Source organism: Saccopteryx leptura, chromosome 13 (genome assembly GCF_036850995.1).
Source record: "Saccopteryx leptura isolate mSacLep1 chromosome 13, mSacLep1_pri_phased_curated, whole genome shotgun sequence".
NCBI lineage: Eukaryota > Metazoa > Chordata > Mammalia > Chiroptera > Emballonuridae > Saccopteryx > Saccopteryx leptura.
This window is the reverse complement of record NC_089515.1, coordinates 50,532,604-50,604,692: the sequence shown is the minus strand read 5'-3', so window position 1 is coordinate 50,604,692 and position 72,089 is coordinate 50,532,604. Positions and strand designations below refer to the sequence as shown.

The 72,089-nt window shown below is 43.7% G+C and overlaps 1 long non-coding RNA gene across 1 annotated transcript; it reads left to right on the top strand.

Moving 5' to 3' along the window:
* The first annotated feature begins 37,257 nt into the window (after window positions 1–37,257).
* On the top strand, window positions 37,258–50,459 carry LOC136384473 (uncharacterized). The gene is made up of 3 exons (XR_010747608.1): window positions 37,258–37,409; window positions 48,613–48,776; window positions 50,134–50,459. It is a non-coding gene; the product is annotated as an uncharacterized lncRNA (long non-coding RNA).
* The last annotated feature ends 21,630 nt before the right edge of the window (window positions 50,460–72,089 follow it).

The window sequence follows — 72,089 nt, the reverse complement described above, 5'->3', positions numbered from 1 at the left end:
CTGATCTCAACATTGATGTGATTATTCTAATCTCAGGGTGAAGGATGGACCAAAGGCATCCCCCTCTGGCCTCAGAGTAACCGAAGAATGCGACATCAGTCTTTTTCTTTTAGGCAAACAACTTAAACTGATGTCCCCATTATTTTTCTGTGTTAAAAATCTAAAACTTACTGCTGCCTTTTCCTGGAAATCCCACAGAGGTAAAACCAATCTTTGCTAAAGTTGAGTTTACAATTTAAAAAGATAATGAAGGCCCTGGCCGGTTTGCTCAGTGGTAGAGCGTCGGCCTGGCATGCAGGAGTCCCAGGTTCAATTCCTGGCCAGGGCACACAGAAGAAGCACCCATCTGCTTCTCCACTCCTCCCCCTCTCCTTCCTCTCTGTCTCTCTCTTCTCCTCCTGCAGCTGAGGCTCCATTGGAACAAAGTTGGCCCGGGCGCTGAGGATGGCTCTATGGCCTCTGCCTCAGGCGCTAGAATGGCTCTGATTGTGGCAGAGCGACGCCCCAGATGGGCAGAGCATCGCCCCCTGGTGGGCGTGCCGGGTAGATCCCTGTCGGGCGCATGCAGGAGTCTGTCTGACTGCCTCCCCGTTTCCAACTTCAGAAAAAGAAAAAAAAAAAAAGATAATGAAAATAAATAAGTAAATAACTAAATTTTAATAAAAATTACCAAAGTCAAGAGTCAGAAAACATAGCAAACAAGTTATAAACTCCAAGAAGTATAAAGGTTTAGCACATAAATGAAGACTAAAACAACCACCCCCCAAAAAGCTATGCCAATAGACAAAATGTGAAAAAGCAGAAAATGGAATTATAGTCTGTTTTTTTCTATTTTTTTTACTTTTTTAAATTTAATTAATTGTGTTTACATAGATTCTAGGGTTGCCTCAAATGCATCGCCACTGCCCCTCATTCCCCTCAACATCTCCCTTGCCCCCCTCCCTACAGCGCCCTCCCCCCTTCCCTTCAGGTGCATCCCAACCTGTCATCCCCTTTCCCTCTGTCCTCTTTTCCTCTGGTCCCTTTGATCCCTCCTCTGTCTCAAGTTCGTTCCTCAGTTCTCATTGTTCCTTGGGTTCCTCAAATGAGTGAGGTCATATGATATTTTTCTTTCTCTGCCTGGCTTATTTCACTCAACATAATAGTTTCCAGGTCCATCCATGTTATTGCAAAAGGTAATATTTCCTTTTTCATGGCCCCATAGTATTCCATAGTATATATGTACCACTGCTTTTTAATCCACTCGTCCACTGACAGACAACTTGGGCTGTTTCCAGCTCTTCGCTATTGTGAACAATGCTGCCATAAACATGGAGGGGGCATTTCTTTTTTTTAGTCGGTGATATGGTGTTCTTGGGATATATTCCTAAAAGTGGGATGGCTGGGTCAAAAGGAAGATCCATTTTTAATTTTTTGAGGAATCTCCATACTGTTTTCCACAATGGCTGCACCAGACTGCATTCCCACCAGCAGTGCAGAAGGGTTCCCTTTTCTCCACATCCTCGCCAGCACTTATTCTGTGTCATTTTGTTAATGAGCACCATTCTGACTGGTGTGAGGTGATATCTCATTGTGGTTTTAATTTGCATTTCTCTAATGATTAGTGATGTTGAACATTTTTTCATCTGTCTATTGGCTACCTGTATGTCCTCTGTGGAGAAGTGTCTATTCACTTCCTTTGCCCATTTTTTTTATTGGATTGTCTACCTGGTGTTGAGTTTTACAAGTTCTTTATAAATTTTGGTTATTAACCCCTTAAAAGATGTATTGGAAAATATGTTCTCCCATTGTGTAGTTTGCCCTATTATTCTGTTCTTATTGTCTTTAGCTGTGCAAAAGCTTTTTAGTTTGATATAATCCCATTTGTTTAAACTGTTTTTTATTTCAATTGCCCGTGGAGATAAATCAGCAAATATATTGCTGCAAGAGATGTCGGAGAGCTTACTGCCTATGTTTTCTTCTAAGATGCTTATGGTTTTACGGCTTACATTTAAGTCTTTTATCCATTTTGAGTTTATTTTTATAAATGGTGTAAGTTGGTGGTCTAGTTTCATTTTTTTGCAGGTAGCTGTCCAATTTTCCCAACACCATTTGTTAGAGACTGTCTTTACTGTATTGTATGCTCTTACCTCCTTTGTCAAATATCAGTTGTCCATAAAGGTGTGGGTTTATTTCTGGGTTCTCTGTTCTGTTCCATTGATCTGTATGCCTGTTCTTATGCCAGTACCAGGCTGTTTTGAGTACAATGGCCTTGTAGTATAACTTGATATCAGGAAGTGTGATACCTCCCACTTTATTCTTCTTCAAGATTGCTGAGGCTATTCATGTTCTTTTTTGGTTCCATATAAATTTTTGGAATATGTGTTCTATATCTTTGAAGTATGTCATTGGTATTTTAATTGGTATTGCATTGAATTTATAGATTGCTTTGGGTAATATAGACATTTTAATGATGTTTATTCTTCCTAACCATGAACAAGGTATATACTTCCACTTGTTTGTATCTTCCCTGATTTCTTTTATCAATGTTTTTATAATTTTCTGAGTACAAGTATTTAACTTCCTTGGTTAAATTTACTCCTAGGTACTTTATTATTTTTTTTTGTTGCAATAGTGAAAGGGATTGTTACCTTAGTTTCTCTTTCTGACAATTCAGTGTTGGTGTATAAAAATGCCTCTGATTTCTGTGTATTAATTTTATACCGTGCTACTCTGCTGATTTCATTTATCAGGTCGAGTAGTTTTTTGACTGAGACTTTAGGGTTTTCTATATACAATATCATATCATCTGCAAATAATGATAGTTTTACTTCTTCTTGTCCAATTTGGATGCCTTTCATTTCTTTTTCTTGTCTGATTGCTCTGGCTAGGACTTCCAGTACTATGTTGAATAAGAGTGGTGAAAGGGGGCACCCCTGCCTTGTTCTTGATCTTAAGGGGATTGCTTTTAATTTTTTGCCCATTGATTATGATGTTGGCAGTGGATTTGTAATAGATGGCCTTTATCATGTTGAGGTATGTTCCCTGTACTCCCACTTTGCTGAGAGTTTTGATCATAAATGGGTGCTGCATTTTATCAAATGCTTTTTCTGCATCTATTGAAATTATCATGTGGTTTTTCTCCTTCCTTTTGTTTATGTGATGAATCACTGATTAATTTACAAATATTGTACCATCCTTGCCTCCCCAGAGTGAATCCCACTTGATCATGATATATGATTTTTTTTCATGTATTGCTGGATCTGGTTTGCTAATATTTTGTTGAGGATTTTAGCATCTAAATTCACCAGGGATATTGGCCTATAATTTTCTTTCTTTGTGTTGTCTTTGCCTGGTTTTGGATCAGAATTATGCTCGCCTCATAAAAGAAGCTTAGAAGTCTTCCCTTCTCTTGAATTTTTTGAAATAGCTTGAGAAGGATAGAAGTTAGTTCTTCTTTGAATATTTGTTAGAATTCCCCTGTGAAGCCATCCAACCCAGAGCATTTGTTTGTTGATAGTTTTTTGATAACTGTTTCAATCTCATTTGTTGTAATCAGTCTGTTTAGGTTTTCTAATTCTTCCAGATTGATTTTTGAAAGATTATATGTTTCAAGGAATTTGTCCATTTCACCTAGGTTGTCTAATTTTTTGGCATACAGTTCTTCATAGTCTTTTCTTATAATATTTTGTATTTCTGTTGTATTGGTTGTTATTTCATCACTCTCATTTCTAATTTTATTTATTTGAGTCCTCTCTCTTTTTTTCTTGGTGAGTCTGGTTAAAGGTTCATTGATCTTGTTTACCCTTTCAAAGAACCTGCTCCTGGTTTCATTGATCCTCTGTATTGTTTTTTTTTTTTTCAATGACTTTTTTAAAAATTAATTTATTTATTCATTTTGCAGAGGAGAGGGAGAGACAGAGAGAGAGAGAGATAGAGGAGAGACAGAGAGAGAGAAGGGGGGGGAGTTGGAAGCATCAACTCCCATATGTGCCTTGACCAGGCAAGCCCAGGGTTTCGAACCGGCGACCTCAGCATTTCCAGGTCGATGCTTTATCCACTGCGCCACCACAGGTCAGGCTGTATTGTTTCTTTAGCCTCTATGTCATTTATTTCTGCTCTGATCTTTATTATTTCCTTCCTTTTACTACCTTTGGGCTTTACTTGCTGTTCTTTTTCTAGTTGTTTTAGATGCAAGGTTAAGTTATTGATTTGAGCTTTTTCTAGTTTCTTAAAGTATGCCTGTAGTTCTGTGAACTTCCCTATCAGTATTGCTTTTGCTGTGTCTCATAAATTTTTGAGTTGTTGTATGCTCATTATCATTTGTTTCTAGGAATATTTTTATTTCTTCTTTGATCTCATTGTTAATCTATGTGTTATTTAATAAAATGCTATTTAGTTTCCATGTGTTTGAGAATTTTTCAGTTTTTCTGTTGTGGTTGATTTCTTGTTTCATGCCATTGTGATCAGAGAAAGTGCTTGACATGATTTCAATCTTCTTAAATTTGTTGAGACCGCTTTTGTGCCCTATCATGTGGTCTATCCTAGAGAAGGTACCATGAGCATTTGTTAACAATGTATATTCTGCTGCTTTAGGGTGAAAGGTTCTGAAGATATCTATTAAATCAAGTTGATCTAGTGTGTCCTTTATGTGTGCTGTTTCTTTGTTAATTTTCTTTCTTGAGGATCTATCTAATGATGTTAGTGGGGTATTGAAATCCCCTACTACTATAGTATTGCTGTTGATCTCACCCTTTATATCCATCAAAGTCTGCTTTTTAAAAAAAATTTTTTAAAAGTCTGCTTTATGTATTTAGGTGCTCCTATATTAGGTGCATAAATATTTATAATGGTTATACCTTCCTGTTGGGTTGCTCCCTTTATTATTATGTAGTGACCTTCTTTATCTCTTACTATAGACTTTGTTTTAAAGTCCATTTTGTCTGATATAAGTATTGCTACCCCAGTTTTTTTTATTTCCATTTGCATGAAATATTTTTTTCTATTAATTTACCTTCAGTCTATGTGTATCTTTTGTTTTGAGGTGTGTCTCTTGTAGACAGCATATGTATGGGTCCTGTTTTTTTTATCCACGCAGCTACCCTATGTCTTTTGATTGGATCATTTAATCCATTTACATTTAAGGTTATTATTGATATATAGTTGTTTATTGCCATTTTATTCTTTAAAACTGTATTCCTCTTTTTCTATATTCTTTTCCCCCTTTGATCTGTTTACAGCAGGCCCCTTAGCATTTCGTGCAGCATTGGTTTGGTTGTAATGAATTCCTTGAGTTGTTTGTTTTTTTGTCTGAAAAGCTTTTTATTTCTCCTTTAATTTTAAACAATTGCCTTGCTGAATTAAGAAGTCTTGGTTGTAGGCTCTTGTTCTGCATTACTTTGAATATTTCTTGCCATTACCTTCTGGCCTCAAGTGTTTCTGTTGAGAAATCAGATGTCATCCTTAAGGGGGCTCCTTTGTAGCTGATAGCCTTCTTTTCTCTAGCAGCTTTTAATATTTTCTCTTTATTGCTTAGCTTTGGTATTTTAATTATGATGTGTCTTGGTGTAGATTTCTTTGGGTTTCTTTTTAGTAGAGTTCTCTGTGCTTCTTGAACTTGTGTGGCTTTTTCCTGCATCAATTTAGGGAAGTTTTCAGCTATGATTTTACTGAATAAGGTCTCTATCCTTTGTTCTTTCTCTTTTTCTTCAGGAACCCTTATGATGTGGATGTTGTTTCTCTTTAGGTTGTCACAGAGCTCTCTTAGACTTTCCTCTGATTTTTCAGCCTCTTTTTGCTGCTCTGCTTCTATGTTTTCATTTATCTTGTCTTCTAAATCACTGATTCAATCCTCTGCTTCATCTAGCCTTTTATTAATTGCTTCTAGTGTAGTCTTCATTTCTGATATTGTATTTGTCATTTCTGACTGGTTCTCCTTTATTATTTAATGTCCTTTTTGATGCTTATACTCTCTTTATTTATGTGTTCATTGTGTCCATCCACTGTTGTTCTAAGATTTTTCAGCATTCTAATAATCCTTATTTTAAACTGTGCATCTGGTAGTTTGGTTATTTCCATATCACTCAGTTCATTTTCTGGAGGTTTCTCTTGTTGATTCATTTGGATTGCACTTCTCTGTCTTCCCATTATGTCTGTGTGTTTGGGTATGTTGTTTGTAGAGCTGGTTGAGTCTAGGGTTAGTGTTGTCTGCCTCCAGTTTTCAGTTGTGTTATTTCTTGGTCTTCTTGGGTTGGCATCAGCTGTTGCTTGTAATCCACTGTTGGATTTGGCTTTTCTAGTAGAGCTGCTTTGAAGTCTTATAATTATAGAGTTTTGAAAATAAAAAAAATTAAAAGGTGTTAATACAGTTAAATAGCACGTTAGACATAGGTAAAGGTATACTAGTGACTTTTTTGGGAAACAGTTCTTGAGAACTCAGCATAATAATAAAGAGATAGTGATTACAAAGATGAGGTCATGGAGAACAGAATGGGGGAACCTAAAAAATGGGTAAAAGATCCTTTGAAAAGGTAAATGCTTTGGTATTTTACAAAGGACTTGCTTCTCAGATATAAGAGGCATGCAAGTGAAAAATAAGAAATTAGAAAGTGTGTCTCACTGGACATGGAAAACTTCAGGGCACTAAGAAAAGGAAAATCTTAAGGCAGTCATTGAGAATGATTAGATTACCTACAAATGTAAGCCTACTCATTAAGTCAACCCCAAACTTTTCAAGAAAAGTAATGAATGACATAGACAATGAAATGTCAACATCAAGGTATGAGTAAAAAATAATGAAGTGAATCTAAAATTATGTTTCTAATTAAATTATCATTCCAGGATGAGGGCATAATGAAGTCATTCTTTTTAAAATCTAAGGGAGTTTTCCACTTATAAAAGCTTTCTGAAAGAAGAAAATGCAAAAAAATGTAGTAATTATGACTAATATGGGGAGGATAGAGAAACATTCTGGAGTTATACATGGATGTTGATAATATGTAAAAGGAATAATCATACTGTAAATCTCATTTCTCATTTTAATGTGTCATATTTAAACAAACCTACGTATTCTTAATCTTTCTATTTGCACAATTCAAAATAGCTATAGAACCTATATCTCTCATGGTAATTGCAGTTGGAAAGTAGAAAAGAATAAAAATGTCTAAAATACATGGTATTTAGCCCTGTCAGTTAATTCAGTTGGTGATAGCATTATCCTGGTATGCCAAGCTTTCAGGTTCGACCCCTGGTCAGGGCACATATGAGAATCAACCAATGAATGCATGAATAAGTGGAACAACAAATTGATTTTCTCTCTCTTTCTCTCAAATCAAGAAAAAAAAAAAGACATGTTATTTATAATATTTATGTGGAGGGATGGGCAAACATTTAAAGAAACCCCTAAAACATTATTTTTATCATCCTTAGTATATCATCTAGTAATCACCTTTCTAACTTACTCATGTTATATTTTCAGTTTTTATACATTAAGATTTATAACACTGCACTGCACACCCCTGTGGTTTATGTAAAGGTGTGTGTGTATGTGTGGGCACATGGATGCATCCTGTTAATATTTTGAAGTAAATATTCTGTACATAGTAGGACCATTATAGAAAATTATTGTGTGTAATATTAATTAAATATTAATTCAATGTGACATTAAGTTATAACATTATTTCCATCTCTTCCAGCCCTTTCTCCATCTCCTTATAGACTTATTTTCATCTCTCCTCTACTAGCTACATCCCCACAGGCTAAAACTGCACCCAAGATTTTACCATATTAACAACCAAACTCACTATCCTTGATTACCTTTCTGGCTCCCACCACCTTATTCTTCTTCCCTTCACCAAAGAAGAGCCTTTCAAAAAATGACCAGTCATTTAGCTGTTAATACCCTACTTTAAATTTCCTTTTCTCTAAATTTCTATTGAACACGGTTTTTAAAAATTTCCTTTCCCCTGACCCATACCCTTAAAACTACCAATCATGTCTTCATTCCCAAATCCAATAGTCTCATCCACCATCTTATTCAGATATCACAGTAGTCAGTGTCATTGAACTCTCTGTTCTTCTTGACGGTGCTGGCTGGGGCTTGGAGTCATCACACTGTCCTGCCTGTCCTGCAGTCCCTGGCCATTCCTTTTCAGTTGTCATGTCTCTCTTCTCTTCCTCAGCTCCTCTCCACCCCACCTGACCCCACGTTAGATGACAAACTCATCTTCCAGATGGTTCATGCCCTCTAACACACATTTGTTATAATCTGAGGTTAATTAGCTAATTTGGTGGTTGGGAGGTATACGGTCCAATCCTTTGTAAACACCCCTGCTGGCTCGGCAAGATCCGAGAATGTTCAGTTTCTTGTCAAGTCCCATAGTCCAGAGGGATTTAGGGGGGAGGGAGAGGTGAACCAGGGATGACTAAAGACATACTATAAACTATAACTCTCTCATCCAATGTTGAGATTGTGAATCAGAAGGCATGAATTTCCACTGCCAAGTGGGAGGATGGACATTGTGAATCAGCATTCAGATGAGCTACACTCAATAGAAACAAATACCTGTGGTATTTCATCAGCTCCCAACTATAAAAATGCTTCTTTTTCCTTTTTAACTTTTTATGTATTGATTGATTTTAGAGACAGAGAAAGGAAATGAGAAAGATAAAGAAAGATAGTTGTTGTTCCATTTACCTAGGCATTCATTGGTTGATTCTTATATGTGTCCTCACTGGGGATCGAACTGGCAACCTTGCTGCATTGAGACAATGCTCTAAACAACTGAGCTCCCCAGGCAGAGCTAAAGACGTTTCTTGATTGGCTAAACTGTTAGATGTCCTGTAATATTTTTGTTTTAGTTGCCTTTCTTCATTATCTAAAAATAGACAAATTAGGTATTCAAAAATTTCTCTTTCTTGCTTTCCTAGAAAATATTTTGTTTCTGTAATTTACTCAGTAAAGTTCTGTATAAAGTAGAGGAACATCAAAGCCTTTAGAACAAGTTTTGGGCTCCTCTGTCTGGCATGGTCTTCATATGGATAGTCTTTATATTGCTGGTGAAGAGTCAACCGAAGTGACTGTCAGTCAACATGGGTACAAGTTCTTGATTGATAAGCATAAAGAGTAGAAGTATGCCATTGGAAAAAAAATGCCCCAAAAGGAAACCTTTGACTATTTTTCAAGTGGAGCTACAAATTGATGTCTTGTCTGGGAGAACAGATACTTCCAGGTGCTCATGCAAAAGACATTCCCACTTCCTTATTACTGACAGTATGTCTATTTTGTTAAAAAGCAGTAATGTTATCAGATAAAAATTATATTGCTACCAGATGCTAGACCTTTAGCAGTGATTGCATAAAATACATTCTGGTCATTTATATGTATTTCCGGAAAAACCTTGCTTTTCCTAATATAAATTCTACTCTTCTTCTTGTTTCTAACTCCTTTCTGCCATGTGGATAACAGTTACAATGGCTGGAATCACAGCTGCCTTTATGTGCCTGATCACAGTGGGAAACTTGAAAGGATTTCTCTCTGCTGTTCAAATAAAATTAATCAGAGAAGCAGAGTGGCAAACACAAAAGCAGAGACTTGAGGTGTACCGGCACCTGCTGTATATCCCAGCTTTGCCGGTTACTAGGTTACTAGCTTGAGACCTGGCACAAGATTTTAAAGCCTCCGGACTTCAGTTTCCTCATCTGTGCACTGGGGTTTATCATACAGAGCTCATCTCCTGAGGCTGTTACAAGGATAAACTGAGTTAGTGAATAGCTTCTGTAGTTGGAAAGTAAAATCATAACAGAATCTTAGAAGAAAATTTTGGAAGTGCTTCCCAAAGTAACATATATCCAGAAGATGCCATTTAAATTGGAATCAGGCTATTTCTGACCCGGTGTATGAGTTTCATGCTCTGCCAGCAACATCATCGGGGTGGAAAACGTATTTCACAGTGTGCTGGGAGGGTGAGGCAGCAGGATGACACAGGTACACAAATCTCAGGTCAACAGGAAAGACCCAAACCGACCCCTTTTAACTCCTGAGTGAAATGTTATTTGACTCATCCAAGAAATCGCTGAAAATGAAATAAATCTCAAGAGTGATAAAATGCCAGGGAGAAGAAGGTTCTCTTTAGGGCAGTACTTGGGAGATTTTTGATTATTGTTCCTGTATTTTTCTCCCCATTGATTTGAGAGAGAGAGAAGCATCAACGCATCAACGCATCAACTCATTCCACTCAGTTGTTCCATTTAGTTGTGCGTTCATTGATTGCTTCTTTGACGTGCCTGACCGGGGATTGAACCTGCGACCTCATTGTGCCGGGAGGTTGCTTTACCCACGTGGCCAGGGACTCGACTGTTGCTATTGTTTTTTTGTTTTGTTTTATTTTGCATTTTTCTGAAGCTGGAAACAGGGAGATACAGTCAGACAGACTCCCGCATGCGCCCGACCAGGATCCACCCGGCACGCCCACCATGGGGCAATGCTCTGTCCACCAGGGGGCGATGCTCTGCCCCTCCGGGGCATCGCCATGTTGCGACCAGAGCCACTCTAGCGCCTGAGGCAGAGGCCACAGAGCCATCCCCAGCGCCCGGGCCATCTTTGCTCCAATGGAGCCTTGGCTGCGGGAGGGGAAGAGAGAGACAGAGAGGAAGGAGGAGGGGAGGGGTGGAGAAGCAAATGGGCGCTTCTCCTGTGTGCCCTGGCCGGGAATCGAACCCGGGTCCTCCACACACTAGGCTGATGCTCTACCGCTGAGCCAATCGGCCAGGGCTGTTGCTATTGTTTTGTAAATAAGAATGCAGAGCATCAGGCAAACTTTCCACGTCCCTCCAACCTCAGTGCCGCTGACACTCTAACACACACCCCACCTCATCCTTCTGTGCTGCCTTCTTCCCTCGTTCAGAGATGCATTTCCAAGTTCTCAGAGTGTAGCTCTGACATTAGGTAAGTGCAATGGCCCCGTGTTGGGACAGGAAAGGGGAGTATGGGGGCTTCCATTTGTTCTGGGGAACAGAGATACATCTGAGAGCTTCGGATGTGGGAAGAGACAGGTGGCTGCTGTGTGGGGACCGGGGACCCAAGCAGAAGAGCAAGCGGAACCGTCATGCCTCGGGACCTCTGGGTTCTCCACACTCTTTCTGGCCTCTCTCCACTGAGGCTTTTTGTCTCCTTTCCTTATCAAATAATTTCCTTTGCAACAGGATGAAAAAGCACCAACCCCAGAGCTCTGTGACCCTCTTCAGTGGGATAGTTACTATTATTGACTAAGTCATGATTTAAGTTCACTAAATGTTTTTATCTTCCCTTTCTTATTCCTCCAAGTATGACTTCTCTAGCTCTTAATTTGAATGCATCTCGGTTCTACTCTAAATTAGCATGTGATCTGTGAAGATTCAAAATCTTCACAGAAATAAATATTTAAAAAACACCACCACCAAAGTGGCCCTGGCCAGGTGGTTTAGTGGATAGAGTACTGTACCAGGGCATGAAGGTTGTGGGTTCGATCCCCATTCAGAGCACATAAGAGCAGAAACTAAGAAGTGTACAAGTAAACGGAACTAAGTGAAATGAGTTGGTGCTTTCTCTCTCTCTCTCTCTCTCTCTCTCTCTCTCTCTCTCTCTCTCCTCCCTTCTCTTTCTCTCTTCCTTCCTCTCTCTCTCAAATCAATGGGGAAAAAAAATTTAAAAACCCTAAGTTACAAGCCTTAGACTATATACCTTGATATATGACCCCAAACTAAAATCAAAGCCAAATTTCTCATCCATATTCATTTGCCAATGAATCTCATTCCTTCCGCAATGTTCTTTCATTCGCTGACCTCACCATCAATCATGGCCTTTGATTTCACTCAAATTATGGTCAGCGGCCCACACCGCTTAAAGACTGTGGACTCTGACTCACACAGCCACACAGCAGAGACTCGACAGTCCCCTTTGATTCAGTTGCCATATGTCGCGGCTTCCTGTCTGTCCCAGAACGCTGTGCCTTTCTCTGAATCACCCACGTCCTGCCTTTCTTTTCCTGCCTTGGGAAGTATGACTTCCCTTGGTCTCTCTGGGGAGCTAACTGCCATTCTCTCGCTGACGTGTGCTTGCTTATCAACCTCCCACGGAGGTTTCTGTTCAGCAGGAGGAAACGCTGGTCCCTATTGCACGTGTCCATTCTTCGGTGGCGGCCGCGGACGGTGCAGCGATCTCTAAAATATTACTGCCCATCAGGTTGTGTGAGGTGGCCGAAGGTTAGAGACAGCAGGGACCATTGGGTGGAGTGAGAGAGAAACAATGAACGCAAACCAGTTGGGATGCTTAAGAAAGCAAGAACACATGTTTCAGAGACAGAAGTAGATTCCGGTTAAGCCCACCCATACTCAAACATTGGAGAGAAAATAAACCTGGACTTTGCATTTTGGTAGCAAAGTGATATTAGAAGTATTTTATCAGTCCGACCTCTCCTTTTATGTTCCCACCCCGCAGGCTACAATGATTTCCTGGAGGAAGTCGCTGGATTGGGTGGGAGGGACCACTCCACAGTCACACTACCCCAGTCCAGTATGGCTGTCAGACGGCTGTACCCATTGACTCTGGTCAGGGTTCGATTCCCGGCCAGGGCACATAGGAGAAGCGCCCATTTGCTTCTCCACCCCCCCCCTCCTTCCTCTCTGTCTCTCTCTTCCCCTCCTGCAGCCAAGGCTCCATTGGAGCAAAGATGGCCCGGGCGCTGGGGATGGCTCCTTGGCCTCTGCCCCAGGCGCTAGAGTGGCTCTGGTCGCGGCAGAGTGACGCCCCAGGAGGGGCAGAGCATCGCCCCCTGGTGGGCAGAGCATCGCCCCTGGTGGGCGTGCTAGGTGGATCCCAGTCCGGCACATGCGGGAGTCTGACTGTCTCTCCCCGTTTCCAGCTTCAGAAAAATACCAAAAAAAAAAAAAAGAATTCCACCGTAACTCTAGTAAGTATGTTCTTTGTCCCATAAAATAAGAGGCATGAAGTCCCTGCTTGAATAAAGGAATTCTTGATGCTACCATGTAACAATTTAACCTGCCTGGGGAAATAGCTGCTGCTAATGAATTGATTACGATCTTTCCTCTCAGGGAATATATGTAATGTTGCTTGGAAGATCCCGGTCAGGCACATGCAGGAACAGGTTGATGGTCCTATGTCTCTTTCTCTCTCCCTTCCTCTTTCGTTGAAATCAATAAATAATTTTTTTTTATTTGGAACTAGAGGAAGGTAGTTTGATCATTTCACCACTTCTGATGTATGAAATGCCAGTGAATTGTCTTCCAAATGGTTAATTTTAGGTGAGTCTTGCCGCAGTTTTTAGACAATGTATTCTTCATCAATATCCAACACATTCAACAGAGCGCTTTCCTAACATTTCTAGATAAAATAGTTTCCCTGCCACCAAAGATTTTATAGACCATTTGGGAAATAAGTCATCATCAAAGCAGTTGGACAATGATACCAAGCAGAGTCGAAGAATAAGGTACCATTGTCACCTGAGATGTACATGCTGATGTTTCCTGTCCTGGTTTTGAAAATAGCCTTTGACCTTGGGAAAGTCATCTCATGTCCCTTAGTTTACAAGAAGAGACTGAATAAAATGGTCTCTAAGAGTTCTTCTATGCCAAGAAAATATTGGGAGATCGTAAAGACAACATAGTACATATTGTTCATTCATATACTGGAAAGGACACAGCTAAGAATGAATGAGTGTCAGTTTTCCCTGGGGAAATACTTCATAGAAAGGCTGAGGACATGGGGATCACCTGGACCTAGAATCCTGGGTTGGAAGGACTGCTGTTGTCAAGTGACAAACTTCACACTCTCTTTACTATAGAATGAATGTAGTGAGAAAGTGAATTTTCTGCAAGAAATTAAATCTATTCTTGAGTGATAGCTAAGTCATTTATAGACCGTGTTCTAGCTGAGTCCTAAAAAGACACCTTCTTCTCCAAAACTGAGACCCAGATATAGAAAAATTCTAGGTCGTTGTGATAAAATTATTAGCAACCCAATGAAACGCCCACAGACTTTTATCGTCATGGAAGTTCCATTTCACTGCGTTTACATTGAGGTTGTAGGTTGTGGATGTTGTCCCATCTTAGATACATTGGTGATATGGATGGAATGACCGCTGTGGTGACAAGGAAGGATGGGGAGTGACAACATGCATGGGATCGATCTTTCATATTAATTGTACATTCCCAACCTAAGGTCCATCGGTGATTCAGCTCTCGGTATAAATCACAAAAGAAACTGCCCCCTAAACAATAATTACATTAATGCCTTAAACAGACATTTTCTCAGCCTCCCCAGAGTGGATGAATTATTTCTAAGGAGAATGCAAATGTCTGATGACGCCTGGTGGCTCTGATGTCCCATGGCTGTTGTACAATCTTCCATTCCCCATTACCACGTCACAGAGCAGAGGGTCTGGATTTTTTTTTTTTTTCTTTTACAAATATTCACTGAAAGTGCTTTTCTTCTCAAGGTTCATCTGGCACGTAAATTATCAAACTGCAAAGCTGCTTGTCCGAGAGGGATTTATAACCCTCCGTTGTGTGTGCTTGTCGCTAGTGAGTTTCTCCTTTGTTGCATTATTTATTTGGAAAAAAAGTCTCCATCCCCAATTGAAGCACCCTGCCTTCTCTCTCCAACTGAAGAACGGAGTGGAAGGTGCAGGGGGTGGGGTGGGACTATAGAGATAGGAAGTCGACTGAGCACTTTTCTGCCATCGGGAGCCACTTCCTGTCATAGGACATCCGTGACTGTCACGCGAATAGTTACAGAAGCAGAACCGACTGGCAGCTTGGGGTGTGGAGGGATGAGCCACGACAGCTCCAAGCTCAGGAAGCTCGTGATGACCTGCGGCCGTGTTCACAACAAGCCACCCAGAACCCGCCAGACACACTCACACGTCCCGCACATCGGCTGGGACATGTCCCTGCACAAAAGCTCCCCAGCTCTCCTTCGCTCCTCCAGGGCCCTGCCTGGCTGCAGGCACACCTTCCAGAAAAGCAGGCAACGGTTTCTGTCCCTTTTCACACCTTCCCTCAGCAAATTTCTGCAGCAGAATCTTTGGGAACGGGGACAAGTACAAATGCAAAAAAAAAAAAAAAAAAGAAGTGTTTATGAATAATGGAACATTTCAAACCCATCTGGTTTCTGAGACATTTTTTAGTTTCTCACTACAGCCAATTATATAGCATGCTTGAGTGAGAAGTGGTTCTATCCTGAGGCTCATTCTGCTCTCAAATGTCTACATTGATAGTTGCTACCAACCTCTGAGGTTAGTGGCCATATGGTAGTCCAATATGGTGCCTCAGCCCCTACTTCGTTATATGGTCGGTGGCTTTCTGGTGAGCATAACTCCTTGCTGGAGTGGGCGCCCTCAGTGGGGGGCCTGGGGTGGGGGCGCTGGAGGGCCTACCCAGATCTTGGCATCAAACAATGGTTTTCCTTTTTAGTTTAAGAAGGCTGGGAAGTTATTCCCAGAGACTGTCCCTTTGTTGCCTGTGTACACACCTGGTGCTCCCCCCCCACCCCCAGATTAAACATTCAAAGCCATGAAAGAGATAGAGGGGAAAATCCTCGGGTTTGGGGAAAAGCTGTTCCTTGCATGTCATTCTGCAGATCGCTTGCATTGTGAGAGCCTTCTGTGAGGGTGTATTTCAATCTGGATATGTATGTAGATTTTGATGGATTTATTGCGGTAAATATACAGGTAGGGATACTATGATATTGGGCTTCCATAGGTGTCAGGATAATATCTTCAACTTAACTGCATTGCTCTAAAATTTTGTATCAGTAATTATTATCGTTAAATAGCCGCTCGGTTTGCAGAGTGATGAGGACTTGATAGTGACCTATCAAATAAGCGTTTTTTTCCTTTTATCTAAAGGCCTCCCTGGATGGTTCACTAGGGAGGGACTAACCCTTTTTACAGATGAGGTAGTGAGGCTCTGAAGATACTGTAAGTGTGTGACCCAGAGTCACATCGCCAGCAAGGAGCAGACCAGAGCCTAACCCCCGATCCCTGCCGCCCGAGTGGGTTGTCATCAATGCTGTGCCTCACTCCCTGGGAGGCAGCCCAGAGCCTTGAGAAGCAGAGCCACTGTGGACAGGGCCAAGGTCAACACTGAAGGTTAGACAGTATTCGACTGGCTCCACGTCTGCAGAGCTGGGACCGCAGAAGGATACGGATATGCTTTTAATGTGCACAACGCGTTCACACAGGTGACATATGGGCGCGAAGCGTCACTCCTCCAAGGAGGAAATCTAGGTGTCACAGTACTTCTTAGTGACCGTGACCTCTCCTCACTTGTCCCCTGCTTGCTCCCACTGAATCACAAATGCCATATGTCAAATGTTATTGTACCCCTTCCCAGTGGTTGTAACTATACGTCATGTAAGGAAGGACTAAATAAATGTTCACAAAATGAAAATATAGACAAAAGTATTGATTCGTATTATAATTTTTATTCATCGTTGGTCTAAAATTGTATTCCAAACTGCAGAGAATGGATTCTGTGACACTTGGCACAGCTGCCCAAGCTAAACTGAACAAACCCTAAAGCTGTTTGTTATACAGTGTCTAATGGTATCTCCCCAGCCCCGGATGACCTACCGAAATGGTCTGGATCTTCCACCCGTCTCTGCTCTCTGACCTTGGCTTCAGTGAATTCCCCGCTTTACCGCATCAGAGTCAACAGCAGGACCTCGGTGACTTTTAATGTCTGTCCGCTTCCATTTTTTAGTTGGTTACTAAATTTTAAGAGGCGTGAGATAATTTACCTGAAGGCTTCTGATTCATTAAATGGACTTTTAATTCTAATGTATCGACGTATTTACATGCTCTAGTTTTTAAGTAAATAGTTGGTTTAATTTATTTTACATTGATTGGGCACCAGATACTCTTGATGTGCAGTGGTCATCTCTCCCTTTCATTTAAAAATAAAATTATGCCCTGGCCGGTTGGCTCAGCGGTAGAGCGTCGGCCTAGCGTGCAGAGGACCCGGGTTCGATTCCCGGCCAGGGCACACAGGAGAAGCGCCCATTTGCTTCTCCACCCCTCCGTCGCGCTTTCCTCTCTGTCTCTCTCTTCCCCTCCAGCAGCCAAGGCTCCACTGGAGCAAAGATGGCCCGGGCGCTGGGGATGGCTCTGTGGCCTCTGCCTCAGGCGCTAGAGTGGCTCTGGTCGCAACATGGCGACGCCCAGGATGGGCAGATTATCGCCCCCTGGTGGGCGTGCCGGGTGGATCCCGGTCGGGCGCATGCGCGAGTCTGTCTGACTGTCTCTCCCCGTTTCCGGCTTCAGAAAAATGGAAAAAAATAAAAATAAAATAAATAAAATAAATAAAAATAAAATTATGCTGAGGTTTTGTTTTGTTTTGTTTTTTCATTTCAACACTAAGAAAATCAGGATTTGTGGAGGCTGATTCAATCAAGGTGGCTCAGTTGGTAAGTGAGCTGGACCTTGCACCAGATTCACTGGTTTCTTTCTCAGTCACTTAATTCCCATCTGCAGTCAACGCCACCCTTGCCTGGCTTGAAATTACTGACCCCTCCCCCCCAACACACACACACACACACACACACACACACACACACACACACACACACACACACACAGCTCTCCACTGGAGTAAATCCATCCGTGTGAAGCAAGGGCAGCTATGGTCTCTAACTGTTAACGGTGAGCTCAATCCTTACAGGAATGATTCCACTGAACCAACTCACTGAACACCTTGTGGCTGGGGTCTTCCATAGAAACTGCTGGGCAGAGAAACAGCACGTGATAACGCGACGTAACAGCAGGTGATTATAACGTGGTGGAAAGGCTAATATCTGTCCTTTCTTCTGTGGTAGCGGCAGACAAAAGGAGCTGTACATTGCAGAGGGAGTCAGGCTTCTCACCCCTGTTAACCTTTTCAGACAAGTCTGTCCCGGAACCCAAAAGAAGACTCATCTGCTTGCGATGCAACTGCTATTTCTTTTTCGGTAAGAAGCCCAGCCCCGTAGCTCAATGAGCTGTCTTCCCCCTAAGCTGAATTCTTTTATCACTCAGTGACTCCAACGTGAGCAAAATTTGTTAAGATTTTCCTGCTTGGTATTTGTGAAAATTGGTGGGAGAGAAAAAGAGAGAGAGAGAGAGAGAGAGAGAGAGAGAGAGGAACAAATAGCTCTGGGCAAAACCAGGCATCTGAGAACAGATGGTGTGTGAGTTTCTACCACGGAGCGCGTTGACAAACCGTAACTGTGACCTGTTCCCAGCCACGAACACTGCAAGTTTTGTGAGTGAGAATTCCCAGCAAAGCCGAAAACTTCCCGAGGACCTTGACTTCACTTTGTATTAGTCTCACCAGACCCATCTTTCCCGGTAGCTCGATGGGGTAATGACAACAGGGAGTCAAGTTCTTTTTAATGAGAATACACGAGAAATATGTAGTCTTCTCATGTCGCGGAGAGAAAGAATAAACTGTCACCATCCATGCAATCTGGAGCAGCCCAGAGAGTGTGCAAGCATTTGTCTGATCATCTCCAAAAGAATGCTCACAAATTTGCAACAGTGGGAAGTGAGTAGTGACTATGAATTCAGCCTCTTTCGTCTACTCTTTCTCTAAAGGTACAAAAAAAGAAAGAAAAAAAAAACATTAAACTTGGCCAAAGAGTTCTTTTAAATCAGGGGTATAATTACTTTTCCAGTATCCTAATTTGCAAATCTCAAAGGTCATCAATTACCTATAACATCCATTCTCTTTCCACTTTGCCCTTTAATCCTATGTCTTTTTCTTTACTTGTCTCTCACATGTGTGGCTTTCTTCCTTGTGGTCAAGTCACACCCCTAATTCGTACCCACATCTTTCCAAACCTTGAATTCGGTGACAGCCTCCCATCTGGTCTCTTTGTCTTAAGTCTAGTGATCTCACATTGCAACTCTGAGGACGCTTCCCTTCCCCGACCCCGCGGGGGTTTCGGAGGACTCTGTCGGCACCATCCCTCTTCCAGAGAATTAACTAGGTAGCATCTCCAATGTAGAATATGTCTCATTATTTCCGCCATATTCACTCCCATAGATTTTCATCTTCCCGAGAGCCTTGGTGGCTCAGGGTTGTGAACTCTTCACTTTCAGATTTCAAACTCGGCCACTGATCTGACAACGACAGCCCCGGTCACATATTCATTCAACGTGCACGTATTCAGTCCACCATTGAAAGACGCCATGCTCCGTGCTGGAACCCTGGGCCAACCGAAGCCCCTAGCCCCCACGAAGTTTACACTCTAGTGAACAGAGAAGACAGACAGCAAATGAAAAGGTAAAATGAATGCAGTATAGCGCATATAATCAATGTGGTAGAGGCAAGCAGACCGGGAAAAGCAGAGGGGGAAGGCCAGGCATCAGCGCAGGGTTGCAAGTTTTGAAAGGAGAGTAGAAGAGCTGACAGAGATGAGAGAGTAAGACAGTCGGTGAGGGGGAGAAATCTACGCAGAGAAAATACGCAGTGCACAGCCCCGATGTAGACAAGGTCACATGTGGTTTTTTTTATTTTTTATTTTTTTATTTTTGTTTTTTATTTTTGTATTTTTCTGAAGCTGGAAACGGGGAGACAGTCAGACAGACTCCCGCATGCGCCCGACCGGGATCCACCCGGCACGCCCACCAGGGGCGACGCTCTGCCCACCAGGGGGCGATGCTCTGCCCCTCCGGGGCATCGCTCTGCCGCGACCAGAGCCACTCTAGCACCTGGGGCAGAGGCCAAGGAGCCATCCCCAGCGCCCGGGCCATCTTTGCTCCAATGGAGCCTCGGCTGCGGGAGGGGAAGAGAGAGACAGAGAGGAAGGAGGGGGGGTGGAGAAGCAAATGGGCGCTTCTCCTATGTGCCCTGGCCGGGAATCGAACCCGGGGTCCCCTGCACGCCAGGCCGACGCTCTACCGCTGAGCCAACCAGCCAGGGCCAAGGTCACATGTTTTTGATATATAATAATAAGTACAGACAGAGAAAGAAGAGAAAGGCTGGGTCCTATGGAGCCCTTAGGGCATTGTGAGGACGTGGACTGTGCCGTAAAGAGACGGGTAGTTGCCATGGGCAGTTTCTGAGCAGAAAGGTAAGCCATGGGGCCACTGGGGTGCTCCTTCAATAGCAGACCGGTGGGGAGCGCAGCTGGGTGAGATGGTCCTGGTAGGAGATCCAGATGAGGACGGTGATATCTTGTGCCCAGAAGGTAATTGTAGCTGGTGAAAGCAATAAAATTCTAGGTACATTTTAAGTATTGTACCAAAAAGAAGTTTTGACACATTGACAATGGACTGTGAGAAAGAGAAGAGAGGAGAATTGCGGGCTAGTCTTGTAGAATGACGGCATTACCGCTCGCTAAGAGTTGGGGGGAAATCAGCCATTTGGCTTTGATAATGGGAAGTCGTGAAGAACTTATTGGTTATTCAAGTGAAGGTAGCCATCCACTGGACATTCCCTTACGTTGCCCCTGATCTACATGCCATAGAGCTAAAATTTTATTTAATAACTCATGGCAGCCTTTGAGCTTCAACTGGTTGTTTTTAATGGGAATACATATTAATAATTCTATCTCACAAACTTGCAAGAAGAGTTTAATAAGAAGTTATTTGAAAACAGTTTATAAATGAGAGTGCTTAATAAATGAGAGCTTGTATTATCTTGTTTCACAGTTCCCACAAATCATAGCAACAAATTAGCTTTTCTCCCTTCATTTAGATTTTAAGTTCTTTGGAAGTAAAGACAAGGATCGCTCATCTATTATTAATCACCCTTTACTGAAGCCTGTACAGTGTCGTGTCTTGCACACAACAGAAATTTAAAAGTAAAATCATTAAATCAAGTTTAAGTAAAAATAAATGACTCATTATGAGAATAAGCAAGTGAGGCCCTGGCCGGTTGGCTCAGCGGTAGAGCGTCGGCCTGGCATGCAGGAGTCCTGGGTTCGATTCCCGGCCAGGGCACACAGAAGAAGCGCCCATCTGCTTCTCCACCCCTCCCCCTCTCCCTCCTCTCTGTCTCTCTCTTCCCCTCCCGCAGCCAAGGCTCCACTGGAACAAAGTTGGCCTGGGCGCTGAGGATGGCTCCATGGCCTCTGCCTCAGGCACTAGAATGGCTCTGGATGCAACAGAGCGACGTCCCAGATGGGCAGAGCATTGCCCCCTGGTGGGCATGCTGGGTGGATCCCAGTCAGGCGCATGAAGGAGTCTGTCTGACTGCCTTCCTGTTTCCAGCTTCAGAAAAATACAAAAAAAAAAAAAAAAAAAAAAAAAGAATAAGCAAGTGAATAAAGAGAGCACATCTTTATTTTTTGAACATACTTTTTTTTTTTTTTTTTCATTTTTCTGAAGCTGGAAACAGGGAGAGACAGTCAGACAGACTCCCGCATGCGCCCGACCAGGATCCACCCGGCACACCCAGCAGGGGCGAAGCTCTGCCCACCAGGGGGCGATGCTCTGCCCATCCTGGGCGTCGCCATGTTGCGACCAGAGCCACTCTAGCGCCTGAGGCAGAGGCCACAGAGCCATCCCCAGCGCCCGGGCCATCTTTGCTCCAATGGAGCCTTGGCTGCGGGAGGGGAAGAGAGAGACAGAGAGGAAAGCGCGGCGGAGGGGTGGAGAAGCAAATGGGCACTTCTCCTGTGTGCCCTGGCCGGGAATCGAACCCGGGTCCCCCGCACGCTAGGCCGACGCTCTACCGCTGAGCCAACCGGCCAGGGCCGAACATACTTTTAATGAAAGAATTTGATCCATGAAGTTTCAAAACGTACAACTAACATACAGCTCAAAAGGAGGTTCTGATTCTTTTAAGTCAAGGATGTAGTTTCAGCAAGTGCAAACAAAGGATGTCAGGTGAAATTAGAATTTAGATAAACCAAAAATAATTTTTAGTATAAGGAAGTCTCATGCAATAAGTAGGACATACTTAAACTAAAAAAAAAATTGTTTTCTGTTTATTTGAATTCACATGTAACTGGCCACTGATTTAAACTTAAATAGTGCACGGGAACAGAACAAAACATTTGTTTGGATCTGAACTGCAAATTTAACTGAAAATCCTTTATTTTTATTAAGCAACCCTATAAATTTAGTCACAAATTTAAAGGACGGCAACTCAAAGTAGCTGAGACCAATACAGACAAATTTAATGGACCGTTTGACCATCTGTTGGGAGGGCAGGAGGTTCTACTGGGCCTCCTGGCCCGCCGCGCATGGAGCTTAGGCACCGTGGGAAGCTGCCCTTTTATCTGTCTCTGTGTCCTCCGTGCGAGCTCATTCCCTGCCATGGTCTCACTCTGCCAGGCCCTCACGGTTCACCTCCTCCTAGCTTTAACATCACAGAGGGAAAAGTTCTTTTTAATTAGTTGCTATCCCCTGATCCTAGACAAGGTCTGGGTTCATTGCCCAGGTCTGGGCCCCATGCCCAACCTTCAGAGCAATGGCTGTGGAGACAGGGAGATGGGATCAGATTATAAAGTGTTTCCGCACTTAGCCCAGACACTCTTGACCATGGAAGGGTACTGACCTGGGCACCATGTCAGGTCACATATTTGAAGAGGAAAAGGAGAAGCCATTTCTCCAAAGTAAGGAGAAGCAAGATTTCCAAAAGGCAGAAGGGCCTCCGAAGAGAGAAAATAATAAATATTCGCTACCATCGGACATCTAAACAAAATGACTTTAATGCCAGAAGTTCTTAAATTGGTTTCTTTTCCTTCATTTTGATTGACAGCTTCATGGAATTCTGGGTAATCTGTTCCACTCTGACAAGTATACAGCCAGCTGCATGCTCCATTTCTTGTGAATCTTCATAGAAAAACCCCTGAATTAATTTTGGAACACTTTCATGCAACTTTGGGGTCAAATCTTCTCTGAAGTGAGGGCTCCCATGTTTTTGCTCTGAGAGAACATTCCATGTGAGCGAAAGGGGCAAGGCCCCCTCGTTTACCCAGGTTTGTGTGCAGTGGCCTGCTCAAAGCTTGCGTAGCCAGTGTCTGATCATTCTGCCAATGACTTTTGGAAATGTATGCAAATCTAAGTGACCAGTTCATAATTTCATCCCCCGAGGAAGCAAGGCAGGCATTTTTAGAATGTAATGCACGCATAACCCAGGGTCTCCACTGAAAACGAGCTTGTTTAAAACAACTCCAGTGGAAGGAATTAACAGTCGAACTAAAAACACCATATGCTTGGAACAGGAAAAGTCGCTCGGAGCAATATGCTGTGATGATATAATTGAGTCAAGATCCAATTGCATCAGGACAAAAGCTCAGGCACTGAGGAAGTTAAGCCTGGTAACTTATGTTGCCTAGTTAAGTTGATATTTCCAAAGCAAGGAGACGCTTGTTGTCTTTTATTTATATTAGGGAAGAAAAACATCCCTGGCTGGACTTCTGCTTTTAGTCAAGATGAACCAGGCAATTTGGACTAGCGAGGATATTCAGGAGAGTGGGTTATATATTCTCTTTGAAGGTATAAAGTTACTCACAGGACAGTGAAAAATGGCTAGGGCTGGATACAGAACAGGACAGAGGTCCGGTGAGAAAGAGTCTGCTATGTGGGGTCATTATTATCCGGGGGGGGGGGGGGGGGGGGGGAATGTTGCAGGGGTCGTCAAACTTTTTATAAAAACCGCCCACTTTTGCAGTGCTGGTCGACCTGGTCCCTACCGCCCACTAGTGGGCGTTCCAGCTTTCAAGATGGGCCAATCGCGGCGCTGTTTGGTTGCACGGTAGGGACCAGGTTGACCAGCACTGCAAAACTGGGCGGTTTTTATGAAAACGACCCCTGGGAGCTCAGTACAGGGTGCCCAGATGAAAATCCTCCTCTGTGCCGAGTCACAGAAGAGTCACAGTGTAGGAAGAAGAGCACAGCTGGAGTGGACAGGACCCTTTAGAGACTGTGGCTCAGCTTGGAATAATCTCAATCAACAAATGATGAGGAGGATTCCAGATTGCTAATGCCACCCATGCCCGGCACAGATACTGCAAACCATATCAGGAGGAAGATACATCAGCCGAGGCTTTGCATTATTTCTACAAACAGTTTTAAAAGTATATTTTATACCCATGATAAAATATGACCAGCTTATAAAATGATAAAGTTTTCTGGGAGAAAACTTCAAACACTACACAAAGCCTCTTAAGGGGTTGAGATACTGGAGCTATCAAACATAACATTTTAAATCAATGTACTTCCTATGATCCAGGGGAGAGAAGAAATAACCCAGAAATCAAGATGAAAATCAAAAAGAGAAATTTAAAAGGTCTCTGGAATGGAGTTATAATATAAAGTGTATTGTCTCAAAACTTCAGGAACACAGCTAAAGCCGTGCTTAAAGGAAAATTTATAGCCTTCATAAATAAGGATGGCTGCAAAGTAATAATCTTAAAATCCACTTCATGTTAGAAAGAGAGCAACAAACTAAACTCAAAAAAATACAGGAAGCAGAATAATAAAAACAAAGCACAAGTTAATGAAATAGAAAATAAATGCATGATAAAATCAACAGAGTGAATGTTGTTTCTTTGGAAAAGTAATAAAATTGTTGTCATTGTGACAAGTTTAATAAAGAAATATTCAAGAATGAACAAATAATTTATGTCAGGTCCATTATTACTGAATCTATAACATTCAAAAAGATAAAAAGACATTTTGAGGAAGTGTATGTCAATAAATTTGAAAACTTGCCAACCTAGTAAAATTCCTAGAAAAATACTATTTGGCCAAAAGAATGCAAAAATAAATAGAAAAGCTGAATATCATTCCTTTTAGCAATAAATTACATCAATGATTTAAAATTATTGCCTTAAGAAAAACTCTAGGAATTTTTACCATTAAAGCCCACAAAACATTAAGGAAAACTCAAAATCTCACAAAAAATATTCCAGAGGATAAAAAGAAAATAATTTTTAATTATTTTTTTTTTTGAGGACAGCATAACCTTACTACCAAAATCTGAAACTTGGGAAGAAGAGTAATTATAGTGAAATGTCACTTATTAATATACATTTAAAAATCATTACATAAAAATTAGCAAAATCTAATGACAAACCTGGAATTATTGCAAGACTGCATGGTTAACTAGCATTTGAAATATAAAATTAGGCCGTGGCCAGCTGGCTCAGTGGTAAAGTGTTGGCCTGGCATTCGGATGTCCTGAGGTCAATTCATCTCCTTCTCCACCTTTTCCCCTCCTCCATCTCTCTCTCTCTTCCTCTCCCATAGCCATGGGTTGAATGATTTGAGCAAGTTGGCCCCAGGCGCTGAGGATGGCTCCATGGCCTTGCATCAAGCACTGAGATGGCTCAGTTGCCAAGCAACAGAGCAGCGACCCGAGAAGGACAGAGCATCGCCCAGTAGGGGGTTGCTGAGTAAAACCTGGTCAGGGTGCATTAGGGAGTCTGTCTCTCTGCCTCCTTGCCTCTCACGTCACTAAAAAATAAAATTAAATAAGTAAATAAAATGAGATAAAATTATTGTTGTTAACTGCATTGGCAGAATAAATTTTTGAAATGATAGGATTATTTTGTACAACAGAAACAATGACTTTGTTAAACATCAACATCTTTCATGTCTTTTTTTAAAAATCAGCATGGGCCCTGGCCGGTTGGCTCAGTGGTAGAGCATTGGCCTGGCGTGCGGAAGTCCCGGGTTCGATTCCCAGCCAGGGCACACAGGAGAAGCGTCCATCTGCTTCTCCACCCCTCCCCCTCTCCTTCCTCTCTTTCTCTTTCCCTCCCGCAGCCAAGGCTCCATTGGAGCAAAGATGGCCCGGGTGCTGGGGATGGCTCCTTGGCCTCTGCCCCAGGCACTAGAGTGGCTCTGGTCGTGGCAGAGCGACGCCCCGGAGGGGCAGAGCATCGCCCCCTGGTGGGCAGAGCATCGCCCCCTGGTGGGCGTGCCGGGTGGATCCCGGTCAGGCACATGCAGGAGTCTGTCTGTCTGACTGTCTCTCCCCATTTCTAGCTTCAGAAAAAAAAAAAAATCAGCATGATATGACTAGAAGAATGTTGTTACTCTCATAGAGTATATTTGTCAGAACTTATATCTAAAATCATATTTTAGATATAAGTGAAATATTCCAAGTTACTCTTGTGAGATTGAGATTAGTAATAGCAATAAAAATACACTTACTATGTGTACTAGTCAATGAAACAAACAAGAAAATTAAATCAAAGGCCTAAAGACTGAGTCAATAAAGCTGTAATTATTACAGATATTATTATTTTTACATACGAAATTCAGAAGAATCAACAAATGCACTTGTTTAGAATCAATAAATGAGTTTTGGAAGGTTGTTTAACACAAACCCACCAATAAAAACTGTTTAATTACTATCTGAAAAGTAATAAAATGTCCTGGGTTTAGCATATATAAAGAACGTCTATACATCAATAAGATGAAAAAGATAACCAAACTTAAAAAAGAAATGAGAGACTTGGGAAGGCACTTTATAAAAGAAATTAGCAAATCTATAACAGCCTATATTCATGAGATCAATAAGTTTACAAAAGAATGTTCAATATTATTACTTACAAAAGAAACAAAATAAAAATTATAAGGCAATATCACTAACTATTCACCAGAATGTCTAGAATTAAAAAAAAGAAAAAACAGCTGTGAAGCAATATAAGCATCCATACATACACTGCTACCAGGAGTGTAATTGGTCACAATTTTTAAGATCTGTTTAACATTTTTTTCTAACACTGAAGATATGCACATTCAAATATGCACCAAGAGACAGTTACAGGAAAAGTTCATAGACATATCATTAATAGCCCTCAGCCAAAAGTGACCTAACAGAATGGGAAACAATGATCGTATAATAGTGGAATATACAAGAATATGAATGAATCATCCACAAAAATAGTTGATGAATCTCTCAAGCATATGTAGATAAAAGAAGCCAGACACACACATACAAAAAAAACAAAGTTTATAGGAAGCTCAAAAACAGGCAGAATGCAGCTATCCCATTTAGGGGGTGCATATATAGATCGTTAATGTATAAAGAGAACAAAGAAATAATTCCTTCGTGCCATCTTTTAGGGAAGGAAGGGAGCGGTGAATGGTATGGAGTTTGCTGGGGACACTGGTAATTTTTGATGTAGGTGCTACTTACACATACATTTGTTTACAATAACTTATTGAGTTCTTTTGTGTGTGGCATCCACAATAACTAATGCTTTAAAACGAAGCTTAACAGCTGAGACCACAGACCCACTTGAAGCTTTTAAACTCCACGTCAGGTTGTCTACAATCACAGAGAAGACCCTTAAGCCCTTTCCTCCACCATGTTTTGCTAGAAAAAAAGAGAGTTCCTACTCTTTGATCTCTCAAAACCCTGATCTCATCTTCTCTCTCCTCTTTTTTTTTTTCCTGGAAACTAACCTAGTTATCTAATGTTCTATGGACATGGGGGTGCCACTTAAGAATTCCTTCTTTTTTCTTGTATGAGACTTCAAATATGGGCATGAGTGTTTTACTGTGTTGAAGCCGAATTCGCTTCCTCTACAATGTAACTGAGTCTCACTCCTGCAACTCAGAAAGGACCAAACTGACTTAAACTCTCTCACCTGTCACAGATTATACCTTAAGACAAAGAGATGCCCAACACACTTTCTAAAACACAGAAAACTATTTTTCACACATGGAACATGTACGCTGTTGCATGTGTTTGACCCTAGGACAAAATGATAGACAAATTTTCTCACGGGTTGCTACACCCTGGAATTTGGCAAAAGTCAAGTTCAGAGGATGACAATTCAAAGCTTATCCCTCTGGTCTGTTAGCATGCAGACGCTGAATAAACAACAGAGACATCTGTGGGAAGGGTTCTATATTCGATGCTTTTTAAAACATTCACATTGTCGGCCCTGGCCGGTTGGCTCAGTGGTAGAGCGTCGGCCTGGCGTGCAGGAGTCCCGGTTCAATTCCCGGCCAGGGCACACAGGAGAAGCGCCCATCTGCTTCTCCACCCCTCCCCCTCTCCTTCCTCTCTGTCTCTCTCTTCCCGTCCCGCAGCGAGGCTCCATTGGAGCAAAGATGGCCCGGGCGCTGGGGATGGCTCCTTGGCCTCTGCCCCAGGCGCTAGAGTGGCTCTGGTCGCAACAGAGCGACGCCCCGGAGGGGCAGAGCATCACCCCCTGGTGGGCAGAGCGTTGCCCCATGGTGGGCGTGCCGGGTGGATCCCGGTCGGGCGCATACGAGAGTCTGTCTGACTGTCTCTCCCCGTTTCCAGCTTCAGAAAAATACAAAAAAATACAAAAAAATTAAAAAAAAATAAAACATTCACATTGTCACTGTGGAATGATGTGGCTGGAGTTGAAATCTAAAAGTTTTGAGAAAGATATAAGAACATGGACTCTATGGGTAATCTAAGTATCAAGTAGCCATATCAACTGTCATGAAAGGATCCCAGAACTCAGAAAATACGGGTTCACATTCTGACCCTGCCTCCTACTAGTATGGGATCCAGGACCGTTTTGTCTGTGGGCCTCAATTCCTCATCTGTACACTGATGGTGGGTGTTATGCAAGTTGAAGTGTCTAGCTAGTGCTTGGGATGTGGGGTGTATAGTAGGTGCTCAATAAATTCTGGCAGGGCACTGACAACAAAGCCCAACAACACTCAGGGGAATACTTTAAAGGGAAGACACAATATTTAAAAAATACATTAAGAGATAACTGATGCTTAATTTGATGGGTTTTATTTTCCTTTTTCAACATGCAAAGGAGGAGAATTAGAAATGGCATGCTCATTGCTGTCCCACAGAGACCATTGCTCTCAGGTCCCGTGGAGGCTTCTCCTTTCCCTGTTCAAAGATGAATGCCAGCGTCTCACAGGGCTCCAGGAGTAGCCCTCTCTTCCAGGGACAGATAGCTCTTTGATCGATGTCACCGTTGCCCCTGCTGGAGTCACCCTCTCCCGTACCGGTCACATCCACACCCACATCTCCAGTGCCACTGCCTCTTGTGAGCGCCGGATCCCAAAAGTCACAAAACAGATGCTTCCTGCATTCTGTCTGCAGTTCTCCTCTTTGAGAGGAATATTTTAATAAAGTGGAGAACACTTCAATGCAAAGTCTTGACAGCACACTGCAGCCGTGCTATTTATATCCCAGAAGCTAGTCAACTGGAGGCCACCTGTCAGGCTGCTCCGGCTGCTGCTGGTGCTTAGAGGACATGGGTTCACCTCAAGTGAGGATTGGTTCTCAGCCGCAGGCAGTGAGTGTGTGGCTGTCTTGCACAGATACCTACTTTAGCTCTGTGACAGCCTGGTGTGCCTGCAGGGGGACACGGCCGCTATAACAACCCCGTCATACACCAGTTTCAGTCCACTTAGTTGTTTAGGAGTTCATTTTCCATCAGAGAGAAAGGGTATCACCGACTTTCATTGTAAGTATAATTAAACACGTGGCAGCCTGGCCTCATGGAGACTTAATTCGCTTCACAGAGATTGGTACTCTAGTCTCTCTAATTAATTTCCATCCAAGTAATTGGTGTCTCCCTGGAAAATTGTGGTGGAAAAAAATATGTTCACCACTTCTGCCCTTGTCACTCATTTATTGAACAGTATTTATGAGGCTACCGGTACCAGGCTAGTCACCGAGAATCTCAAAATAAATAAAAAGCTGACTACAAAAACTCAGGCCCTGGCTAGTTGGCTCAGTGGTAGAGCATCGGTCTGGCATATAGATTTTCCTGGTTCGATTCCTGGTCAGGGTACACAGGAGAAACGCCCATCTGCTTCTCCACCCCTCCGTCTTCTCTCTCTCTCTCTCTCTCTCTCTCTCTCTCTTCTCTTTCTTACAGCCATGGCTCGACTGATTCGAGCACATCAGCCCTGGGCGCTGAGGATGGCTCCATGGAGCCCCCACCTCAGGTACTAAAAGTAGATTGATTGCAAGCATGGTCTCAGGTGGGCAGAGCATGAGCCCCAGATGGGGCTTGCTAAGTGGATCCCCGTTAGGGCGCATGCGAGTATGTCTCTGTATCTCTCCTCCTCTCCCTTGGAAAAGAAGTGCTTTTCCCTCTCCCAAGTCTTTGGAAAAACTGTTCCACATGCTTCCATTTTTTCCAACACATATCTTTATATCTGCAATTTTTGTTAGACCCTGACACTCCCCTACAAAAGGCTCCAAACAAGTCTACCAGTGACTTATTCACTTCTAAAAATTAGGTCGATGTTGACTGCTTCTCAGTTTTACTTGCTTCCTTGAGATGGATGGCTTCTGACCTCAACTTCTTGTTGAAATGTTCCTTTTCCTGGTTTTTGTGGTAATGAATTCCCCTGGTACTTTCTCACCTCTCTGGTCAGGTTTTTGTCGTGTCAAATTCAAATCATAATCGTTAAATTTCCTCAGTTTACCAACCTCAACCCCTCTCTCTTCCCCTGTATATCTCGTCTGTCAATGTCTTGGCGATTGCTCCCAAATATTATCCCCAGTCTATATGCCTGAAGGTAAATCCACCATAGAAATATTCATCTCTGCCTGACCAGGCGGTGGCGCAGTGGATAGAGCATTGGACTGGGATGCGGAGGACCCAGGTTCCAAACCCTGAGGTCCCAGCTTGAACGTGGGCTCATCTGGTTTGAGCCCAAGGTCGCTAGCTTGAGCAAGGGGTCACTGGCTCAGCTGACCGCCCCACCCCCACCCCATCAAGGCACATATGAGAAAGCAATCAATGAACAACTAAGGTGCTGCAGTGAAGAATTGATGCTTCTCATCTCTCTCCCTTCCTGTCTGTCTGTCCCTCTCTCTGCCTCTCTCTGTCTCTGTCACAAAAGAAAAAAAAGAAAAAGAAAAAAGAAATATTCATCTCTTCTACACCTCACATGAATGTTCCACAGGCAACCTTCTCTTAACACCAGATCTAAACTCCACATCTTCTCCCCCAAAACCGTTCTTTATACTGAGGTCACTATCTCAACCAAAGAGATGACTACCTCCCAGTTTCTACGGGCAGGGACGTGCATGTCATTTTCCTCTTTTGCCTCTGTTTTCCATACCCAAATAATCAACCATCTCTGTCTATTTTAGATTCTAGCAATCACTGGCTCTCTCGACCTTTCTCCATTTCCCAACCGTAGACCGCATTCAGACCTCTCACTACCTGTAAACCCCAGCTTCCATGGCCCTTAGTTTAAAATGGAAATCCTGACCCTAATCTCTAATGAACTGGCTTAATTGTCCAGGCTAGTTTTTAATCAATTCTTGGTATTCTACACATAAACCAGCTCTATATTCATTTCTCTTCCAAATATGTCTCCACTTTGCATCACTTTCCTTATGCAAAGAGGGCTTTTCTTAAGTTCCCACCCATCGTGATTACTGGGACCAGACTTCCTCTGTGAGCTCTGGGGACTCCTGTCTAACCCCACAAGGAAGATGCCCTTCCATCATGCCCCGACCGTATTTTGAACTTGCCATCTACGGAGGATTGAGTCTAATTGCCTATGACTTTTCTCGCTGGAGTGCCTAAGCTTTATTTTGATTCTGATTACATTGCCAGCCCTAACATGTGCCTAGAACTTTTTTCTTTTTAAAAAAAATTGTGCTGAATAGCGAACGAACCAGAATGCGTCCGAAAGATTACTGGGAGCACGGTGGATGGAGGAGTTCATTTGGCCTTGAGATGATGAAAGGTTTCAGAATGGGAATGACAATTGGAACTGGGCCTTGAAAGGCTGTGAAGAATGCGACAAAATGACTTGTCTAACACGGAGCAGATTCACGGTCGTGTTGACCTCCGTTATAACGTGATCAGACCAAATGCAGCTTAAGCTGATTTCTCCGACTATCCTCCTGGATTTGAGTCAGACCCTCTTTTAAGTTACGATATTCAAATGAGATGTGAGCCCAGCGATAGACGCTCGCTCGCAAGAACATGTCGCTTCTCACCAGGGGAGAAGGAGACCTAATCCGAAAAGGGCGTGGCTCTTCAGACCAACGCTTGGCTAGCCCGCAGAGTCCGATGCAAATCAGAGGCCGAATTGAGTATTATTTCCGCTGGCCCGTTTCATCAGCGCAGGTCAGAGAACAAAGACCGGCCGGGGAGCGCGCGGGAGGCTCGTGGTGGGAGGATTATTGCGCCAGAGAGGAGAGCTGCTCGGTTCACGTGGCTGGACTCCCTCAGCTCCCCGTTATAAAAAAAAACGGCCGGCCTGGGGCCTGCCTTTGGATTACAGCCCCCTTGAAGTGGTAAACATGCTGTTTCCCCCGATATTTGCCCCAGGAGATAAACATCGCTGATGGCTTTTTCTGACAAAGCCAAGAAAGCTAATAATTGCCGTGTCAGGCAAAGGGAGGGAAAGAAAGAAAAAAAAAAAAAAAGTGAAAACTAATTCAGTGTGATCCCTCCTCATGAAAGAGGGAAAGAGAGCAAAGATGACTCACAACTGGAAGCCTGAACTGTCAGAGCGTCTCTGAGGCTCTTTGAGTGAGCACATCCGCCCGGTTATAAATAATGACAACCGACAGTAATTTGCATGGATTAGGGTTGTTAACATTTATCAATTTCTGCATTTTAAAATACTCCCAAATTGATCGGGAGTGTCTCTTTGTAGTGAAGGATTGATAGTGGGGGGAAAAGAATCTGATGAATTTAAAACTCAGATGAGAGAAAGCAAAGCTGTCCAGATCTAAACGGAGATACCATTAGTAGTTCCCATAAATCACGTCGTGTTTATAGTAAGGATACAGTTGAATTACCATCTGGACTTTTTAACCTTGACATTTATTTCCGAATTGTTCCTTCGTATTGGAAGTAAACTTAACCCTTCCTTTCATCTCCAGGGTTCGCCTGGACGCCACTTCTAGGAGAAATGATCTGATGGCTGATAGGGACAGAATGTCACGCGTGGCACGAGGTTGGAAGAACCAGAGAGATTCTTGCGGTAACGTTAAGCTATTAAAGAAAGAGAACACGCTTCGCTTGAAAACCACATCAGCTGAGAAGAATTTCAAGGGGGAATCAGTGATTGGCGACCAAGGTGGGGGAGTCTGTATTCCAATCGCTTACAGCTTACAGTTTATAGGGCAACAGATGAGACTCAAGTATATCATTAAATTGATTCATATATATATATATATATACATACATATATATATATATATATATATATATATATCCATGTAGCTATAGAAAGGCTTGACTATAAAGAGGGAAAACCCCACCTGGATTTTCTAAGCCTCTAATTAATAGCTAAATTTTCATCAAGTCACTTACATCTAGAACCTTTTTCGGCGATAAGGTTTTTTTTGTTTTGTTTTGTTTTTTCATTTTCTATTGACACTGTTTACAGTGAAGTCAAAATTTACAAAGTCCCCTCTTCCTGTCAATTTCTAGATTTTAAGACTGCTGCAAAGCAAGACTTAGCAGCTGCTGCGATGATGACTGGCGTGTTGAGTGTGAGTCAGGTGCTCCAATAGGAAAAGGGGCCGAGGGCTGGGCCAGTGCCAGGGGGAGGGGCGCTGAACAGAGGGTTGGGTGCTGGCCCTGAACCTACAGGGACACCAGCTTGGTCAATCATGTTTGCCTGACCTGTGGTGGCGCAGTGGATAAAGCGTCAACCTGGAAATGCTGAGGTCGCCGGTTCGAAACCCTGGACAAGGCACATATGGGAGTTGATGCTTCCTGATCCTCCTCTCTTTCTCTCTCTCTCTCTCTCTCTCTCTCCCTCTCTCTCTCTCTCCTCTAAAATGAATAAATTTTAAAAAAACTTAAAAAAAATTATGTTTGCAACCAAGTTAGGGAAAAGAGCTCTGATTATTGATATTGTCATTACTAACCTTAAAAATAAAGTCATTATTGGCCCTTGCTGGTTGGCTCAGTGGTAGAGTGTTGGCCCAGAATGTGGATGTCCCGGGTTCAATTCCCAGTCAGGGCACACAGGAGAAGAGACCATCTGCTTCTCCACTCCTCACCCTCTTCTCTCTCTCTCTCTATCTCTCTAAAAATGAATAAAATCTTAAAAAAATTAAATAATAATAATAAATAGACATCGCTTTAAAGGAAAAGACTTTTATGATTCGGGGGAAGTCTGTAAACCACAAGGGCGGTAGAACGTAAAGGCAGAAGGACACAGACTGGAGCCAGTAAATTCCAGGTTCAAGTTGCGGCTGTCTACCTGTTTACCGGTAGAAAGAAGGTGCACAGTCTCTTAAATATCTCGAGTCAGCCTGACCTGTGGTGGCGCAGTATATAAAGCTTTGACCTGGAAATGCTGAGGTCGCCGGTTCGAAACCCTGGGCTTGCCTGGTCAAGGCACATATGGGAGTTGATGCTTCCAGCTCCTCCCCCCCTTCTCTCTCTGTCTCTCTCTGTCTCTCTCTCTCCCTTTCTCTCTCCTCTCTAAAATGAATAAATAAAATTAAAAAAATATATATCTCGAGTCAAAACCTTTCTCATCCATAAAATGAAGTAACAGTATCTACCTGGCAATTTTAACATAAGGCCTAAATAAAAGATAACATAGATACTTTCTTGGTATGTGGTCGGTGAGAGCAATCATTGTCTCTCTCTCTCTCTCTCTCTCTCTCTCTCTCTCTATATATATATATATATATATATATATATATATATATATTATATTTTTAACCGTGTCCTTTACGGCATTATGGGGAAATGGCTCGGTGGATTTATACCAAACTGGAAGGCTGTGTGTCTTAAGTTCTTAAGTGAAGTTCATGTGAGGGGCTTAAACAAGCTGCAGAGAAAGGGAGAAATGGCGGACCAGATGGCTCCTGCTTTCAGATGTCAGGCTCCTCCTGGAAGTCAGAACGGACTGCCATCCAAACAGAAAGTTCCAACGTATGCACACGAGTGACTTCCCACCCAGGTGTGCTGCCTTTCAGGGCAATTGGCAGCTTTGTTAATGGTTAATGATTCTCCTTACCCACCCAGGGGGAGCGGGGGGGGGGGGGGGGTACTGACTTCACACAGCCAAGTACAGAACTTTTCCATTCACTTCACTGGACAATGGGGAAGACAATCAAAGAGAAAAGGGATGTTTTTTCTTCTCTCCCTAGTATGTGAACCCCAGAATTGTCCCACAGTGGATTGACAGCATCTTACTTTTTAACCCTTTTCACAGAAAAGAATTTGAGTTACTGAAGGCACTGAGGTAGAAGTCAGCTCATCACTCCTGCCAAAATGGGGGTCCTTCTAGGCAGGCATTTAGGTTTGGAGAATATTTGTGCAAGACAGCTGGTTCACTTGTATGGGGTTGGTTGGAAAACAATCTGAAATTAATAGAGAATGATGAGTCTAATTCGTATCTGATTGGGGTCACGTTTTAGGAGCAGAGCAAGACAATCACTCAGGCCGGGATCTTTGAAATCATCTCATCCTCTCCTGCTCTAAGACAGCTCTGATCTCGTGATTAACCTGTTTCTCAGAAGTTCAGCATTTCTGGTGCCAAGAGAACCAAAATGGGCATTTTTTTATAAAAATGTGTTCCTCTCCCTGAAGATCTCTCTCTCTTTCTCTCTCATCTTTAATTTTTAAGGTAAGAGTAATTTATGGGATAAGACACGTTTCTTCTGATTTTATATGTAAACTGGCCCCCATTTGTCACTTTGAACTGTATCCTGTGTCACCCATAAAGGCAACAATAGAACCGACAAGAAATTTGGTCCAAAGGTGAGACGACCTCTTAATTAATGGAGGAAGGCTGAGTTTAATCTGCTCCATTTTGATGTTAAGTTTCTGTTCCCTTTTCCTCATAACGAAGAAGAATTTGGCTCAGAAACTTGGCTCACGAGAGTGTGAAGTTTACGTGACATGGACCTCGACCCCTTACCAATTGGGGAATCTCTTTTGTCTGAGGACTTTCGTTAGAAAAAGAGTCTGGCATCCTAAGTACTTTCAAAGGTTGCCTTGATACGTTTCTTTGTATCACTGTTTCTTCCATTTTGAGTGGCAGGATTTTTTTTTTTTTTTTCATGCAGTCCTTATTATAAATGACCTAACATTGTGCTCCGGGGCTGATGCCTGAATCCTTTTCTTTTTAGTTCCTGGTCAGGCAGGCTGCCACCGTTTCCTCTCTCTCTCTCCTTCCTGAATTTACCTAAACCCGAGTCCCAGGCTTTTGTTGGAATGTTTTCTCCCTTCCGCTCTTGTGCGCCCTTGTGTCACATTATCTGCAGAAGGTTGCCACCGACTTCCGTTCCCTGTGGACGCAGGAAGGGGAAATGGACAGAAGTGACCAATCCGACTGGAGGCGCGAGGTCAAGGGTGCGGGGAGGGTGAGTGAACGATCCTCAATAGCTTCCACTGCCGTCTGTGTGTTCCCCCTTGTCCGTCATTCCTCACTATTGTGTCGGGGAGGCTTCTAATAACAGCCAGCAGAACCGACGAAGTGGCCACACCAGGATGAAAGGAACTTGGTCAAGTATTATCCGCGCCCAGACACCTGGATGTCTCTATAGCAAATACGCAGCTGCTTCTAGAGGATTCCAGGTACCTGTGGCTGTCCTTATGGGTCAGACACGGCCCCAACTGTCCTCTCTTTAATCCTCCCAGTGGCTCATGGAAATAAGTACTATTTTTTTTTTTTTAACCACTTTTCCAAGTAAGAAAACAGACTATTGATGGAGGTTCGTTCCCTTAGAGACCATGCAGCAAGCAGCTGGGCCACCATTCAAAGGGGTCTGTCAGTACCCGGGCCGCTGTGACCAATGCAGCAGTGAACACAGAGGCGACAACTTGGCACGGTGATCTGTGGTTGCTAGACTTTGTGTGCAGAAAACTTCATAAGGTATATAGATTATATAGATGATGAATCACTATCATGCACATCTGAAACTAATGGAATATTGTATACTAACTATATATACTAAACTTGGGAAAAAAGTGTATGTCCACCTCTCCCTGCCCTTTTCCAGCCTCTCTGGTTATGGTGTATGAGCACACATGCTGTTGACTTGGAAACCAAACTTTCCACCTAGAACAACTTTTCCCCATTGAGAGGGCAGTGAGATCGTCTTTTGCATGTAAATGAGTCTCTTCTGGTGCCGCAGGCTAATTCAGGTGAGCCTACTTCCGTTCTTCCACCCGGAGGGCCTTGGACAATGGCTCTCAAGGTGTCTGCACACCTTTCCCCACTAAACCTGTCTTTCCCACACCTTAATTTCTGTAATAGGGCGTGTCTGCTCCCCCCTGTCCACTCGCTGGACAGATGGTGGCCCTGTGGCTTCTCCTTCGGTTTATGGTAATGATAGCGGGGCCTCAGAGTCACACAGACGGCAGGACCTCGCTCTGAGCAGGGCTCAGGATTCAGGAGGGCAATGCTTGGCGTGACGGGGGGGACAGGGACGAGACACGTATCACGCAGAACCCAAGCCCGTGGCCTTAGGCTTTCCAAGACAGCAACCGGAGAGAGTGCTCTGAAGAGTGCAGGAATCGATCAGTAAGTATGCAAACGCCTTCCCGTCGTTATTACCGCTCTTTAAGTGTCAGAACTAAGGAGGTAACATATCAAAGGTAGCATCCGTAAATAGGAGGGGTGGAGGGAAAGAAACTGGACAGGGTGCAGAGGCGTCCTGGCCACCCCTCCTGCCGGCTCCAGTCAGAGGAAGCCGTCCTGCACTTAGCGCCCCCCTGTGGCCAAGCCCCCTGCCTTGAGCTAAAGGAAAGAGGTCAAGAATAGACAGGAAATGGAGAACGAGGGAGCCAGCTAAGTGGGGGAGTCAGTGAGGACACAGGGAAGTCACTTTTTGCATTTACTTTAAATGTAGAGCGCTGTCTGCTCTGTGGTCCAACTGAAGGGCACAGAGTGAAAGCATTTCACAGAGGAAACTCATGAGGCAGTGAGGTTAGGTGAGGAGCGGGGCAGGTCCCCGGGGCCTCCGGGCTTTGGGTCCAGCCCAGCTGCCTCGCCCCCTCAGGCGGGGCCACACCCAAGACCGCAGAAGGCCCACTGGGCATCCAAACAGCAAAACTAAACAAAACACACCAACGTTTTTGCAGCCTTAACAAAAGCAACAAAAAGGGGCATTTCAGAGACATGAACCAGGTCATATTTTCAAGTCAAAGAACATCATAAAACACATACTGTTCCAATTTGGGGTTCTTAGAAGACATGGAAGGGAAAAGGTTAAGTGTGTATATACCCGAAACATTCGAAACTAAAATGCAAGGGTAACTGAGAGCTTTTGCTTATCCCCGTTTTTATCACAGTCTTCTGTCCCCACCTGCTTTTGAAGTTACATCCTTAAATGTCTTTCTTATTGATAAAACAGAAAGAAAAAACAAATAAAAACAAGTTATTTTCCTCTTACTTTAGAAGTAAGATAGCGTCACTTTAGAAGATTGGGAAAATACACAAACATATCAACCTGTCGGGGCAAACACACGCGTATGTTGGAGTATGAATGGGGTGGCCAAGGGATGTGGTGGCTTGGAAACACCCACGTCTAACCCCACTTGGGCCCTCCCTATTGGAGCCTCTCTAAGAGAATGATAGTGCCTCGTTCTTTCTCTCACAATGGAGTTACTGAGAATCCCCATCTCCTAGAATCGCCTGAGAGATCAAAGGGTTCTCTGAGTATCTACTGCAGGGGTCGGGAACCTATGGCTCGCGAGCCAGATGTGGCTCTTTGGATGGCTGTATCTGGCTCGCAGACAGATCTTTAATAAAAATAATAATAATAATGTTAAAAATATAAAACATTCTCATGCATTACAATCCATTCATTTCCTACCGCTCATGTTCATGGTTGCAGGTGGCTGGAGCCAATCACAGCTGTCCTCCGGGACAACACCAAATTTTTATTGGATAATGTGTAACGTACACGGGTCATTGTATGGCTCTCACAGAATTACATTTTAAAATATGTGGCGTTCATGGCTCTCTCAGCCAAAAAGGTTCCCGACCCCTGGTCTAGTGCCTGCCTGGGTGCACCCTACAGGTTTTATTGAGCACTGACTGTTTACGCCACTGATTACGGACTGATGACTTGGTAACCTGTGCATTATGGCCTTCTGTGTTTCACTGCTTATTAAAGTCTTTTCAAATGTCGATCAGGAAAAAGCTTAGTAATTTTATCTATGTGGATCCTAAGAAGACGAACTGATACAAGCATCCGTAGATATTTTACCACTTTGATTTATTGTACATAGATTTTTTTTATACTACAGTCTATCTGATGTTGCTGTTTAATAGGTAAATACTTACTTTCAGTATGTTGACTTTATATTTGGCCATTTTAAAGAATTGTTTTATTAGTTCCAGTGGGTTTTTTTTTTTCAATTAATTCTCTCGAATTTTTCAGCTAGACAGTTATTACAAATGGTAATAATTATGTTTATTTCCTATTTCTTCTTTTGTTTGCCATGTTGCATTTATGGGCATTTTAAGAACAAGGTTACATAGTAATAGTAATACTTAGAATTACTCTTCCCTACTTGAATGGAATGTCTCTAGTGCTTTACTTAAGCATAACATTGGCTACTTATGTTATCAAAACATATTAACACTCTGGAGAAATATCACTCAATCAACATACTTGTTAAATTTTTTATTATAAATGTATCTTGAACTCTTATCAATTGCCTTTTGGAAGACTCTGAGATAAGTAGATATTTCCTCCTTGAGATATGATGATATTGAAGATTCATTTCTTTACATCGAATGATCCTCATAGTCATAGAAGAAAGCTTACGTTATCATGGAACATTAGTGAGTACTGACATGGTATTCGTTCAGTATATGCACTGATTTTCATCGAGTGTGAGAGCAGTTTTCTTGGAAGTGGGGAACCTTACATATTCGAAGATTCTGAGACTAACGGACCCTGCCAAGCTTAGCAGGGCAAGCGATGCTGGGAAACGCACGTGGGGTAAGAGATAATGTGCAGGGAGGTAACAGAACTTGAAACAGCAGCATGAATACTTATGACAGCTTTTCCTAAATTTTCCAACCATGAACAGGCTTCACTCTTTCCCACTACAGGGACTGTATAAAACTAAACTTGTCACACTCACTTTTTTTTCCCTTCTTTTCCAAGTGACAGGAGCTTAGATAGAGAGACAGACTCCTGCATGCACTCTGACTGGGATCCACCTGGCAACCCCCCGTCTGGGGACTGTCTGCCTAGGGGGCCATACTCACAACCAAACTTTTTTTTTTTTGACAGAGACAGAGAGAGAGTCAGAGAGAGGGACAGATAGGGACAGACAGACAGGAACAGAGAGAGATGAGAATCATCAATTCTTTGTTGTGGCACCTTAGTTGTTCATTGATTGCTTTCTCATATGTGCCTTGACCCGGGGGCTACAGCAGAGTAAGTGCCCCCCTTGCTCAAGCCAGTGACCTTGGGCTCAAGTAACTGACCTTGGGCTTTAAGCCAGTGACATTTGGGCTCAAGCCAGTGACCATAGGGTCATGTCCATGATCCCACTCTCAAGCCAGCGACCCCGTGCTCAAGCTGGTGAGCCCGTGCTCAAGCCGGATGAGCCTATGCTCAAGCTGGAGACCTTGGGGTTTCAAACCTGGGTCCTCCGCATCCCAGCCCAATGCTCTATTCACTCCACCACTGCCTGGTCAGGCGCAACCAGGCTATTTTTAGTGCCTGAGGCATAGGCTCCAAAAAGCCAACCTCAGCACCCAGAGCCAATGCACTCAAACCAGTTGAGGCACAGTCGCAGGAGGAGAAGAGCGGGGGGAGGGTAAGGAGAGGAGAAGCAGACGGGCTCTTCACCTGTGTGCCCTGACCACGAATCTAACCCGGGACTTCCACTGGGCCGACACTCTACCACTGAGCCAACTGGCCAGGGCCTTGTCACACTCACTTAAATCCTTCCAATGGCACCCGTTGTGCACACAGAACCACCTAGCTCTACTCGTGTAGGACGTGAGGCCCTCTGCCTCAGCACCCCTGCCTGCATCTATGTTTTCTTTTTCCTCTTTTGTTGAATTTATTGGGGTGACTTTGGTTGGTATAATTATATAGGTTTCAGGGGTATGAGTCAATGATACTTCATGTGTTCACTGTATTGGGGTTCAGCACCCCAAGTCAAGTCTCCCTCCATCACCGTCCACCCCCCTTCCACCCTCTCCACCTTCCCCTCAGGCTCCCTTCCTTCTGATAATCACCACCCTGTTGTCTGTGTCTGTGAGGCCTTGTTTCCCTTGATCCCTCCGCCATGTTCACCCGGTCTCGCAAGCCCCTCCCCTCTGACAGCCGTCGGTCTGTCTGTCCTCTACCTGCGAGCCCGCCTCTTTGGATTCATCCTGCCCAACCACGTCCTCTGGGTTCATGCCTGGAGCTCCCCGGGGGCATCCTAGTCCGCAGCACCTCCTGGCCCTGCAGCAAGGAGCCTGCTCACCTGCACGGTGCTTTGCTGCCTCTTCCCAAGGTCAGCACCCCAGCTGCCTTTCCTGCCTCTGCTGAAACAGGACCCCAGCCAGGACCACTTTCCTCCCTGCGTGCCCCCCGAGGGCCCGCCGTCAGGGTGACTGCAGAACCCGTCATGTTGTATGGAGATGATCTTCTCATTGGCTTCCCCTCCCGCTCTTCCTCATGGTAGGCACTGAACTCAACGGCCCCACCATTTGAAACATGTTGCCTAGATATCTATTTGTCTGTTTTTCCTTTCTATTTACCCCAAACCATCTAGCTGCCTATTAGAGGAGCTTCAGATCAGGATGAGATAAGATCAAGACACATTCGAATATGCTGAACTATGTCACCCATATCAAAAGCAGATCACGTCAACCTTTTGTGACTTTACAGAGAAGCAGGGACGATTTCTGTCCATCTCTAAAAGGTTCAGTAGCTCAACGACCCCCATTGGTGCTCTTGGAAAATCTGCAGAACTCCCTGCGGGATCTTTTTACTTCTAGTTTACTTCCCAGAACTTATTGAACTTGTGTGAGCTAGAAAACAAAACAAAGAAACAAACTGCAGGCAGGATTTTTAAATATATGCATTGTGTATGAGTTCTCAGAAGTGCTACAGCATATGAAGGCGTCTGTGGTAAGGTGTGTTATTCCCTCCAATCAAAGACGTTGCCATTGCCGACAGAAAGTAGTCTGGCTTTGAGTGATGGGCACACAACGCAACCAATAGTTCGCATGCTATAGAGCTATACACCTGAAAACCTATGTGTTCCTATGAACCAATGCCAGCCCGTTGAATTTTATTTTTAAAAAAAGAAAAAGAAAGAAAGAAAGAAAATTCCAGCTACTAAATCTACACGTTCCAAAATGTCCCTAAAAGATTAAAACGTCTGAAAGGTGGGCAGACACCAGAGACTGCCTCCCTCAATGCCTTGCCCTTCTTCAATGTCAAACGCGGCTCAGAGAAGTGAGGGGCCAAGCCCCGCCCCACAGCGGGCCAGCAGCGGAGCTGACTGTGACCTCCTGCCCCACGCGCGCCAGCCCAGGCCTCCTGACCATCATAACAAACCCCTCCCCCCAACACTCACTATACATGAACAATGAAAAAGATATAGGAACTGAAACAAATCAATTCTTTCCTATTGTATAGGCAAAAGCGAATTACTTCATTTTGCTTTAACTCTCCGGATATCTCCGAACGATACTATTTTCACGTTACCAACAATGCGCAGAACTGCCTCGGGCCCCGCCCCCTTTTGTCTGCTGGAGGAGTCCACACACCGGACTTCAGAGTTAAGCGACGTGGAGCATTTGCATGGTGGTGTCACCCTAGCTAACATATTTTTTTTCTGCCTTCTGTTTCTGCCATATTTCTTTTGTGTAGAAAATCAGGGAGCATCGCGACAGCTCACAGTGAAGCTGGCTGACAGGGCAGAAATGGCGTCAACCCCTGGGAGCCATAGACTCAGCCCTGGGAACTTCTGGCATTACCCCGGCCGCTGCCAGCTTACCCTGTGTCGTGCATGCCGCCCAGGGATTTCCTGGGAGGTGGCTTTTTAAGAGAAACATTTATAAAAACTACACACTGTGCAAATCCAACACCAGTGGGTGGTTTCCATACAACGTGGAGGAGTGTGTACAATTCTATGAAGAGAAAGCAGTAGCCACCCGGAAAGGTGACCTGCTGAGGGAAATCGGACCCTGAACTATCAGAGAGAAAACCCAAAATTGTTGGGGACAGGAACACTAGGATGCTGACTCTTTCTTTCAGAGAGAAAGCTGACTATGGGAACAAGAGTCTAAGCATCCACAGAATTCCACTTTTCAAAAGTTCAAAAAAATTAACAAACAAACAACAACCCCCCCCCCAAATGTAAGTATACAAAAAGCAAGTAAGAAAAAGCATGAAGAAATTCAAAGGTGAGAAAAAGCAAGTGGAGAAAGATACCAAATTATCCTCAAACGGTTGCAAAGCAATATAATAACATCGGACCATTTTACATGTATTAAATGAAAATAAATTAATTAAAAATTAATGATCAGCCTGACCTGTGGTGGAGCAGAGGATAAAGTTTCAACCTGGAATGCTGAGGTCACCGGTTCAAAGCCCTGGGCTTGCCTGGTCAAAGCAAATATGAGAGTTGATGCTTCCTGCTCCTCCCTCTACACTTCTCTCTTTGTCTCTTTCTTTCTCTCCCCCACCACCGACTCTCTAAAATGAATAAATAAAATAAAAAAAATTAATAATCATTTCTATGCAAGGAAAGGTGCAGTTAAATCAGAGCCTGCATTCATTGGTTTTAATAGGGATAAACTTGTATCGATATTTTGGAAAACAAGCTATCAACAGGTTGAGAAAAACTTAGAAAAGTATTCATACCATTTCATCCAGATATACTTTAGTATAGTTTTAGCCCTAGCAAAAGATAAGCTAAGTGCAAAGACAGTTTATTTCATTGACTTACAATAGATTATTATTTTTATTTACACAGAACTTTCGTAATTGAGAAAATTGGAGTCTACTTTAATATCCACCAAAAATAAAATGATTATTTTATATTTAAGGCAAGAAATACACTTACGGTTTCTTTTTCTCCCTCTAAGAAACTATCCTTTTTTTGAGGTCGATATGTCTCAATGTTAAAACCATATCTGCATTTTTTTTTGCATTTGAATGAATAAGCAAAATATACGTGTATATCGCTATAGCTATATAATATTTTTTATATAAACATATGTTCTTTAAACGATAACTTTACTTGAATGTATTTCTCTTTTAAACTAGCTTTCCTTTACTTAGCGCTATTATTTTGGCATTTATTGATGCCGATTCACGTACATCTACAGTTTAACAGAATGGTGTCACATTGATTAATAAACTGCAATCTATTCAGTCCTATCTTAGAGACAAATGAGCATAGTGGTTGTGAGTGTGAGCTCTAATCCCTCATGGGTTACTTCTGTTACCTTTGTGACTTGAGGGGGAAATTCTGTAACTGTTGTGCCTTGGTTTGCTCACTTGGGCGTAGCGATAGTGCAAACCACACAGAGGTGCTTGGCGGATTAAACTCCATAATGCCAATGAGAAGTTTTAAAGAGTTCTTGGGAACTAGTCAAGCCCCAGCAAGAACGAGCTCTTATTAGAGACAGCGCTGCAGGAAGCCCCCTCGTAGCGGATTGGACCACACGCGAAGTCCAGCTCAGATGGAAGGTGCCAACGTGCGTGTCACAAGCACTGCCCACATTCTAACTGACGTTGTGGCAATCAGACAACAGCCGGGAGAAAGTCATTTGTCATGAAAATATATTCAACAAAACAATCAGTATCTACAGTATACATTAGTAAAACTTCTTATGGGTTAAAAAACAAACAAAAAAAACATATTCTTTTAAAAAGGGGGAAATAAGTCTAAACAGAAAATTCACTAAAAAACAAACAAAAAAACACTTGATGACCAAGAGTTAAAGAGGCTACTAACTAATTTCAGTTAGAATCCGTGTAAGCAGCCCAATGTACATACCTGCACTCACACCCCCCCAAAAGAAAACCCACCCCCAGCCTTTCTCCTCCACATCACCTTTTCCCCCAATTAATCGTGTAAATATTGAATCTTTTCTTCTCTAAGCAATATGTGACACCAGCATCTTTCTCCTGGCTTTGGGGTATTCTTTTATATTAAACCAAACATTTGTTTTCTATGCAGATTTCTCTCTGAGCAGAAATTAACTAGAGCGACTTTTAACACGTGGCATGCTCTCCATGCATGTATGCACGCGTTTGAGAAAAAAAAAAAATCTGTGACATTGTTACCACAAATCGATGAATGTAACAGGTGTCCAGGCACACACGTGTTTTTTTGGAACCACCGGCGCTAAAAGAGTTGACGTAAGCGATCTCCGTTAGCAGAGCAACACGGCTGACCCGGCTTTGCATTGTAGTTCACGCGCGCTGAAATCAAACAGGAATTTGGCAACTTGGAGGAACCAGAGGCCGGTGTATGTCTGTGGGCTTCTGCAACGCAGGAAGGAGAAACAGTTCCTACCCCATCGTTGACGTGCTAAGTTCCAAAAGATTTTTTTTTTTTATGTTAACCCCAGGCTTAATTGCCCTTCGGCATCAAAATTAATTGTGTTTTCCGCTAAAAGGCCGGTGCAGCTTAAGGTTGCTCCCGGGGCTCGACAGCCAATACATCTTCTGCAAATGGCTTGATTGCCGTGTGCGGAGGGGGTGCTGAGAAGATGTGCCTGACCGGGACTATACATTACAGTCCAATTAGTGCGAGGACCGCTACCCGCATCTTCCACTGTATCTCGTAACTGTCAGCATCTCTAATGGAGACCGCGGACACCGTGGGAGGACGTCAGACCCCGCTCTTGGCCAGGCGGACGGGGAATGGCTTTGGCTGTGTACCAAGGGCCTGCCGAGGCCACTGTTCTCCATTTTTCTGTCCCCTCAGTGCCTCTGCTGCCCCTGCCATCTAAATTAAGAGTTAAACCAAAGTCGGAACCTTCCAGGTGTTTGTCACCACAGGCAGTGCCGAGTCTAGTCAGAGTTTCAGGCTATGGGACTTGGGTGAGTAAAACCCCCTAAGCCTCCGATTCAGCAATTAATAATCAAAATGGTAATTGCATTGCCATTGTTGCATTAGTAGAATTATTAAAGAGCATCTTGATTTAAAGAAGCATAACTGACAAGGATAAGTCATTTGTATATGTTTGCTTTTCTTACACAATTCTTGTAATTAGAGGATCATAGTTTTAAAGAGGATAAATGTTCGGAAGGCAGGACACCCAGCTAAACCCATCACAACTGTTTATCGTGTGGTCTTATAAAGTCAGTTCTCCAGTCATTTTCATCACTATACTTTTTTTTTCTTTATTGATTAGGCAAGAGAGGAAGGGAGAGGGGGGAGAGAGGAGAAAGAGAGAGAAAGAGAGAGAGACAGAGAGACAGAGAGAGAGAGAGACAGGAACGTCGATCTGTTCTTGTATGTGCCCTGACCAGGGATTGAACCCGCAACCTTTCTGCTTCAGAATGACTCTCCAACCAACTGAGCCATCCAGCCGGGGCTCGTCACTGTCTTTATTCCTCTCTAGTCACTGAGCGTGTCCTCAGCTCACTTGAGTGATACAGGTTTTCTTATAGGAGTTCTCAGATTTCCACCATGGAAGGACTGGCCCCATTCAACCCATTTTTTTGTGACGGCTCCTTGTCAACATGGCCTCCCATCAGTGATTCCTGACCTTCCTCTCCTAAAGTCTGACCTTCTCCTCAACCAGCACTCGGAGGGCAGAACACTTCTTTTTCACTCCTAGTCTCTCCATGGCCCTGTCTCATGGACCGTTTCCGGGCTTTCTGTGGCCTCCCATTGGGCGTATGACGGGTTCTAATGGGAACACGGGAAGAGCACACACCACCTGATACCCAAGGACGTAGCAATTTCCTTTCTTGGTTCCCCCTTCTTTGAGAACAGAGCCTTTCCTTCCCAGACATCTCGAGGAGCAGCAGACTTATATTAACTGGGTCAATCAATGGGACAAATTCCATAAGTTGTCAAAGAAAATTCAACACAGTGAAGGGTCAGGGTCAACCTTGGTCTTGGCTCTCAGTCAAGCCCTTAAAAGGATTTCAGGGGTCCTCCTCAGAGCATGCACAAGGTCGCCCCTGGCGTCAGCACTAAGTCTATGGTAAATAAAGGCTATCCCCCACGCCATTTTACTACTTTTCATTTTAGTTCTTTAGGACTATAATAAGATAGGGAATGATGACAGAACACATTTAATGTTTTTATATTCTCTAATACATCACGAAATTGATGAAGTAGGTGTACTTACAATGTTAAAATGAAAAAATATATATATAACTCCATCATATTGCCTACTGTAAAAAAAATCATCACTATAAATAATTTAGGTCATGGATTCGAAGTGAGGTAGAAAAATATCTTGGCATATAGAAGGTGCTCAGTAATATTAAGTCTCATTGTTACAAGGTTTCTCATATAGAAGGTGCTCAGTAATGTTAAGTCTCATTGTTGCAAGGTTTCTCATATAGATGGTGCTCAGTAATGTTAAGTCTCATTGTTGCAAGGTTTCTCATATAGATGGTGCTCAGTAATGTTAAGTCTTATTGTTGCAAGGTTTCTGTAAGCTTTGTTTTACTCTTCTGGGAGATTCACACATATTTTTAATACCATTTATATGGAAAACACATGTTCTCAGTTCCAAATATCCACTTTATAAGTGAGACCTGGGGCCACACATTTGGACACTATACATCCCCTGCCCTAAACAGGGACAGTAGCTCAACCTGCAAATGGGAAGGGAGAACACAATGCCAGGATCTCACCCCTTCCACCCTCCTTTTGTTTCTCTCTGCTCCCAAGGTGGCCCACATTTAGATGTTGGCAGAAAGGCTGCCAAGTTTCAGTTGACCAAGAGAGACATGTTCTTCCATATCATTGTATCAAAAAGGGGCCTGGTGGTTCACCAGGGCATGTGAGAAGGAGCGATAGAAAGTAACAGAGGAAAAAATGACCCAAATAATTTTATACTTAGAAACAGAAAGGCTTACCCAGAGAAATGACTAAGGACAAAAGCCCAATACTATGGATTGCAATGTTTTAAAATAGAGCAAAACAAAGCGAAGTGCGCAGCCCGGGGGTCCAGCCTGATGACCACGCACGTACAGAAGCAAATCCTCAGGAGCTGCTCAAAGCAGTGACAGGAAATTGTTCTTCCCTGCTTCTCGGAATAACAATGTGCTCATGCTATATCGCAGGCTGAGTGGTGTGCGTGTGTTTGCATCTAGAAACCTTCACAGCGGAGAGAGTACTTCTAGATCGCTGGTTACATGGGGACTCTCAAAAGAACGTATTATTTTCTATTGAGAGTTTGTTTTCTACATGGATCCCATAATGTGTAATTACAAACTAATGTATCATTGCAAAGGGAGATGCATGGGTACACTTTCCTTCTCATTGGTGCATCCCTCCTGGGGTGCTTACAAACAGTCATCGGACAGAGGTCCCCTGCCATATGAGCCAAGCCCTGATTGCATCAATGCCACCTCCCAGACCCTGAGAGAAGTCTCCTCCCTCCATGTCACTGTCAGCAAATCAAAATCTCCCTGTACAGTAACACGTTGAATAAAAGCATTTTTCCCCAGGTCGCAATAGCTACCACATGAAGAAAATGCTGGGTTTCGGGTGCATTTTTTATTTTCTTTATGAGTTTTACCTGACTTTCTGGTAAATTTCCTGCACTACAGGGTTTCAAGGTCCAGTATCAAGTTCCCCTGCTCCCTGGGGGCCTGCGGCCGGACTCAGCATCTGGACTGGCTTCCCAGGACCCTGGTCCTCGCCTGAACCACGTGCCACCACCCTGAGCTGCTTGGAAACGCTGGGAATGCTGACAGCAGTCTGACCTGGACAGGTGACCCCCCCCAAGGGGCTCTGTGCCTTCTTGCTTGTCTCCAGGGTGGTTCGTGGAAAGTCCCGTTGCTCTCCGCCCCAGCTCCGATATGCCATCTGCCCTCAGCCCAGACTGGCTGGCCCCGACTGCATTTAGATGCATTAATAGCACGCGCTGGTAATGAATGGTACAGGAGGGCTCAGACACATCTCTCCCCCAGCCCGGCCTTGTTACCTCTGACAACCACTCGAGGCTGGGAAGAGACCTGTGTCGCTTCCACTCAGCTCCGGCCCAGCAGCTAAGTACTTTCTTACGGGGAACATCAATCTTGGATGCCAAAGCCTGACGATTTGCATTGCAAATCACCGACACGGTGACACTTCGCCACTGGGAGCGAAGCCCGCGCCATCCTCCTTGGTTGGAGCTCTAGGGGGGGAGAAATCCACTTTGTGGTCCAATTACAAGCGCAGGAGAAAGGCGAGGAGGAGGCGGGCAGAAACCGTGCTGCTTGCCTTTGGAACTGCACAAAGGATACTGATTTTTTTCAACTTCGGGGTCACCGTTCTTTTCCAACCAGGAGCTAACCATCCCTTCTGGTGCTGAAATGGGCCCCATCCATCTGACTTCCACCCCGCATGCCACACCTGGCCTATGTCTCATCTTTCCTTGACCCGTGTCTTCTATAAGTCCCCCCCACCCTGCTTTCTCAGGTGCCATTCAGACCTCATACTACTTTTATACTCTAGCTTTTAAATCTTTAACAAGAAACCCTGACCAGACACCTCGGTTGGTTAGCGCGTCATGCCAAGGCACAGAGGTTGCTGGTTCAATCTCTGGTCAGGACACATACAGGAACAGACTGATGCTCCTCTCTCTCTCTCTTTCTCAAAATCAATAAAAATAAACATTAAATCTTTAACAAGAATTCATCTACAAAGGTTCTATGAAAGCCAATTAGGTATTCTAAAACATTTCCAAAAAAGGGAGGAGCATTTTTATCCCCAAGGGTTGCAAACCTGTTTCTCAGTATTTCCTGTGATGCCCTGCAAGCTCGCAGGGCAAATAAACACACGTTAGCTCCTGCCACATGCACAGGTCTGTGCTGCGGGCAGCAGGTCCAAAGCTCTGGACTTCGTCTGCAGGCCCAGAGGGCATGGTCCAGCGCACACTGTTTTGCAACCACAGATCCAGGACTGATGCCGGTCCCAGTGCTGGTCCGCAATGTTGTAAAAAGATTATAGACTGGATGATCTTATCTTAGTCTTATTCGCTTATGCTCAGGGTGGTTTCTGCCTTAGTGGTCCCCAAAATAATTCTCCTAGTAGAAAGTTCCCCCGCTCACAAACCGGGGGTCATCAATATTCTCCCCAAACCATAGGGCTGATCCAGAGGGACCCCGCCCACCCGACGATGACCCCGCCCACCAACGATGGCTCCGCCCACCCAACGATGACTCCACCCACCCGATGATGCCTCCGCCCACCCAACGATGGCTCCGCCCACCCGACGATGCCTCTGCAGTTTGCAGGTAGGAGTCCACGCAGGCAAACCGCATTTGAGTTCATCATCCCCACCTCGGAACCCTTCCCAAATAATTAGCGCGGCGTAATATTTAGGTTTTCCTGGATCACAGCACAACCCCTCAGGGCTGCAAAACCAGGCAGGAAATACCCCACAGTCGGCCGTTCTGGCACGATTTCCAGATGTTGCAAGAGAATCTCCAACGCTTTGATTTCTCAGGGAAATCGAGCATTTCTCCCGCAGCTCAGAGTCAGTTCTTTATCTTCTAGTAAGTATAAACAAACACAATCTTGGCCATCGCCGCTGGGAAGGGGAAGGATAATGCTGGAGTGGTTATCGAAAATTCCACTGCCTCTCGGCCTCCCCTCCCCGCCCCCCGGGACTTAGCAGCTGTTTCATGCTCCCCCCCCCCTTCTCCGGTTGTACAACACTTTGTTCAGCCTGAAGTGGGCCAAGCGGAGACCACACTCTCCCCGGACACATGACTTTCGGTCTACGAACTGGAAGCTCTGTTTTAAGCATGAAAACTCTTTCGGTTTACAATCTCCCGGCCCCTCTCCGTGTCTAGGGGAGGCCACCATCTCCCAGGGCAGTTCAGCAAATGAGGTTGCCTTTCTGCAATTAATGAAACACATTAATATCATTACCGTTTTCTCTACTTCTTTCCCCCAAATTTTTAAATAAGGTTTCCAGGCATCTCTGCTTTCTGCTGCAAAGCCCAAAGGAGGATATTGAATAAAAAAAGGAATAAATGAGCACTATTTTATACTAAGGGGGAAAAACCGTTTTATGGTACTTTTAGTCCTGTCTGCCCTTTCCTGATGAATTGTGTTGACCTAAGACTAAATTGGCTTTGGTATACTTTTCTTAAAGACACAAGATGCTCATTTGCTTTTATATTAAACATTTAATTTAATATAATTCATTTGCTTGATTCTGGACTTATTCAGGCAAATCGTTCCCGTAGCTCTCAGGAAGAGTCAACTCCACTGTTGGTAGCATCAGAAAGTGACAAGAAAGACTAAGAGGCTCCATGACAATGTTCGAATACTAGTACAAACCCATGTGTGATTTAAATTATACAAATGCATAAACATTGGGGAACTACATTAAAATGGTAATCCTACAGTGCGAGCAATGGATAAACAGGTTAGTGATCCAATTGAATTCTGTTATGACATTTTAATGTTTATGTGTTTCAATTTTTGTATTGGAAGTCTATCTTTCTATTGAATTTATTGGGGTGACAGTGGTTAATAAAATCATGTAGGTTTCAGCGGTACCATTCTATAATATATCATCTATACATTGTACTGTGTGTCCACCACCCAAGTCAAGTCTCCTTCCATCACCATCCATCCCATTCAGCCTCTCCTGCCTCCCCCCTTTCCATTAATCACCATACTATTGTCTGTGTCCATGAGTTTTTTTCTTAGTCCCTTCACCATTTCACCCAGCCCGACTACCCCTCCCCTCTGACTGCTGTAAGTCTGTTCTCTGTACCTCTGAATCCGTTTCTATGTTGTTTATCGGTTCGTTTTGTTCATTAGGTTCCACTTAGCGGTATACATTGACATGAAATTTTAAATACATGTAATTCAAAGTTATTTCCATATTATTCCCTTGCTCTAAAAACTGAGTTCAGGTCATTTTAGATACAGGTCACTATCCAGTACATCTTTTGATTATTTCGAATATTGACAGAGATTATGTCTTACGTCCAAGGACTATGTGTCGTGGGCCTACTGTGCACTACGCACAGGAGCACAGACATCGTTTGAGATAGCTACGTAAAGCGTACACACGCGCACAGAAGGCATAGCCTGAGTGTCCCTTCAGCAGATTTACCTTTCCAATTACGCTTTCCTTAGGCCCATATTAAAATTAGTTAGCGCTCCCTAAGCACAAACCCACTAACGGTGGAGAGAGTGGTTCTGGTGTAGAAACAAGCACGGGGTATTAGCATTCAGGCTCCTAGACCTCTTTCTTTTTAACATCAAAAGGGCCCTCTCTTGCAGAAAGTGTTGAGATGATTTACTGCCTGGCTAATTCCTCATGTGTTGTGCTGTAAGCATCAGACCCTGGGCTGTGAGAAATGATGTCTTTCAGATGGGAAGTCAGGATGGTCATTAAAGCACCCATGCTCCTTTCCCCCCAGCGCAGGACGCCGGGTACATCTAATGACTCTGGCAGCGTTCCAAGCTAGGGAGCCATGTGCTACCTCGCTTAGACATGGCCCTGAAGTCTCAGCTGAGAAGCTGCTTTTGTTGCCCTCTATGTGTTGGCCCTTCGGACAGCTGCCAGACAGTTGCTGTGTCACACGACAGATATGATCGATTTCAATAATAATGTCATCAGGAACATTACGATGGGTTTAGATTTCATAATTTGGATTTACGGTTCAAATGGGCTACTTTCAGCGGGGATCAGAACTGTAACGTTGCTAGTACTGCCGACCAAAATCATCCTGTGGTGCAAGCTGAACTAGCTGGGAAATGGCTTTGTCAGTACGACTCTTGGTCTGATTTAATATGACATAAGTAAGTGTGACTGATGCTGTTTCCCCTTTGGTACGGTGCTTTCAAGTTTAAAGGATGGTTAGAGTAGGTTCTTCCCTTGTTGGACAGCTGAGCAATTTGAGGCTCAAAATGTTCAAGAACACATGGTATGGAGGAGAGTCTAATTTCTTCCCCATTCCACTAACTCCCATTCAAATGTGGGTTCTGAGAGGGCTTGGAGCACGTCTGCCCCACCTCAGGCACCTGGAACCCCCTTGGGACGTAAGAGGCACTCAATAAATATTCTGAAGTAGTGAGTACAAAAGGAGTTGAGTTTTAAACTCCTGCCTTTCACTAACCTAGGATTTTTCAACCTGGGCCATATTCTAGAAACCCATTTTGGGGTTCTTCCATCCTCTCAAATTAACATTCTAATTCTAGAAACGATTCTAGAAAGAACACAACCCATGCAAACTCTGCACTGGCTGGGAATTAAATTCTGCCACTCCATCTCAGGGCTGCATCTGCATGTCTTTGTTTTTGGATGTAGTAAACCAAAAGGAAGGTCAAATTACACTTGGGTTTATTATTTAAACACAAGTGTGTCGAGGAGGAAGGCCATATTCCCCTTGGAGACAGACATATTGAACGGATCGTGTTTTTATGTTGAACAGCATGAGCCACTTTATTAGCCGTAGGTGTAATGCTAAAAAGACAGTGAAGAATTTTTTTTTTTTTATTCTCAGTTTCAGCAACAATTGAATCAGATGCCCATGGAATGCAGTTATCGGGAATGCAGGAACGCCAACACCACGGTCAAGCGAGCAAGGGGCCTTACAGCTGTACAAACTCGTTCATTAAAGTTGGTGTTTGGAGACAGCTGATGTGCAGAGTTTGGATAAAATTTTGAATCTCAATAACCTCAGAGATGCAAACAGAGTCTTGAAGGAATAATTTTTGATATACTACATATATTGTGATACAACATAAAACATCGATAATGGCAATGTGGAGGTTGAAACACAGAGATAAATTTAGTGCAGAGCCATATTGGAGACCGCATATTTGAGAACCATATTTGCTTAACCTTATCATTTTAGCAAAGTAAAATCACCCACCATATGGAAAATAGTGGTTTATCATATAAATTTAATTTATGGATTTGCTTAGAGCATTTAGTTGAGAAGAAAGTATAAGCATGAAACTTTGTACTTAGATTTATTCCTTTTTTTATTTATTTAGAATTGTAATTTAATGGGGTGACATTGATCAATAAGAGTACATGGGTTTCAGGTGAACATCTCTCTAGCATTTGAACTGCTGATTGTGGTGTGTGCCCATCACCCAAAGTCAAGTCACTTTCTGTCACTGTATATTTGTCCCTCTTTACTCCCCTCCCCCAACCCCTGCACTTAGATTTTTATTTGCATATATTTAACTAATATATAGAAATGATGGCTTAAGAAAATATTATGTCCTCTGAAAATTCTTCTCCTTAACAAATTCTAGTATGTGTATGTTATATACATATATTATATATGTATATTTATAGAGATAATTTTAAAATGAGCACTCCATATATATTACATACATGTTTTATATGTAATCTATTTTATTTAACGTATATAACACATTATATAGTTAATACATATAATGCTCATTCCTTTAATTTAGCTATAGCTATATAATTGCAAAATTTCCTGAATTTATCACCTCATTACTGCTGTTCACAAAGTACAAATGCACTTGTATATGTGCATTCAACAAATCGGTCTCAATGAAAGGAAATAATAGACTATCAAAAGAATAAAAAATAAATAAAAACTAAGATGCCAAATTAAAATTAAAATGTTGAAAAAAGCATCATTATATATTTTTTTCTTTTAAGTTTCTTGTGTTTCACTGGCAATATTTCAAATTTAAATAAAAGCATTAGAAGAAACTACTTTAATGCAGCATTACTATATTTAAACATGGTATTATTAAATATATGGCCCCATGCTTCATTTATGAAGAGATTTTTTTAATTGGCATATGATTGACATAGAATATCCTTTAGTTTCAGGTGCACATCAAAGTGATTTGATATTGATGATTGCCACAACAATCTAGTCCTCATCTGTTAGTACCCAAAGTTATTACAATATTATTGGCTATATTTCCTATGCTGAATTTCACATCCCCATGACTTATTTATGTTATAGCTGAAAGTTGGTGAAGGAATATTTTAAGAAATTAAATGTATATTAAAAATCAGACCCTGGCCAGTTAGCTCAGTGGTAGAACATCAGCCCGGCATATGGATGCCCCAGGTTCAATTTCCCATCAGGGCACACAGGAGAAATGCCTATCTGCTTCTCCATCCCTCCCCCTCTCACTTCCCTCTCTCTCCTCTCTTTCTCTCTTCCCCTCCTACAGCCATGGCTCGATTGAAGCAACTTGGTCCCAGGCACTAAGGATGGCTCCATGGCCTCCCCTTAGGTGCTAAGAAGAGCTTGATTTCTAAGTAACGGAGCAACACCCTAGAGGGGCAGAGCATCATTCCCTAGGCTAGATCCCGGTCAGGGTGCATGCAGGAGTCTGTCTCTGCCTTCCCTTTTCTCACTGAATAAAAAAAATATCTGCCTGACCTGTGGTGGCACAGTGGATAAAGCATCGACCTGGAAATGCTGAGGTCACCGGTTCGAAACCCTGGGCTTGCCTGGTCAAGGCACATATGGGAGTTGATGCTTCCTGCTCCTCTCCCCCTTCTCTCTCTTTGTCTCTCCTCTCTCTCTCTCTCTCTCTTTCCCTCTCCTCTCTAAAATGAATAAATAAATAAAAATTTAAAAAATCTATAGCACTTTTGGAACATTATTCAATTAAAATGTTTCAATAGGCACAAAACAATGTTTTGAAGAAAACATTAAAAATTTGGTGAAAAATAGTAGATAATTATTGTAAATAATTCAAATAGAAAAATATAAAGAACAATGTTTTAAAGTTTGGAAAAGGTTAATTAGAAACTTTATAGATACAGATGTTGTTTTAAACTAAACTGTAAAATACATCAGTATTCTCTTCCCTATCCTGACGCTAAAAGTTGGTGAATGCAACCTACATATGCAAATATAGAATTTACTTTCTCTTGCATGCTTGCAGACAAAATTTAAGATTTCTTTATTAAAAAAAAATGATGTTAAATTAAGGTGTTTTTGTTTGAACATGAAGAAACTAAAGTTTTGAATCCCACCCCTAAAAGAGAAACAGTAATCATTTAGAGATCATGCTTTTGGCTTACATACATTTTTTCATCTTATATGCGTGTACACTGTTATACATTTATACGATACATTTTCATCTTAAAGCCACTGTTCACTAGGGCCCACGTACGTGCAAACAGCACCTCAGGCAAGGGAGTCAATTTAATAAAGCCAATAACATCAGTTTGACTATTAGAAAAAACTAGCTTATGTGTAAAAAAATACATAATTACACAATCGATATTATAATTAGATTTAGCTGTAATGAAACAATTATGGGATAAAGGAATTAGCAATACATTTAAATAAAGGAACTATAACATCAGTTTTTTCCCCACTGGATCTAATGTATGTTGAGCAATTATGTTCTACTTTTAAAAACCTTAAATTTTAACAAAGCCAGTCAAAAGTAGAAAGGCGTTTTATGTTATTCATTTTAGGAGCTATAGTAAAATACATTATTTGATAGTATCTGTAAATTAATTGAGAAGCCTGTGAGGGGTATTCTTAATAAAGCTGGCCGATTTTTAATTCACGTTGACACCACGGAAGATCCCAGCATAATGGCTATTGGTTCAGCATCGGGAGATAATCTGATAGCAGTCTTTGGCATTTGTTCAAGCATAGTAAAACCTCATTAATTCAGACTTCTTCATTTGAATTTCATGACAATTGAAACAAGGTGCACTATTCTTGACTACCTAGGAAAAAATGTTTCCGATCGGGGGAAAAAAAGCATAATCCCAATACGATTAACATCTACAAGATTAAGGTGACAACATAGAGTTGGACATAGAACAAAAAATTTTACAGGTCTTCCACACTATATACTTTTTCTGTTTGAGTTATTTACAATAACTACCTACAAGTTTTCACGAAATGGTCAAAATGGTCTTCAAAAAATTGTTTTGGGCTTGTTGAAACCTTTTAAGTGAACAGTGTTTCAAGAATGCTGTTAATTTTCAATATACATCTAATTTCTCAAAATGGCCTTTTATGTACAGAAAAGAAGGGCAGAAAGGGTATATTGATAATAAGGTCACGCTCAGTGAGAATGGTCATGCTAATTATCATCTGATATGCATCTTACACAGATGAATTATTAAGATTTATTTAGCATGCATATCCTATTGCAGCATATGTGAGTACAAAAAAAACATAGTTAACTCTTGGGAAAATTAAAGTTTTTGCGTATGAAACATATTCCAATTTCTCTGGATAAATGAGGTTGTGCCATCTAAGATGCTGTAATTTCTGACACTGGTATCACCCCCAAGCAAAGCTGCTCTGGGTCGTTTCTTGATTCAGGTAAACCTTAGGAACATTTAAACACTTTACAAGGTTTATTTTAACAATGAAACCCCTGTAAGAAATGCACGGTAGATCTTAAAAGGAATATACAAGCCTCATAAAAATTATAACTATTATGTTTTTATCCTATGCCCTAAAGATGTCTTTGATTATCATCCCTGGAAAATGTTTGGTTCTTTCGATTAAAGCATGAACTGACCAAATTCTCATTTGGAGGAATAAACAATTGCCAAACAGACCCTTCCTATAAAACCAAGTAATTTTTTTTTTTTTTGTATTTTTCTGAAGCTGGAAACAGGGAAAGACAGTCAGAGACTCCCACATGCGCTCGACCAGGATCCACCCGGCACGCCCACCAGGGGTGACGCTCTGCCCACCAGGGGGCGATGCTCTGCCCCTCCAGGGTGTCGCTCTGTTGCAACCAGAGCCACTCTACCACCTGGGGCAGAGGCCAAGGAGCCATCTCCAGTGCCCGGGCCATCTTTGCTCCAGTGGAGCCTCGGCTGCGGGAGGGGAAGAGAGAGACAGAGAGGAAGGAGAGGGGGAGGGGTGGAGAAGCAGATGGGCGCTTCTCCTGTGTGCCCTGGCCGGGAATCGAACCCGGGACTTCTGCACGCCAGGCCGACACTCTACCACTGAGCCAAAAGGCCAGGGCTAAAACCAAGTAATTTAAAGCTTCAAAAATAGTCCTGCCTGACCTGTGGTGGCACAGTAGATAAAGTGTCGACCTGGAAATGCTGAGGTTGCCGGTTCAAAACCCTGGGCTTGCCTGGTCAAGGCACATATGGGAGTTGATGCTTCCAGCTCCTCCCCCTTCTCTTTCTCTGCCTCTCTCTCCTCTCTCTTCCTCTCTGTCTCTCTCTCTTCCTCTCTCTCTCCTCTCTAAAAATGAATAAATAAATAAATAATTAAAAAAAATAGTCCTATTGTCACTTTTAACTTCCAACGTTTGAGGGTTATTCTGGAGAAATCCAAAGATTGACATTCTTTATTTGATTTCATTCTTGTATCTGCTGAAAGTCCGATCACGTTTTCCTAAAACCGCACTGATCTGTATGGGAGAGCCGGTGATTGGGGGGAAAAAAACCCTCAAAAAAAGATCAATTTCAAAATAATCTGTAGAATATATGGTATAATCTCCTGAGTAACATGCAAACAAAATGTCCATGTAACAAGAAAAACAAGCATTCGCTATTTCAGGGAGTACCCTGGTAAATCCCACAGAAAAGCAAGAGCATATGGTCCTAGGGCTATCACCTGTCTGGCTAAACTGTCTCTGAACTAGTGAGCAAGTGGCCAAAAGCCAGGACTTCTTACCCGTTGAACAGGACATTAACAACTCCGTTTGGTGTGAGTATCACATAAGGATTCATTAATTAGTGTTTGCAAAGCACACCAAGGATGAAAAGCTCTAAGCAGTAATGATAACCGATTCCACATTCTCCAGCAAGGCTTGCAGTGATTTCTGCATGAAAAGAAATGATAGAAATACGCTTCCGTATTACATCGACATGGCACTTAAAAGGTGACTCTGCGATGGATGAAACAGAATGCTAGATTGGGAACAGAGAGACAAGGGAGTTTGCAACGGTATTAAGAAGATGCACAGGACAATTAAATGATCGGCAAATGAAAGAGAGAAGCACACTCCCAGGTCACATCTGTCCCTGGGCAAGCGAATTGGTTTGGTCAAATAATTTAAGACACAAGATTTTTTTATGGCATTTGCCCCTAACGACTTAGGGTAATCAGAGCTGTGTCACCACATCAGACCATCCACACTGGCTTCATTTTTAAAAAAATGGTCTCCAGGGGAAACATTGACACTGTCTAGTTGTTACCAGACTGGTTTTTCCTTTGCAAAGTAACTAGTATTGGCTTTATTTTATTTGACATAATAAATGTTCAGTTCAAAGGCAAGAATTACAGATATGAGGTTTTATTTTTTTTTCATTCAAATTAGTTTTAGGTTTAAAAAAAAAAGTGGTTTTAGGATGTCAAGTATGAAAATACTCAATGATATCCTTAAATTCTTTCAAGAATTTCTTCAGAATGCAAGCAGACATCCCTTCTGAGCAGATCTGCAGAAGGGGGTGAGGTACTGACTATAACATTTCAGCCCTCACCTGGCTTTATTTATTTTGTAACTCCAAAAGGAAGAGTTTTTATATCCTTCTTTCTTTCTTTTTTTTTAAGGTGAGAGGAGAGGGGATAGAGAGACAGACTCCTGCATGCGCCCCAACCGGGATCCACCCATCAACCTCATTTGGGGCTAATGCTCGAGTACTAAGCTATTTTTAGTGCCTGAGGCCGACACTCGGACCCACTGAGCCATCCTCAGCACCCGAAGCTACACTTGAACCAATCGAGCCACTTGGCTGAGGGTGGGGGGAAAAGACAAAAAGGGGGAGAGGAAGGAGGAGAGAAGCAAATGGTCACTTCGCCTGTGTGCACTGACCAGAGATCGAACCCAGAATGTCCATATGCCACCCAAAGCTCTATCCACTGAGCCACCGGCCAGGGCCTTTCTTTTTAACTATACAAATATGTCTTAAAGTATAATGAGTTCAGCAAAAAACAAACAAACAAGCAAAAAAAAACAACAAAATACTTTCCTGACTTTGTAGAACAATTTTTCAATTACATGAAAAGTTCTCTTTTGCAATTGGATGCATCCATCCTACACACATACGTACACATATGATGGACTCCAGTGAATTTGGTAAGGAAGCAAGACATGTTCAAATTAACAATCATCACTTTAAAAAAAAAAGCTTTATTTATTGATTTAGTGAGAAAGGAAGGGAGAGTGACAAGAAAATCGATCTGTTCCTGTATGTGCCCTGACTGGGGTTCGAACTGGCAACCTCTGTGCTTCAGGACAGTGCTCTAAACCAACCAAGCTCTCCAGCCAGGGCAACACCCATCACTTTGAGAACAGATCTTGTTAGGGTGCCATCGGAGCCCAGCTGGAGAAAGGATGGGGCCCAGGATGGCCAGAGCTTTCCCTATAACATCCCTGAGTGCCCCACAGTGACCATGAAGAATGATGACCACCAGCTTTTAAAAACACCAGGCAGCTGAAGTAAAAGGACCCACTTTCTAAAGAAACTGGAGGTTTAGACTAGACATCGACATATCCAGCTTACCTGGAATATGCCCCAAGCTTCATGAGATTAGCAACTTTTTTTTTTTTTTAACTCTCAATCATTCCCCATTTTGATAACTATTTAAAAGAAATAAGGCTCTGGCTGGTTGGCTTAGTGGTGGAGCATTGGCTCCAGCATGTGGAGGTCCCAGTTTTGATTCCCAGTCAGGGAAAAGAGAAGCAACCGTCTGCTTCTCCACCCCTCCCACTCCCCCCCCCCCCAGCCCATAGCCATGGCTCAATTGGTTCAAGTGCATCGGCCCCAGGTGCTGAGGATAGCTCTGTGGAGCCTCTGCCTCAGGTGCTAAAAATAGCTGGGTTGTGAGTTGTGCATGGCCCCAGATGGGCAGAGCATTGGCCCTGGAGAAGGGTTGCCAGGTAGATCCTGGGCAGAGTACATGAGGGAGTCTGTCTCTCTCTATCTCCCCTCCTCTTACTTAAAAAAGAAGAAAAAGAAAAAAGAGAAAAAGGAAATAAGTAAACCTATTCATATGATGAAGATTTGTGGAATTTACCTGACGGTGAATGAAGGGAAAGAAAAGAAACTAAAGCCAAAGAAGGTGTATGTCTGTGATGCACGCTGCAGTCTACAGCTTAGAAAACACTGAAGCAAAATGACATATATATATATATATATATATATATATATATATATATATATATATATATCTCACCACATTGAGTGACAAAATGGTAGCTGTCATAATGCGCCAGTTAACATGTCCAATACGAGCGGATCGTTGAGTGTCCCCCGGGGACAGGAGACAGAAACATGACAAAGAACAAAGAGCTCGGATCGATAATGCTTGGGGAAATAAGACAGAGAAGGTTATTTACTTGCATTGATCCGCTGCCGCCGTCGCGTAAACTTGGCCTGTTTTTCTTTTGTTAACCTTTAAGCCTGAGTGTACTCAGAGGCAACCAGGGAGCCAACTAACAGGTGTAGATTAAGGATCGAAGGAGGTCACCGTCCCTCTGTCACCACCAGGCACCCATGTAACAACATCCCTGAAGAAATTTAAACATCAATAGCCATAATAAGGGCAAATTTATCAAGCCCGGGCCGGCGCTAGCTGGGAGCCTGCCTGCGTCCAGCCGGTTTGCCCTTGCGAGAGCTCAATTGATTTGGACATTCTTTTACTCGAGTTGATTATCAATTGTGACATCGCAAATTTGTTACCTCCCAAGTGCAGAGCGTGGTGGTGGCTCGGCGTCTCTGAAGTGGAAACACCTGGGCTGAACTGGCCCCGTCACCAGCAGAGAGAGAGAGAGAGAGAGAGAGAAGAAGGGGACAGTCTCGCCGGCAGCAAGCAGCACGGGACACCAGAGCTGCCCTTTGGACGCAGCCCAGGCTGCACCGGGACACGGAGGGGATGGGAAAGCAGCAGGGAGGCTGGCTTCCTCAGACCGGTGGCCAGGCGTCAAGCCGTGTTGAGGAGAGAGCAGGGAGAGTCTCATTCAGTGGTTCTCAACCTTTCTAATGCCCTGACCCCGCAATACAGTTCCTCATGTTGCGGTGACCCCACGCCAAAAAATAATTTTGGTGGCTACTTCATAACTGTAATTTTGCTACAGTTATGATTCGGAATGTAAATACCTGATATGCATTATGTATTTTCCGATGGCTTTAGGCGACCCCGGCCAGGGTCGCGACCCACAGGTTGAGAACCGCTGGTCTAACTGAAGGCCCTGTTTGGAAGCCACACCCTGACTCAAGCTACTTCCCCTCGACCTGGACAGCCCTGAGCCGTCCGACCCCACTGAGCAAAACCAGACCTTCTCCAGACAAAGAAAGCGATTTCCTCTGAAATCCACATGCAAAGCTGGTTCTTCTCCCTCTCCCCACCCTGCCTGACTCATTCTTTCCCTTTCTCTTTTCTTCCTTATTAGATAACAAATCCCTTGGAGATGAAGGTTGGTTTTATATATTTATCACCGAGGTCCCCTGCCACATCCTTGCAAACAGAAAGGACATTTAGAAAACCTTGTTGGAGAATGACTGAAGAAATACATGAAAAAATGCACTAATGCGGATGGAGATGATCATTCCAGATTGGGTGATTAAGCAATTAATATCAGGACATTTCAAAGGCTACAGTGCCCACTAGCCAGTCTACACCCCAGACTTTAGATTTTGTTTTTGGAGCTATTTTCCTACACCTAGGGCCTCTCTCACTTGCCTGTCTCAGCTGCACCCGCAGGCCTCTCCTGGGGGTCACGGGGCTCCCACGACTGCCAGGACTGGTCACAATTAGCCATCCCGTCATTGACACTTTAGTGTAACTCAGGCCTATGGCTCTCAAGGGTGTGTGCATTTGTTAACAATGTGTTAAGAATTTTTGCCTCTGCGTCCGTAAAGGATGTTGGTATATGTGGTTTTGGTTCTGTTTGGTTTGGGGATCAGGGAGATCCCGGCTTAATTCAGCTGACTGCTTCTGTAAACGAAGCTTTCGGTAGTGAAGGAACGGAACGCCCTTCGAGGAAGCCGTGGACGCACGGTTCCTTTGGACTTATAGAGGAAGTCCACATATCATAGCCTGTGTCCTAGGCTGTTTGGACCGCTATCACAGAAATGCTAGAGACTTGGGGCCTTCTAAACCACAGACATTTATTCCTTCCAGCCCTGAGGCCGGAAGTCCAGCGGTATCACCGGGTGGAAGGGGCTAGGGAGCGCTGTAGTCTCTCTCATAACGGAACTAATCCCACTGATGAGGGGCTCCCCCCTTGTGACCTAATCATCACCCCAAAGGTCTCACTTCCCTAATACATCAATCACACTGGGGGCTACAACTCTAACATAAAAATTTTGCAAGAGACACAAGCGTTCCGTTTTTGGCACCCTGCTGGTAGCTCCAGCAGCCGTGTGATACAAGCAGAGCGGAAAGTATTGCCTCTGCACCGCTGCTAGGGAAACTGATGCTCCCAGAGGCGGCTACTGATCAGCTCCAAGTCCCCCAGCTAGGAACTGGAGAGCGAGGACCGGAACCCACATCCTCTATCCCGTGCTCTCGGATAGCCTTACTTTCTCATCTCTTATCCTCTTTGTACTGTTTCAGGAAAAATAGAAATTATATGGAAAAACGACGTAGGACTTATTCTGGAAAAGAATAAGTGGAAGACGTGGGGAAGCAGATGTGCACGAAGAAAGAACAATTGCTCGTTTCTCTAACAGAAATAAGAGTAATAAGTATACTACAAAGTAGACGTATTATACTTCTCGCCTACCTTCCCGCGAGACCCCGAAGGCGGATGGAAACTGACCCAGGGCCCTATCCTGCCACGTCCAGAAAGGATAAGCAGTTCAACAGGTTTTAACCGGTCCAGCTTTAGGACATATTGTCGACTGTTTCCTACAACGGTGGGAAACACCGTTGTGTCCCTGTGTAAAGCGACAATGATTGGGACAAGCCCCGTGGCCAGTGGCCCTGTGCAAAGGCAGTCAGCAGCCCCGCCCTCGCCGCCCGCCCCCGCTTTGGGGACAGGGTCTGCGCCCGCCGCCCGGTCCTCATTAGGGCCCGCAGCAGCCTCGCTCTGTGATGTCTGGAAAAGCAGGCCTCACAGCTATGTGTCCTTTCCCCGAACACATTGTTTTTTCAGTCCCCTCTTTGCAGGCGTAGTATCCACACCAGGAAAACAAAATAAACGTCAAACACCCAAACACCTTCTAATGAGCACTAATTAGTGCCTGTGCTGATGAGATTTGCAGAAGGGCTGGTCTGGGAAGGGGGGCTTTGAGAACAGACCCCTTTTCCTGCTCACGGCGGTCCCGGAGGTGGCAGGCAGTGCTGGCACCTGGGGACAGCTTGCGTTCCAGCTCCCGGAGCACGCTGCCTCCTGCAGACAAAAGCTGCAGTGTCTTGGGCTGTTGTACTGGCGTTTGCTGAAGTGACCCCTCCCCCAGAGATGACAAGGAGCAGTGGTGTGATCCCTCTTTGTTAATGGGGTTGCGAAAGGCAAGCAGGCAGACACACTATAAAAATGCCCTTTGGCAGGATCTGGGGAGGACAGGAGACAGGGACACATTTCTGGGGAAGAACAAATGACCCTCCCCCCCCACCACACACAAACATACTCCAGAGTGGGGCCACCAATGTGACCATCTGTTTACATTTGTCACAAACTTCCTCCTAGCATTTGGGAGCTATGGCCTGAGCGAGGTGCTCAGGTGAAGCAGGACTCCTGGCCAGCACGTGTCACGCGACTAGAGTCACTTTCAAGGACTTCAATCAAACAACATCAGTCACGACATAGGGATTTTGTCCATATACTGTAAAATATAAGCAGGAAAAACAGAGGTGTTATCAATATAACAATGGAAGAATGACTTAAAGATGCAAGGAAGTTTCCTCAGAGGAAGAAAAGACGTTTAAACCGTCGACATGAACAGGAAACAGAAAGCAGCCAGGCCGAGAACAGGGGAGGTAGCGAAGGGTATATTTACAGTCCTAGAAGGGTGTGTGAAAAGCAAAAAACAACAACAAAAAAAAAAGGCAATGTGGTTGGAGAGTCCAAAGTGGAGCTCATCAGACAAAGAACAAGAGTCCTGTCCCATGTGCAGCAAGGACCCACTGTCACACCTGAAGTAGTTGGATGACACGAGCTGATTTATGTTTTAAAAAATTCACCCTGGCCACTCCTTAGAGATTGGAGGTCGATTATAAGCAGAATAGGGATCAGAATAGGAGGCAATTGAAATACACAAAGAAGCCCTGGCCGGTTGGCTCAGCAGTAGAGCACCGGTCCGGTGTGTGGAAGTCCCAGGTTCAATTCCCGGCCAGGGCACACAGGAGAAGCGCCCATCTGCTTTTCCACCCTTCCCCCCTCTCCTTTCTCTCTCTCTCTCTCTCTTCCTCTCCTACAGTCAAGGCTCCATTGGAACAAAGTTGGCCCAGGCGCTGAGGATGGCTCCAATCAAAATGGAGCAACACCCCAGAGGGGCAAAGCATCGCCCCCTGGTGGGCATGCTGGGTGGATACCAGTCGGGCGCACGCAGGAGTCTGTCTGACTGACTGCCTCCCCACTTTTAACTTTGGAAAAATATAAATAAATAAATAAATAAATATGCAAAGAAGGAGATTAGAGCTACGAGCACAAGATGTAAATAACTATGTATTATATGTGCTGAATACAGATATATTAATGTGTGCGATTTTCAGTGGGCAGAAAATCAAAGGAAGTCGGGACATAGCTCAGAGCAAGTGAGGAAAATGTAAGAAAAGGAAGTAACAGGGAAGTGCTGATGGGACTCCTTCCCGTCTCCCCTCCAGGGGGGGCGGTCCCACCCTCTGTGAGGTATACAAGCCGGTGCGGCTGCGGCTGCTCTTGTCCAAAGTCTAGGCCACCTGGCCAGCAGGAAAGGGGCTCCCGACTTCTGTCATTTCAGAGCCAGCCGCTCATTGGCAGAAGCATGCCAAGAGTGTGGAGCCACAGGATGGACTGTCTGCGTGGGCTTTGCCGGAGGCAACCAGAGAGAAGAGTGCAGGAGACGCCCGCCTACGTCTCCCCTGAACCATCCTGCATCTGACTCACGGTCTCTTCTCGTGACTTGACTTACTGCCTTTGAAACAAACCCATTCCAAACTCCTCCCAAAAGAGTTCCCCAGAGTGCATGCAGCAAGACAGACAACCCATGTCTCCCCCTTAGTTATGACTTACACACAAGGTCTTTTCTAATCATATCATCGTTAGCACGTGGTGGGATCTCCCAAAGCCAAAGCAATGACGGGCCATGGATGCACACGCCGGAATTGACTGAAATCTCAACCTCATTTGGTCCAACCCCACTGTCTGTAGGCAGGAGAGCCAGAATTCCAGCCCAACCAGCCTGTCTCTCAAGCACATTCCCCTAAAGACTGAGTTGTGCCATGAACTTGGGGCTTCCTCAGCCTTGGCGCTGTTGACATTTTGGGTCAGACACTGTGTGGCGGGTCTGTATGTGCATTATAGGGTATGGAGCTGTGGTACTGCCCTCTGCCCTCCAAGTAGATTCTAGTAGCTGCCCTCCAAGACCTTTTGCCAAATATCTCCAGGCTGAGAGGTGGCAACATTGCCCCTGGACAGAACCAGCGGGCGAGGGTGCCCACCGGGGACCCAAGGCCAGCGTTCTAGTAAAAGCAATCCCAGTAATGTCGATGCATTCTTCGATGACTCACCATGGCTGTACATGTTGTAGTCAATGCAATAAAAGGAGAAGACGACGTAACGCCCACTGCTAGATTTCTTTCTGACAGCTTCTATATTGTCTTGGTAGAGTTTTAAGAGACATCGACCTCTGTCGTCACGGAGGAGGAGGGGCGAGAGGGGAGGTGTGAGGAGGGAGGAGAGGAGGAGATGGTTCTTGGGACGAGCGGGAGAGCATGCTAACAAGACAGAACAGAGAATTATGGGTCAGATGAGCCCTGATTGAGGCCGTTAGTCCTGAAGACTTCCTATTTCCATTTCTTAAAAGAATAGCAGAGATTTCTGCCAGTTTATTCGCAATGGCCCCGCCAACATCCTCTGAAGGGCTCTGAGTCCATCTCAGGGGTGTGTCCTTTTCATCCACTTACCTGGAGGCCACCTGCTCTTTCTTCAGATCGCGGAGAAAAAGCCATTCAAGATTATCACCCCATTTGAGAAAACTCAATGCTGTTAAGCATATATGAATCAATCAAGTATTTATTTTGGAGGGTTTAGCAACATACACCGAAGGGCGCATGTCCCCACCATTGACTCAACAACGTCTAGGAATTTTCCTTAACATCATAATCGCACAAGCACAGAAAGACCTTCCCAGCAGAGCTGCTATAATAGCAGAGAGTTAGAAACAGCCCAAAGGTCCTCTCTAGACGAATCCTTAAGTAAGTATTTGTACACATATACAACGGCCTCTGATGCCACATTAAAAAAAAATAACATTCATGACATAGTATTAAATTTTAAAAACATGCAGATTATGAGTGAACAGGCATGGTATGAGCTCATTCATAAAATATTGTGAAAAGACTGTGAAGATGTGAAGAGAGACATTTCGGGAAGACACTCTCAAAGCATCGCCTGTCCATATCTCGTAATGGGATTTGCATAATTTTTATGTTCCCCATGTTTTTGCATCGTTTCACTTTCCTACATGGATTCTAATATATTCTGATGAAACAACCAAGTCGTTTCCAGAAGAGTCTGAATGGCCGCATGACTGGTGCTGACAGTCAATACCAAAGTCCACGTGCTCCGCCACACGGGACACAGCACCCACTTGAACCGTCAGGACCCACCGCTTTGAGAAGGCTCAGTCCCCTTCAGACACGAGAGAGCCAACCCCTGCGGCTCGCACCTCTAAGCTAGAGCAACAACGCTGTCTGCAGGCATGCTGACCCTGAAATACGACCCTTCTCATCGAACTCTCTGCAGCCACATCAGCAAAACAAATAGTAACACTCAGCTCCGCAGCCCCATTGAGGACTTGTCAGGATCCATTTTGCTAGCCAGTGGACTCGGTGTGCTTGAGAGCAAGCTGCCTGCCCCAGCCAGGGGCGGCCCGCCGACCCACGCACTGGTACTGGCCCGTGGGCTATTGGCTCCTTTCCCAGCAGTCACTGCTTTCCAAGCACGACATTGGTCACGGCGGCAGTCAGAAAGATGGCACTCACCTGATGGGCGGGCAGAAGCGCCTTCCCCTGCCATATGCTGGGAGCTGTCAGGGGCTGCACACGCCAAGGCTGGTTACTCCCGGTGCCAGGAAACGGGCCTTTCTCCAAGCTGGTCAAAATAATACAAATAAAAAATTTAAAAAGGACCAATTCTCACATATCAAATTTCGTGTTGAGGAGTTGTGTAACAAGCTCCGCCGAGCAGAGAATTACGGACGTTTTCCTGGCACGGACGCGCTAGACATGAAAAGCAGAGCAGTTCTCGGGTGTGGGATGAGACAGGGCTTTAGAGAGATGTCTGACCTCCAGGAATATTATTAGGTCTAGCCCAGCCCCACGCAGAGCTGGAGCGGTGGCTCCGCCTAATCCGGGCAGCTTCATGGACGCCGCAAGGCCCACCAGGGTGGGAGGTTTGGTCCTCATCCTGAGAGCCATTCCGGGGGTGAAGGCGTTATCTGATGGACAGGCCTGCCGGATTCCTACCTGCTCCCTTGGAGGACAGAACAGCACTAAAGCCAATGTCCCCAATGATCATATTTCAGCTGATTAGATGACTTGATAAGGCAGATAAGAATTTTTAATGAAGTCACACAGAATTGGGGACTGTGTGGGGCTGTCACTGCAGAAAGAAAGCCACCACTTGCTGCTGAACAGAAACACTATGTGCCGGTCCTGGCTGGTATCTCAGGGGGTAGCGCATCAGCCTGGCATTAGAATGTTCCGAGTTCGATTCCTGGTCGGGGCACACAGGAGAAGCGACCATCTGCTTCCCCCCACCCCACTCTCCCCCTTCAGTCTCTCTTCCCCTCCTGCAGCCAGTGGCTCGATTGGTTCAAGCAGGACCCCGGGCGCTGAGGACAGCTCTGTTGGAGTGCATTAACCTTGAATGCTAAAAATAGCACAACACTCAAGCATAAGTCCCAGATGGGGCTTCCAGGTGGATCCCGGTCAGGGCGCTCGTGAGAGTCTGCCTCACTACTTCCCCTCCTCTCACCTAAAGAAATACATAAAAAGCAAAGAAACCCTGTGTGCGACTAAGGAGCCAAGCCAGGAACCTGGGCTCTGGGATTCTGAGCAGAGATCTCCAAAGGACACAGAAAAGAGGAAGGGGTCGGAGTCCCATGAACAATGAGATGGAAGCACCAGCTAGGGCACAGTGTGGGGGCTCAGGCTAGCAGGACCCCCTGAGCTATGCTTGGAGATGCTGTCCAAACAGAGGGGAGGAGCTGGGAGAAATAGAAGGAACCTTGGATGCAAAGGGGCAAAGACAGGGGAACGCACATGCCTGAGCAGAAAGCTCCCAGGCCCTCCAGAGCCCAAGGGAGATGCCCAGAGCGGACAGGCTCGGGAGCTCCAGGATCAACCAGGGTGCGAGTCAGGGGGTGCACCGTGGCCCTCTCGGGACATGCTGCGGGCAGACGTTGCCGCTTAAATGTACCCGTCCACCCTGCAGGCTGGCGTGACAGCCAAACCCATTTCAACCCGAGCAAGCAGCCCCGTCCCGCCTCCTTCGGCCGCCTCAGGTCTGCGCCGGGGAGTTTTCAGTTTGCTGTTTCCACCTGGCCATGTTCACACGTGCCAACTTTGTGAGGGAGAGTGTGTGTGACTGTGTGGGAGGCTGTGTTGGTGCACGTGTAGCTTTTAAATGTACTGCTAATTGCAAGTTTATACTCTTAAGACATACTTTATTTTTTTCAATTATAGCTGACATTCAATATTATTTTATATGAGTTTTAGGCATACAACATAGTGGTTAGGCAATTATATAATTTATGAAGTAATTCTGCCAAAAAAAACTAGTACCCATCTAGCACCATACATAGTTATTACAGTATTATTGACTATATTTTCTTTCTTTTTTTTTAAAGTGAGAGGAGGGAAGATAGAGAGACAGACTCCCACATGCACCCCTACCAGGATCCACTCCTCAAGCCCCTGGGGGAATTCTCTGCCTATCTGGGACCCTTGTTGGTTGCCTGGCAACCAAGCTATTTTTAGTACCAAAGGCAAGGCTCCAGGGAGCCATCCTCAGCGCTCAGGGGCCAACTCGCTCAAACCAATAGAGCTATGGCTGTGGGAGAGGAAGAAAGAGAGAGAGAGAGAAAGAGAGAGAAGGAGGAGGAGGGGGAAGGTTAGAGAAGCACATGATCGCTTCTCCTGTGTGCCCTGACCAGGAATTGAACGTGGGACATCCACATGCCGGGCTGGCACTCTACCACTGAGCCAACTGGCCAGGGCCATATTATTAACTATATTTTCTATGCTGTACTTTACATCCTGCAACAATGTTGTAACTACCGATTTGTACTTCTTACAGCATACTTTGGCTGACTCATCCATGCTTGCATTGGCTATTTAACCAGTGTCACAGGCAGGTTAAACTGGAGCCATCATCAAAGACAACGCTACAACCACAGCCCTAACCTTTTATGGGAAATGAGAAGCAAGCCAACGCCTTCTCTCTTATTCTGGGAAGCTACAATTTAATAATTCTACTAACCTATTTTTGAAATATGTCTTCAACTCAGAAGTCATTAAGGGGGTAGAAGTCCACAGACAGGACTCTCTGCTCTATCCCACCTGGAGTCAGACCGCTGGACTTCTGATTCTGGCTACTTGTGGACTGGCTGTCTCTGTCTCCAGTTTTCTCACTCAGACAAGGTGAGAAACAGCAGATCCCGTCTCACATAGGTCAAGTGCTTAGAAGAGCATTGCTTATAACTTGACTACACGTTTTCCCATCTAATTCGTAGCAAAAGGCATTGAAACAAAATTGAAAGACAAAGACGTTAACAAAACAGTGGTTTTTATATGTCTGTTCGCATTTTTTATTCATTTTCTTATTGATTTGTAAGAACCAATAAGTCTCAAAAGAATGTTTAAGAGTAAAAAAAAATCAACAAAATGGCACAAAACATATTTAAAAATTTTTTTTTAAAACACACTGAAAACATAATCAGAAATTTTCTCTCTGATGTTGGTTAAAAAAAGTTGATAATTTCATGGCTGACTAGTGGATTAGAAAACAGGTTGTTTTCAACAGGTCGATAGCAATAAAAGTCACTGTGACTTTTTGAAGGGCCACCTAGGAATGTCTTTCAAATTTTAATCTATGGAAATTTACATGCCCAGAATTCTAAAAGCTGAGGATGAAAAATATTTGTGCAAATCCACACACAAAAAATAAATGTTTGTATTTATGGCAGAATTGTTTGCAATAGCAAAAGAAATGGAAAATAATCTAAATGTCTACCAATAGAGAATTATTTAATAAATCATAATACAATGCCACAATAAATAGCCACTAAAAGATAGATTTATACAGATGAACAGAAAATGCAAGTTGCAAAGCGGTTGTATTAAACTTTTATTTTTGAGCATGCCAAGTTTACTTGTGTTTAGTTCAAGTAGGAGTGGAATATGTCTACGTGTGTGTTTTTGTCGGTGTTCAGAAGGGTCAGAGAAGTCAACGCATCCAAGCTGAAGTCCCCAGAAATTTTGTGGTTCATAAACAACGGGTAACTGAGCTATTTGTCAAAAAGGCACCAGCAAATGGTGGAAAAAAAAAACCATGGGTTCTAGCATCCTGCAGAGCGGTGTTCAAAATTCAGCTTTGCACCTGCCTGGCTACATGAGATTTTGACTTTACACACCTCAATCTTCTTCTCCAGTTCTTTTAATTTTTTGCAGATTGGTCATAGGAATTACACTAAATTTTATAAATCATATATTGTACAGTGTATTCTTAATAAATGTCATTGCCATCTTTCATGTAACAAGACACACATTTATCCTAATAAAATATATGAGAGCAGAAATAAGAGGTGATTTTTTTTTTTTTTTTTTTTTGCTTTCGGCCAGAATATCAACTCATTATAGGTAATGTCAGCATATAATATGTTAATAAGAAGCTTTAATTGCCAATCTCCTTGATTCATAATTTAAGAAAAGGGGAGAACTATTATGCAATAGAAATGGCTAATGGA